The sequence below is a fragment of the Malus domestica genome, chromosome 03 (assembly GCF_042453785.1).
Source record: "Malus domestica chromosome 03, GDT2T_hap1".
In the NCBI taxonomy this organism is placed as follows: domain Eukaryota; kingdom Viridiplantae; phylum Streptophyta; class Magnoliopsida; order Rosales; family Rosaceae; genus Malus; species Malus domestica.
Window position 1 is genome coordinate 10,157,105 of NC_091663.1, and position 69,848 is coordinate 10,226,952.

The 69,848-nt window shown below is 37.5% G+C and overlaps 3 protein-coding genes, 1 non-coding gene and 1 pseudogene across 5 annotated transcripts; 4 read left to right on the top strand and 1 right to left on the bottom strand.

The window, feature by feature from the left end:
- The first annotated feature begins 9,719 nt into the window (after positions 1 to 9,719).
- LOC103401462 (auxin response factor 4-like) lies at positions 9,720 to 14,906 on the top strand (annotated as a pseudogene).
- A 146-nt stretch (positions 14,907 to 15,052) lies between these two features.
- On the bottom strand, positions 15,053 to 21,300 carry LOC103401464 (isovaleryl-CoA dehydrogenase, mitochondrial). The gene is made up of 14 exons (XM_008340168.4): positions 20,904 to 21,300; positions 20,237 to 20,378; positions 19,279 to 19,403; positions 19,136 to 19,180; positions 18,528 to 18,576; positions 18,314 to 18,423; positions 17,568 to 17,644; positions 17,166 to 17,216; positions 16,995 to 17,059; positions 16,242 to 16,396; positions 16,110 to 16,150; positions 15,951 to 16,005; positions 15,770 to 15,826; positions 15,053 to 15,487 (listed from the first exon to the last, which is right to left on the bottom strand). The coding sequence occupies exons 1-14, from the start codon at positions 21,009 to 21,011 to the stop codon at positions 15,341 to 15,343; spliced, it is 1,227 nt and encodes a 408-aa protein (XP_008338390.3). The 5' UTR covers positions 21,012 to 21,300; the 3' UTR covers positions 15,053 to 15,340.
- Positions 21,301 to 26,384: 5,084 nt separating this feature from the next.
- LOC139194426 (uncharacterized) lies at positions 26,385 to 30,710 on the top strand. Its single transcript, XM_070818949.1, has 7 exons — positions 26,385 to 26,724; positions 27,171 to 27,226; positions 27,323 to 28,212; positions 28,414 to 28,609; positions 28,703 to 28,885; positions 29,521 to 29,897; positions 30,175 to 30,710. Exons 1-7 carry the CDS (start codon positions 26,546 to 26,548, stop codon positions 30,313 to 30,315), a joined length of 2,022 nt encoding a protein of 673 aa, XP_070675050.1. The 5' UTR covers positions 26,385 to 26,545; the 3' UTR covers positions 30,316 to 30,710.
- Positions 30,711 to 31,369: 659 nt separating this feature from the next.
- Positions 31,370 to 31,442, top strand: TRNAK-CUU (transfer RNA lysine (anticodon CUU)). Its single transcript has one exon. It is a non-coding gene; the product is annotated as a tRNA-Lys (tRNA).
- Positions 31,443 to 39,308: 7,866 nt separating this feature from the next.
- Positions 39,309 to 46,094, top strand: LOC103401467 (serine/threonine-protein kinase GRIK2-like). 2 transcript variants are annotated; one of them, XM_070818952.1, is made up of 14 exons: positions 39,391 to 39,606; positions 39,885 to 39,936; positions 40,068 to 40,278; positions 40,651 to 41,033; positions 41,111 to 41,185; positions 41,276 to 41,320; positions 41,566 to 41,640; positions 41,964 to 42,051; positions 43,034 to 43,158; positions 43,895 to 43,990; positions 44,519 to 44,585; positions 45,200 to 45,315; positions 45,428 to 45,506; positions 45,673 to 46,094. In XM_070818952.1, exons 4-14 carry the CDS (start codon positions 40,713 to 40,715, stop codon positions 45,831 to 45,833), a joined length of 1,248 nt encoding a protein of 415 aa, XP_070675053.1. In that variant the 5' UTR covers positions 39,391 to 39,606; positions 39,885 to 39,936; positions 40,068 to 40,278; positions 40,651 to 40,712; the 3' UTR covers positions 45,834 to 46,094. The 2 variants fall into 2 exon arrangements, with proteins under 2 accessions (XP_070675051.1, XP_070675053.1); XM_070818950.1 differs by lacking the exon at positions 39,885 to 39,936 and having other exon boundaries at positions 39,309 to 39,606.
- The last annotated feature ends 23,754 nt before the right edge of the window (positions 46,095 to 69,848 follow it).

Below are 69,848 nucleotides of genomic sequence, written 5' to 3' on the forward strand. Positions count from 1 at the left end.
GAGCAATCTACTCCCGACGGACTTGCTCTTATGGATCTCACATTTTTCCAAAAGAACCCCGACAATCATCTATTAAATTAGAAAAAAATTAATGGGGTTTTTTTTTTGGGAGGGGGGGGGAAGTGGACTTGCTCTTATGGATCTCACATTTTTCCAAAAGAACCCCGGCAGTCATCTATTAAATTAGAAAAATTTTAATGGGGTGTTTTATTTTGTTTGGGGGGGGGGGGGGAACCACTAGTCTCTTTCCCCATTAATTGTTTGTTACTAATCACCACTAGTTATCACTAAACATTGTCTACTCGAGGCATCTTCAACATACTTTTCTAATTTAAGCATCAAATGCTCTTCGGCCGGTACCACGTCGTGGTGTCCTTTGATACTTATTTTCTTCTCCTTGTTGAGTACCCAGTACCTTCCCCTATTGACCACAGTACACCTGCGAAGGTCAATCTCACCAAAAAAAATGTATTATACATTCAAAAGCGTATGTGTCTGTGTTGCAACAAAGTTTGGAAGAAATTCTTGTTCCTAGAATCGCTTTTTGACTAAGCATTTGAAATATTGAATATATAATTTTTACAGTCACTGTGAAATTAAAGTGAAGCTACAAGAAACATAGTAAAAAATAAACCTAGGAACCTTAGTGCCACATCGTGCATCCACCACTGCAATTTCAATAAAAAAAATTCTTTAGATTTTACTAAGGGATAGTTTAGTTGCGGTCCCTAATCCCTAACTGTTATATACTCAAACCTTATGCATTTTAGATTTTTTTATTGAAATCCCTCTCCTACTACATAAATGACATAATAATAAAAGAGATGCAATAATACCAATAAAGACTCAACATTTTTTTTTTTGCTTTCATTTACACTAGCAATTTAATTATTCAAAATTGCTTATGGGTTTTGATTAAAAAAAATAATAATAATTGTTTATGGGTGCGTTCTATATTATAAAAAAAACGATTTTATTTATTTATTTATATAAAATGATTACATTTATATAATAAATTTTGGCTACATTATATATATATATATACATATAATGGGTACATTTACATCAAAAACGAGGGTACGGTTTATATAGAAAACAATGGGTACATTTTATATTAAAAAATAAATAGATTTTACATTAAAAAATAGGTACATTTTACATATAACAAAGTAGTACATTTGTTATAAAAAAAAATTTAAAAAAAGGTACATTATAAATAAATTATGGGTACAAATAAAAGGTTAAAAAAATTATGAGTACAAATACAAGTTTAAAAATAAGGGACAAAATGAAATTAATATATGGGTACAAAATAAAATTTAAAAGAAAATTGGTACAATTTAAAAAAGGGTTGCAAATTAAAAATGAGTACGAACTAGAAATAGAAATATATGATAAAAAGTATAGCCATAAATATAATATACCAACTATAACGTTTCTAATACTAAATGAATATATTTAAAAATAAAACCTAATTATCTTGACATGTAAATTTTTTTTTTTGAATAACTAATGGCGTTTACTAAAACCAAAAGACATTGATCAAAAATTGAAAAATAATAAGGTTTTAATCAATTAAGTATAAAAAATAAGGATGATAACCTAATTTCTCTTTTTATTAATTACTGTAAAAATTAACAATGGTTAGTCTGTGAGAGTAAAACTTAAACCTTTTACTACTTAACAGGAAAGTACGTGCTACAACGAGGAACATTGACACAATATTCCTGCTTAATTAGTACGTGGTCGAGATAATGTTGTCCTTCAAATCATGTTTTTGTCAAATTAATGTATTTTAAGGTCGTTGGTAAGGCCTTTATCTACAACAGATCATTGAAGCAAAATGCCTGGTGTGGTAATTTGAGAAATTTTAAGGAAAAGAATTTGGATAATAATCAAGAGGTTTGAGATTTGAGGAATACTAGCAATCTTTTACTTAAATAATTTTTATTCTAGCTTTCTAATTCTATTTCTTGTTCTCCAATGTTGCACTATAACTAAAATCGTATATTTTTTAATTCATAATTTAAAAGTAATTATTTAACATTATTGAGAGTATGACTCTCATATTGGAGAAATGAGGGATCTTGTATGTGTTTATAAATAATTGGTTTACTCTTCATATTTTATATTATATGGTGGAACCTCAACTTTCTTTATGGTATCAGAGCACGTTGTTCCATGTGTGAAGCCCAATGGTCATATGTGCTCCACGTCACTCGATTTGTGTTTTTCACGTGCTAAGCTTGAAATTTTGTCACACGTGAGAAACATGTTGGGAGTATGAAACCCACGTTGGAAAAAAAGAACTTTGCATGTACTTAAATAATTGGATTACTCTCCATATTTTTATTGGTTTCATGATGGAACCTATACTTTCTTCAATCATTCGTAAATAAGGTGAGTTAAAAATATAAAACTAAAAAAATGAATTGGTTAATTTGATAGGAGTATATTATCTCTATTATCTGTTTAAGTTTTAAGATTTTGTTTTAACAAATGGCGGGATGATCTACACTAAATACATTTAAACTATGTACATGGAAAGAATTCAAACACGGGACCTTAGGCTTGAGTGCAAAGACAAATGCTCGTAACCAAGTGAATTACAAACCACTTGCCTCTTAAATTTTAAAATAAATTCATGTTTTTATAGTATTATCATTCTAAACTACACAAAGAAAAAAGTAAATAGCTTCAACTTCGAAGACAGTGAATTGGAAAAGAAAACCCTATTCACAAAGGTAATCAATTACTTGCATGAAACATGTTTTTAATATTGTATAATTACTTAGAATGTGTAAACGATTATGGATGTCTAATCAACAATTTTAAATAATTTTCATCTTGAATGGTTAAAATATTATCGTCCACTCTTGAAATTTCTCGCTTACTATTCCAATAAAGTTGAAACGGCTTACCTGCACGTTATTCATAAGGTTTTTTTTTTGGTCGAAAATTTTTCACAAGTTTGGGAATCGAGATTAAATCTATAATTCTTAACAAACTGTTAATTATAAAAAAATAAAAAATAAAAACAAATTGAGGTGCAAGTAGTTCCAAATTCAAATTGTATGAAACCTGCTTCTAAGCCTATTTCAATTTTCATAATTATCCACTTCCTTAAGATATACGATTCTTTATAAAAAGTGATATTATTATTACTGTTGTCCGATGTTAATTGCAGTGCATGATTCATAATTAGCAGATGTTAAAGATCAAAATATATTCACGATTGATTGCTGAGAAATTAAGGTTGCTTAGGCATCGTTATAAACTTATAGTGAAGATATGAGAGGAGGTTTATATGGATGCAAGCTATATCCTTGCACGTAAAGGATTGGATATACCCTTTTTCTGTTTTCTTTTTTTTTTCCGCTTGTTATAATAGGATAGGGTAATACAAAGAAAAGTGTATTAATTGATGTTACATATAAATTTCTAAAGTGAATTGCCAATTTAGTCTCTCAATTATTACATAAGTGAAAATTAAGTTTCTCAATTATTTTTTTTCAAAAAAAATAAGTCTTTAAACTTTTAAAACTACCAAGGTCATCCCTACCATTAGTGTGACATCCCACATCGCCCAGGGGAGTGATCCTTAAATGTATATTCCAATCCCTACCTATCACGAGGCCTTTTGGGTGCTCAATGGCTTCAGGTTCCGTAGGAACTCCGAAGTTAAGCGAGAAGGATGTCAGAGCACTCCCAGGATGGGTAACCTACTGGGAAGTTGCTCGTGAGTTCCCAAAAACAAAACCGTGAGGGAATGGTAAGCCCAAAGCGGACAATATCGTGCTACGGTGGTGGAGCGAGCCCGGGAAGTGGTCCGCCCCGGGCCGGGATGTGACAAATAGATTCGAAGATATTCCCTTTAATTCAACAAATTTAAGTTGTGTGCCTTGCATGTAAAAACCCTTTAGAAGACAATTATTGTTATTTTCTCACCCATAAGTCTTTAATGTTGGATATAGAATGAAAATATAAATGGTAATTCATGCTTCAAAGTTAACTTCATACACTATCTTTTATAGAAAAATAAGTCCTTAAACTCATTAAAAAGTATCAATCTCTCCTTAAAAGTATATCATATGAATTACATTGACGGAAAATCGAATGAAATAACTTCAATTCTAATATTAAGGATGAAAATTGTTAATTTTTGATAAGTTTAAGGACTTATATCTCTGAAAAAATAATTTTGGAATTTAATTCCATTATGGTAATAATAATTCAAGGTCTAAATCAGATGTGACAATAAAAATGAAATCAGACGTTAATTTTAAAAATTAAAAAGCAAAAAACTATTATGAAAGTAAGAGACAACTCTCCAAATTATAATAAAATAAGATAAAAGATAACAATCGTAACTGCACATAAAATAGATTTAACACCTACCTCAACAGTAGGCTTACAAGAAATTCTAACTGGAGACAAAACATGAAAATAACAAACTTCAAAATCTCCTCAAAGCTTAAAATTCCTAGTTTAACAACAAAGTTTGACTTAAATAGTACATATGTCATTATAAAGGTGAGTTTGGTGACGTTACTATCCTCAAAACAGTAAGATAAATTGTATTTTAAAGGCACAAATGTGAACATTGAGTCTAAATCTGCAATACTTTGCATTTGCTGGCGTTTTGTGTTGTTCCGTGTTAACTCCGTCATTTGTTCTGCATCCCTTTCTTCTCATGCAGCGAACTGAGGCGGTAAACTGAAGTGCATGCATGGTGATTATGTACACATACGGGGCCACGTATAGTAGTACCAGTAATACGTAGCAATACCAAATACGAATGTATAGTAATTATGTAGACTCCAACATGGCAACACTCAAGTCCCAATTAAGCCCATGCTTGGATGCTCGATGCTTTCTCTGCGGATGTTGTACCATTCACTCTCCTCTCATCTCTCTCAATAAGATAAGAGGAAGAAATTGCGGCGTTTGGTGAAAATTACAACATGTGGATCAATCGGCATCATTCATCATTATCATCATCAGATTCATACTCATGATTGTCTCCAGTAAATGAGTACCATAAATATGGAGCCCATCGGACCTAGGGCCGGTCCTGAAATTTTGAGGATCATGTGCAAGACTTTAACAGATGCCCTTAAATTGTATAGAATTTTCATTGCTATGTTTTCTTTTACATTTTAATTTTTATGATTATGTATGAATTGAGAAATATATATATATAAACAAACAAACAAATTTAGGTGTAGTGGACCGGTGGTTAGGTACTTATTTGCATCCCTATGCTATGTTTTTGAGTTCGAAACTCCTTATTTATAAATACAAAAAATAAAAAAATAAAAACCCTTAAAAGGTCTAACATTATAGTTGCTATGTTTTCTTTTAAATTTTTAATCATAAAAAAATGATAATATAAAAGATGGTAGCTAGGTGCCTATTTGCCTCCCCTAAGTTTTTGGGTTCAAAACACCATGCTTTTTTCCAAAAAAAAAAACACCATACTTTTAAATACCAAAAAAAAATTAAAATAAAACACTAAACCATGCTTTTAGATACCAAAATAATTAAAACTAAAACACACAAAAAAACCACCACTGGGAAGACTTGAACCCAGTTCTTGGATCAGGGATAATACGCTCAAGACAATTGCACTAAGAGAACAATTTAGTATATCATTGCACGTTTAAATTTATATATGATATATACAGGTAAAGTAAAATCGTAAATCGGGGCCCTTCCAAATTTGGGGACCATGTGCGGTGGCACCACTTGCACACTCTCAGGGCCGGCACTGAGCGGACCACTACTCGGTCAAAAGGTAATAATCATAAACTTTCTGACTCAAAATTTGTCAAATCTAATCTTTATTTCTTTCTTTTATCTTCCTTCAGAGATCTGTAGATAAAGCGTATATGCACATGTATGTGGAGAATCAATATGACTTGTTCTCTTTATATGACGACATAATATTATTTTAGGGAATTATTATTGGTACTCCAAAAATCTCATTTTGCATTCCAAACTTTATATAATTAGAAAGAAAAATACACTTGTGAGGAGTGTAGAATGAGATTTGTGGAGTGCTAATAACAATTTCCTTATTTTATTGTACAAATGTTATAATCCGAATCATTTGTTGTTTTTATCATCATCAAAATATCATATTTACAATATTTTTTTTTAATTTGAAGATTGATTAATGGTCGAACAAATCGATTGTCATGATAACATATAAGATCCTCACGATTAACCGTCTGCATGTTCTCAATAATGCTGATTATTACTTTTTGTTTGATGAAATAATGTCACATCATCGTGTAAGAAAGAAACGCTTCTTACATGCAAGGAGTCAAATAGTATAGCTTTATCATCAACTAAATTATATAATTGAAAAAGATCACTATACTTAATTGGGTGAACTGCCATTTGATCCATTGAACTATTACTCTAGTTGAAATTGACCCCTAAACTATTTCTTTGGTAAATTAACCCCCTGAACTATTTGAAATAAGTCAATTGACATCTTGTCGGTAGATTTCATTCACTATTTCGTCAAATTCAAAGGAAAATTAGTCTTTCTTTTATTAATTATGGCTTCTCAAGTATAACCACCAATGACATTATGACATGTGAAAACAAAATAATGTGTAATGACAATGTGAGATTGTCCGTTGTGTAAACGTTTGGTATTTTTATGTTTTCTCATTATGTTATATGTTTTTGAATTATTCTGTGTCCATATGTCAAAATTTTATTGGTGGTTATAGTTGACAAGTAACAGTTGATGTTGAAATGACTAATTTGCCCTTGAATTTGACGGAATTGATTCTGCAATCTAACGACAAGGGGTTAATTGACTGATTTTAAATAGCTCAGGGAGTTAATTTATAATAAAAAATAATTTAGGGGGTCAATTTCAACTGGAGTGATAGTTCATGGGGTCAAACCGCAATTTATCCTACTTAATTTGATCATTTTCTTGGACAATTTAAACAAACTTTTGTAATGACAAAAAAAAAAGCTTTTGTAAAAAAAAAAAAAAAGAAAAGCCTAATGACATGGTTATTTGGTTTTTTTATTGTAGTTATTAGTCATTTTTCTTTTTGCATGAGAAGTGATAACTGCGCATTTTCTTACACATTTTTATTTAATATTGTCTGTGTTTTCATTAAATTTGTGATATAGGTAAACTAAATGATTTAAGTTTTATTTTTAACACTATTTGATTTAGCATGAACATTTTCAAAACCTATGTTTTGTGTGGGTGACTTCAAACAAATTAAGTCGTTTACTTGCTTACTTTATGAACGAGGGAGATTTTTGAGCCTTAATTTTTTTTTATTCAGTAAGGTAAATAAAAGAGTAAGTCTTACTCGATTAAGGTTTCTTCAAGGGCCATTCTTTATCACATGTCGTGACATTATGATGTTGTTTGATATCTGTTGAATGAAATCCAATTTTACCTTACAAAAAGAGTATGTTTTACTTCGTTACTCTAAAGATTAAGTGGTGCTAGCAATAAACCGTTGCCTAACTTGAACCAAGAGTTTTGGTCTTTAATTGTTGCACGTACTTGTTTAGTTCTTGAACAATCCGTAGATTTGATAGGGGGATGTTATGTAATTTGTTTAGTTTTCTTCATAAGAAAAGATAAATTCCAAAGAAAATTCATGAGGGCATCCTTCTCAAGAAATATCAAAATGAAGACTATAAAAGATTGTATTTGGAGCACGATAAACTATAACATGCGAAATAATATAATTGGTGACCGTAATGAATAATGACATCATCATAAGTAATTAGGTTCTTGGCGCTGGTGAATTACCTGATGGTGGTTAGAGGAAGGCTGAAATGCCTTTGTGAGTCTTCTCAATCCCTGAAAGGATGACAAACTGTCATGGTTTTGCCACCAACTTGGTTCCTTTTTCTAAATAATAAAAGTAAATTTTCTATTTGATAGATGTGATAAGTATCTTCAAATGAAATAATTAGATGTGTAAAGTTCACAATCACAATTTTCAGTTTCTAAGGAACCTTGTATATGTTGCATGAATGAAATCAGTAAGCAACTTTCTCGAAACCACTTATTCGAGATTCAAGCAAAACATCAACAAGAAGAGAGGTTCTTCCATCTTCCATCTGAATCTCTCAGATAGAATTGAAGCAGCACGAGAGGATGTTAGAATAGAATTAATTAGTTTGAAATTCTCGTAATTGTATTATAAGAATGTAAGTTCCCTTGTAAGGTAGGATTCCTACCTAAATAGAAGTTTATGTAATTCTATATATATTTAATACTTTGCACAAATTAATACAATGAGTCACATTTCTACAGAGAAGAATATATTTGTCTGAGTGACAAAGTTGTTTTCGTAATTACATCATTCACTGATTTAATTAACTGTTGTTAATGTAGTTGAGATGACACTACTTTCTAATGTTCGTTTGTTTACTTTTTCTTCCCCTTAAATAAACGTATAACTATGAAATTCAACCAAATATACATTTATTTTCAAGCATAACATCTTGAACGAGATGCACATTGTCTACCTCACAAGATGCATATGGTTGAATGCCTATCCCAAAACTAGGGTAGTAATTTTTAACTCCCTTTTTTCTTTCTGCATATGTTCTCTTATTTTATTTTCTTTGATTTATTCAAATTGAAAACTAAACAAAAGAAGAAACTAAAAATTAGTATAAAGAGGTAGCATATCATATACCAGTGGGGTTGTCATTGTCTTTGGTTGGAAGTGACTCTGTCATTGGTCTATTCGTACGTAGTGGTCTATCTGTTTAGACCGCATTCGGAAGATGACCTTCTATGCATCTCACATTTATCGTGAAGGCAATGTAGTTGCGAACAATTTTGCTATTATGTGCTTGTTTTCTCCAACTTTGGTATGGCATGATTCTCCTACAATAACGGTTCGTGCTGTTTTATTTTCAGACTATATTGGTTTATATGGCTTCCGCTTTTCAAATTAATATGGGCTTTCCTTTTCATACAAAAACCCTAGGTCTAAAAACTTCAAAGTCGCCGGTCCCTTGTTTAGGCTTGGGGTGGTGGCAGCCTTTCTCTAGTTTTCCTAGCCTTTCTTCTTCCTCTTCTCATGGATTGCTGCAGTTTTTTTTTTTTTTTCATGTTTTAGTATATCCTTTTATAAGTGCCTCCTTGATGGGGCTATCTATGAGTATCTCCCACTAATTATTTTGTTTTGTATTCGTGTGTTATCGGTTTTTTTTTTTTTGTCTACTTCGTTGTTTCTTTCACTATTTTTGATGGTTTCGGTAATGGTGTTGAGCACAAACTTCATGTTGGTATGGACATAATTGGTTCCTTGTCAATTTCTCTTTGGAGTTGGCATTGCGCATTATCAAAGAATGTCTTTACGTTCTTTAATGCCCTTTTTTGTGTGCATGGTTTCTCAAGTTCCAAAACGCAAAGCAATTTTATTGCATTTTTAAGAATTTTATATAAGAAAATAGAAAATGAATGAAACCCCCTTTTTGTCTTTTCAATATATTTTCTTGCTAAAACCTTCGTTTTGTCTTTGGTGGAGGGCCTCGCCCACGTCCCACATACGGTAAGGGAGAATTACTAATTAAAAGGAAAAAAAAAAGATAAAGCCAAAGGCAGAGCAAAAGCAAAGAGAAAGAAGAGAGAGAGAGAGACTGTGTTGGGTGGGGGGGACAGGCTAAGACAATACATTACCAACACACACACTCTCTCTCTCTCTTCTGTTAAACAGTCGAAGTCGAAAAAGCCGTCACCACATTGGCTTTTTTTTGCCTTTTGTTTCTGTGTTCGTATGCAATTGTCTACGTCTGCTGCTTCTTCTGCTCCCTCTTCTTACTACCTGCAAATGGGGGAGGAGGAAATGAAATCATACTTTGAATTCCTTGTTATCATTTGATAATCCTATTCTTCTTCTTCTTCTTCTTCCTCTCTTTCTCTCTCTCTGCCTTTCTCTCTCCCTCACTGGCCGAAATTTTCCTCCAAGCCAAACATGATTTTATTCTTCTTTTCTGTTCATCTCCTCTTTTGGCTTTGTGGGTTCCCTTTAAATCATCAAAATTCCTTGAACTGATTTGAGTTTCGCCTCCCCATTTCCAACTTTCCATTTCTGCTTTTTGGGTTCTCCTCACTTTTTCCATTTGGTTACTCATTTTCTTGTCAAATTTTCTGGTGGAACTGCTTATCTGGGAAGCACTTTTTTTTTTCTGAGCAATTCTGGGGAGCATTCATGGAAATTGATCTGAACCATGCAGTGAGTGAGGTGGAGAAGAATGCTTATTGCAATGGGGATTGTGGTGGTGTTTGTGTTTATTGCTTGTCCTCTTCAACTTCTTCATCTTCTTCCAATTCATCCTCAGCTCCTGTGGCTTCCTCAATTTATCTGGAGCTTTGGCATGCATGTGCTGGCCCTCTCATCTCACTCCCCAAGAAAGGGAATGTGGTTGTCTACTTCCCACAGGGCCACTTGGAGCAAGTTGCCTCCTCCTCCCCTTTCTCTCCCATGGAGATGCCCACCTTTGATCTCCACCCTCAGATCTTCTGCAAGGTTGTCAATGTCCAGCTGCTTGTAAGTACCTTCCATATAAAATTTAAATTTCCATTTTTTTTCCAAATATGTTTTGGTTATTGAATTTGTTGTTTCTTGAATTAACAGGCTAACAAGGAGAATGATGAGGTCTACACACATGTCACTTTGCTTCCTCAGCCTGAGGTATGATTTTTGTTGACACTTAAATTTGGATTGGAATTGGTCAATGTGAATTCTTGAGTTTTTATGGTTGTACACTTTGTGTTGGAATGCTGTTTTATGGTAGAGGCTGCTGAGTTTTATCCTTTTATGGTGGTTATAATTACTAATTAGGATGTGGATTGGGGGAATTCTGTAGTTTGCAGGAACAAATTTGGAAGGGAAAGAGCTTGAAGAGTTGGGAGTGGATGAGGGGGATGGAGGATCACCTACAAAATCAACCCCTCACATGTTCTGCAAAACGCTTACAGCTTCCGATACCAGTACCCACGGAGGGTTCTCTGTTCCTCGCAGAGCTGCTGAAGACTGTTTCCCTCCTTTGGTATGAATCAATGCTTTTATTTTTATCCGGTCTTCGTAGACGAGCTTTTAGCTTTTGTAACTTTTAATAGATTTTGTTTATTTTTTTGGTAGGACTATAAGCAGCAGAGGCCCTCTCAAGAGCTTGTTGCAAAGGACCTTCATGGGGTGGAGTGGAGGTTTCGGCATATTTATAGAGGTAAACTATTTGCAATTCCTTTGTGTAGTTTCACTGAGGATTAAATTGAAACAATTCTGTGAGTTCTGCTCATCAGGCCAGCCAAGGCGACATTTGCTCACTACTGGATGGAGTATATTCATAAGCCAAAAGAATCTTGTATCGGGTGATGCTGTGCTATTTTTGAGGTAACTGCAATTAATTGACTATTTTTGTGGCAACTCGGCATGGCTTTGTAATCATTCAAATTTGTTTGTTTACCAATTGGAAGGCTCATTTGATCTTTTAAAATGCGAGAAGTGGCCAAAATATAGGCCTCTTATATGAATGATGTTAACGCCTATTTGTTCCTTTGTTCGGAGATCTCTTTGTCAAGAAGCTATTAAACATTACTAGGAATTGTAAAAGTGTTGATTTTCCGTATAGTACTTGATTGATTATATACATGTATGCTTCTATTCATCAGAATCTCTTTTTGTTGAAATGCAAATACTTCTTTACGTCCAAAGGTGAAAATAGGTTCACACGTGATACAATATAAACTTATATATGTGTTCTATCATGAAAAAATATTATGTCTTTGGAACAAGAATAATTTGACTTCTATGTGGAGCTAAAAATTTCCTTGACTTTTTTATTGTCTGCTAACCTCGATAACTTGAACGATTTACAATGGTCTTTGTAGGGGTGAAAACGGAGAGCTAAGGTTGGGAATTAGAAAAGCTGTTCGACCAAGAAATTGTCTTCCTGATTCAGTTGTAGGAAACCAGAATACTTATCCCAGTGTTCTTTCTCTCGTGGCTAATGCAATATCCACCAAGAGCATGTTTCATGTATTCTACAGTCCAAGGTAGTACAAGGGCCCTTTGGAAATATTATCATGTGTTGTGTATTTTTGACTTCAGAATCTACCAAGTTGTTCGTCCTGTATTTTGTGCATACGGTTCTCTAAGTATTATTCTTTCTTTAGATGGGTATGGTTACTTTCATTCATTGTATGCTTAATGGCAGTGACCTCTCTTTTCATTTGCTCAAATCATCTATCAATCAAACATTTATTTTTTTAACCTGTAATCAAAGTTGTTCTTACAAAAACAAGAACAGATATTTCTTTCACTGAGATTCGTAAACATGCATGGACCGGCTTATGCATTTTCCTATGCATTGACAGAATCTTTCTAAATTGTTTAAATTTCTGTGATGCAGAGCAAGCCGTTCAGAGTTTGTCATTCCCTACCAAAAATATGTCAGAAGCATCGCTAATCCAGTGACTCTGGGACAAGATTCAAAATGAGATTCGATAGGGATGATTCACCTGAAAAAAGGTATTTATAAGTTGATTCAACGGCATGGCCAGCCTGTATTCCTTGTTAGACTTTCTATTGGACAATACAGATTTTGGTTTCTTGTAGGTGTAGTGGTGTAGTGACAGGTATCGCTGACTTGGATCCGTTTCGATGGCCAAACTCAAAATGGAGATGCTTGATGGTATGCTTCGTATTTTATTTTCCTTTCATTAGGCCAATAATGAACTGCGTGCCAAACGTTATTCATAAATTGTTCCCGTCATTGTATTTTAATTTCATGATTTGCATTATTTGGTGCTATCATTGAATTGGTACCTTACATTATCTTTCATTTATAGTACTTGTGCAGAATGTATCAATTGGCACTGCTGATTTATTGAAATGTATTTATACATGCACTGCATTTGCACTTTGTGTAAAGAATTGACAACTTCACAAACTATATTTCTATTACTGCGGTATTGCAGAAATTCTGATATTTACACCTTTATTTTATGCTTACCAGGTTAGATGGGATGAAGATATAGGAAATGATCATCAAGATCGAGTCTCGCCATGGGAGGTTGATCCTTCTGCTTCTCTCCCACCTATGAACATTCAGTCTTCTCCAAGACTGAAGAAACTGCGGACAAGTCTGCAGGGAACCCAACCCATCCACTCCATCACTGGTACAATACTCCCCAGTAACATCGTGAGCATTTTTCACATTACTCATTTGTCCTCAATAAGTGAATTTTCTTGCAGCTGGAGGGGCTGGGTTTAAGGACTTTGAGGAATCAGTTAAATCCTCTAAGGTCTTGCAAGGTCAAGAAAATATAGGTTTCATATCACCCCTCTATGGGTGTGATACTGTAAACCGCTCGCAAGATTTTGAGATGCATGCCCCGGCACATCTAAGTCTTGCATCAAATGCAACACAGAAGGCTACTATTGATGAGCTTATGAGGGCTCGCCACACCTCTTACACAGGATTTGCGGAGTCTGATAGATTTCCAAAAGTCTTGCAAGGTCAAGAAATATGCCCGTTGAGATCGTTGACAGGAAAAGCAAATTTCACCCTAGGTGATTGGGAATCCAACATTGGTTGCACACCTTTCAACGTTTATCAACCGCCCAAACCAAATCATTTCTCTCTAGCTTCTGAATCCCTTCCAAATATGTACTTTCCTTATGGTGACGTTCACAGAGCCAGCCAAGAACCCACGATGTGCTCTAATGCTACTAACTTACCCAGAGAGAATATGCAAATCAACCCATATACTGTGCAGATGGGAGTTACAAGAAATGAAGTTGGACGGCCAAATAAACCTAGTGAGCATAAGACACAGGAGAGTACTTCTGCGCTTCCCGCTTTAGTACCAAATCCAAGAAATCCAAATGATGAAGACTATAACGGGACTGTAACTGGGTGTAAACTTTTTGGTTTTTCCTTGACTGGGGAAAATCCCACTCCAAACTCTCAGAGTTCCAGTAAGCGGAGTTGTACAAAGGTAAGCTATAGTAGCCCTCAGGTTGGACTGTAACTTGCCATGCTTTGGACATCTTTGCCAACTGATGTTACATATATTGAGTGAAGGTTCACAAGCAAGGCAGCCTAGTGGGAAGAGCCATTGATCTCGCGAAACTGAATGGCTATGGGGACCTGCTGACTGAACTGGAGCGGCTATTTGGCATGGAAGGCCTTCTTCGAGATTCTGATGAAGGATGGCGGATCTTGTACACTGATAGCGAGAACGATGTGATGGTTGTTGGGGATGACCCATGGCAGTAAGTCTCTCTCTGAAGCAAAATTTTATCCGTACCTAGTTCTTTTGCACGATAAACTCATGCATCTTAACTAATCTGTGTTTCTGAGGAGTCCATATTCATACTTTTTGTATATGACCTTTCGGAAATGATGGGTTCTTGATGCAGCGAGTTTTGCAATGTGGTCTCCAAAATCCATATATATACCCAGGAAGAAGTGGAGAAGATGACCATCGGAATGATCAGCGATGATACTCAAAGCAGTTTGGAACAAGCGCCGGTCATGCTTGAAGTGTCAAAGTCCTCATCCGTGAGCCAGCCGGATTCTTCCCCAACAGTAATCCGGGTCTAAACATGAATAAAATTCAGTGTTGTCATTGTGTTGTTGTAATCTTAAGTCTGCATATGCACCAGAACCTGATTATGTATTTTATGGAGTTCCGAGGCCTAAGTTATGTAGTTCCGGTTATCGTAGTCTTGAAAACGAGACGCCTACGGCCTTCGAGCGATCGACCTCTTTCCGGTTGAGACACGTTTGGCCTTCGGGGATCAACCTCTTTCCGGTTGACATTTGATTACCTAGTACTGTGACATTTTTATGAGTATAAATTATTGGATGTGTGCTGTTAATTTTTTTCTCTAGGTTTCCAACTTATAGATCATGCTGCCTGACAGAGATGAAACGAACCCTGAATTCTACGACTGCTGAACCTCATTGCTACCATGGGTAAAGACGATGAACATGGTTCTACAGCAAAGTGAAAAAGCAAATCAAATTTCCGTACTTTTACTGTTTTTATTACCCGAAGAAAACTTGATTCGCGTTTTCTGATCATGGATACATCAGTTACTAAAACTATGAACGACCAAGTATCATCAATCGGTCGGCCATTTGTTTACTGATCATGGATACACCAGTAACTACGAACCTTGGTGATTCTGTATTCTGTAATCTGTGAGTGAAGGAAACTCAAATGGCTGACTGCAACATCTGGAGTATCTTGAATGCAGTGCTCAAGAGCTGCAAATATTTCAGCTCAGAAATTGAACACGTGCATCGTCTCTCACTGATCCTTAAATAGCGCACGGCCTATTATCATCCTTCTGATCTCACTAGTCCCAGCTCCAATCTCATACAGTTTGGCATCTCGAAGGAGCCGCCCAGTTGGGTACTCATTGACATAACCGTTACCACCTAAGCATTGTATAGCCTGCAACGTTCAAATACATTTGTTCAGAGCAGTTGTAAGGTTATCATGCACAGCTCTGACTATTCTACAGATCCCGGTTCTAGTTATGATAAACTCTCGGAAAAAATCATGGCAACGAAAATTATTAACTTTGTTATGGGCATTCGAGCAATATGTAGAATACTGTTCGTCTGGCCAAGCTAGGACTATATTGATTGGCCTGAATGAGGTTTATGTTTGAGTAGAAAAATTATACATCTGCACAAGTAAGGGATCAAATGGAATTTGTGCAGAATCTTTTACCTGCAAAGCAACCTGCGTGGCTCTTTCAGCCGTACATAGTATAACTCCAGCACAATCCTGAAAATTCGTACCTAGAAGAGTTATTGTTTGCCTAAGCCAAATCATTTTTTGCCAAATGCAAAGACGAACTTGTAAGATCACAAACTAAAGTGAAAAAAGAATTCAGAAACACCAACAGCACCTTAGGGTCAATTTTTCCATTGTCACACTCCCTTGCAACAGAATACACGTAGGACCTGAAAACGAAGGGGAGAGAGGAAGAAAGAGATGGATAACTCTGTTACCATTTGAATATTAGAAGAAAGAAAAGGCAGTCCAAGAAATAATACGAATCCATTACCTTGATGATTGCAAAGAGGTATACATGTCAGCAAGTTTCCCCTGGAATTGAAAGCCCATTAGCACATAAAGGGTATGATTCAAATACAATGCTAGAAAACAGTAAGACTAGTTGTGAAATACAACAACAAACCTGTATAAGCTGAAATTCTCCAATGGGTCGGCCAAACTGCTCTCGCTGTTGAACATAAGGAAGGACAGCATCCATACATGCCTGCATAATACCCAGGGGCCCACCTGCTAAAACAAGCCTCTCTAGATCCAGCCCTGACATCATGACATAGACACCTGAAAGAAAGGGCAATAACAATGTTCTGGTAAAGTGATATGATGGAAGCAGAATTTTTCTCCACATCTGAAGCATAATCACTACAGCATAACACACTCATTCTACCAACACCTATGTGTTTAGGATAAATGATAATAATTGACAAACCAAAGATGCTACTTCTTATTCCAATATCAACCGTATCTACATTCAACAAGAGTTGTCATGGGATCCAATTAATTTCTCGTCTACAGACCATTTTTCTCAAGAATCAAAGAGTAATCAACTTATCATTCAAACTACAAGCATAAAGTCGTCTATTTGCTTTAGGTGATAATCTGGGAGGCCAGTGGTGCAACAAAACTGTTGGCATCATATATTACCAGAACAAGTCTGGTTGAGCAGTTCCAGCAATACAGGAATAAGTCCCATGGTGAAAGTCTTTGCTAATGGTAAATTTTGATCACCCTAATACTAAACAGCAGCTCAGAAGCCATACGACAGATGAGCAATCAGGTTATGTCTAACATATCAATTCTTGCTGCGAATTTTAACATGCAACCAATCCAAATGATCTTTCCTTCCAATAACAAAGTTGTAATAAAAGCATCACTACACCTTTTCCTTCCTGCCCGAGAACATTTTCTTCTGGAACAAAGCAGTTCTCAAAGACAAGTTCACATCTGCTCAGAGCATTGCCGCTATTAGTAATTTAGTAGAAAAAAGAGCAAAAGAAGAGAGAATGGACTCCAGATACAGATAATTTCACTTAAAGCATTGCCAACGTACGTATCACTTCCTCGCATGCCAAGTTTGTCTAATTTCTGGGCGGTACTGAATCTGCACGGGCATAAATAACTTCATAAAAAGAGAGATTTCATAATATTCCGATTGCACTTTGTTAGAATACTTTGATTTTATGTAATTCAAGCAGGAATCATTTTATTCTCCTGTGTCCAACCTATTTTGGGAGATTGGTGTCACATTAGAAAGTTTTCATTGATATACATCAAGCAAGATTGAAGATGTATGTTATTCAGAAAGCAATATGTAAGGATACTTTCCTAAACATTTTACTAGAAGGCAGGTGGAACACTCTTAACTCTATATCAACTTAGAGGGCTCTTTATTATTACTAGCTTATGCGTATGTACATCTGCTTTCAACCAGAATATAGCTATGTGAACGGACCCGGGTGTTCCTTTCTCAATGATGAATGCTGTGATTCCTTTTGAGCCCGCTGCGATGTCTGTTTTTGCATAAATAACCTGATGGAACTCTAAATATCAGTTAAACGATATGATAAATTCATATGTACACACATACATATATCTAAAGGTTTTATATCTAAAGGTTTTATATTTATGAACTTTACAATGAGATTATACTAACAGAAATGTAAATTTAGTACCATTAAAGTGGGTATGGTGCAGAAACTGCATTGAAGATTCCATACTAATAGCAACACACTAAATGATGACTCCTAATGAAGTGGGCCCGATATAAAATGTTAACAATTATAAGGTGATATACTATAGAATATATGCTATTGACAGCTTCATCTCTTAGCAATCGTATGTGATAAAACTTAACCCTTCACATGTATGTATGGCATTGGCAATAGCATCTTAAGCAATGAAGGTCCATGTCTTCTGCAGTTCAATGATGACACACAAATCTTGGGAGCATGCGTGGTATGTTAATGATCATCAAGAGATTGCAGCATACAGCATCATCTTGTGCATTTCCCTACTTTAAAAGTTCTTAATCCTAAATAAAGCTGTAGAAAATTCTCAATCTCTAGCATTCATTAAAAATGATGTTGGAAGCGCATGCTACTTAACAAAGGTATAGCGTAATGTTGCTTGACTGAATTTCACATAGAGTGGTGACAAAAGCCAGTAATAGCTAAAAGACAGAGATTCTAACAAACATACCAATGTTTGAGCAACTGGGCCATTGGTGCACCACATCTTGTTCCCATTTAAGACATAACCCCCATCTACTTGATCAGCCTTGCATTTCATACTAACAACGTCAGAACCAGCTGGAAGAGAGAGAGGGGGTCAGCCTAATCAACTTAAGGAAACCTAGATTATACACAGAAAGTAAATACAAGATGAAACGTGTGGGGAAGTACACATAAGTTACCATTGGGTTCACTCATTGCAAGAGCCCCTATATGCTCTCCACTGATAAGCTACATAAATAATTAGAATTTTTTAGTCAAAAGAAATAGAAGAATTTGAAAATTAACAATATTAAGAAATAACCTAGAACAGAGGAAAGACGGATTCATGCAACATAACGAATGACCACTGGTATTGGTCTGAAAATAAGTGGGAAGGAACAAGGATACCCAGGAAGTTTTCTGATCAATATTTAATTAGTATACACTGCTTGACCCGCACATAAACAGTTGATAAATGACTCAAAAGTTCAAAACCAAATAATTGCTGGGTCAGAAATCCTTCACCATCTCATGCTTATGTGGTTGAAGCCGGTGAATAAAATTAGTGTTTGAATGAGTGGTGCCAACCAAAACAGTAAGCAATAACATGTGAGGCAAATTTTTATTATTAAAAAAAAATCAGTTTACGGTGTAGAAAGATGTTGAAATGCTTTACAAACTAAAAATTGCAATGCACATAGTGGGTAGATAGAACTCGTCATCTATAATTAAGCATATCTGAAAACTGTAAATACTACACTACATTACACTACGCATACTTAAATATTTAATCAAATGAAAATGGAACCTTTGGCAAATACTTCTGTTTCTGAGTAGGGTTTCCATGCCTCACCTACCAAAACAAACAAACAACAAATGAATCAATGGTAGAGTAAAAACTTATGAGATACGAGCACATGTTATCACAAATGAACTCGGTCTTATGTTTACCAATTGATTGATGCACAGGTTAGAATGGGCACCGTATGAGAGGCCAACAGACCCTGAAGCACGGCTTATTTCTTCCATAGCTATACAGTGATACAAGTAACCAAGACCAAGACCTCCGTATTCCTCTACAAGAAAACCCATAGTCAAATTTCTAAATTCATGAATCTGCAGTATATTGAATAAAAGGTCGTACCCAGTGCACAAGGCTCCCGCTTTACGCAGGGAATGATATGCATAAATATGATTGGAGAAGGAAAGAGAAATGACAATGCAAAGATTCTTCATAAATCAATCTAACCATTTCATTACTTGATAACTTCCTTCTACCAACCAACAAGATCAATAGAGCATTGATATCTTTTCCCTTCTCTTCCTTATTCCCATTAATTTTTACCCATACTACCAAACCAATGAACGAAAATTCTCATGATTCTACAACAGTTTGTGAATGAATATTAAGTCTCTTAGTACCAACAAAAAAGTCATGAAAACTTTTGCATTAAATAACACGGCATCCTGCATGAACTTTAATTTACAGTATGACCTTTCATCATATACTTGGAATAACAATTCAGTGCCCCCTGTTCAAAATAAATATTAGGTTCTTTGGGAACAGCTTATTTTGCTATCTCACGGAATCCTACACTACAAATTAATATAAAGACCTCATGACCCTAAACAACGGAAAGCCAAAAATGTCGTGGGTAGAAGCACGCCCAAAGAAAAATTCATCCTTGATATATGTTTTCAATTAAAACAACAAAGAAGGAAAAGGAAAGCTTCAGAGAATAAAGGTAAAGGTACAAACACATAGCATCATCACATTCACACTAAAAACATGCCTCTCTACACAAACACTAATTAGAAAAAACTTTGAAAAGATAAGACAATCAAAATCTCCAATAGAATTTAAACCAAGTAATAAGTAGAGCTCTTATATGTATGGTGAAAACTCTACCTGGTGCAGTAATTCCATGCAGATTAAAATCCCCCATGAGTTTCCATAAGTTGACCTCCTGAGGTAAATAATTTGTGTGGTCTATTTTCGACGCATGAGGGGCGATGTTTTCTTGTGCAAACTGAGCAACACTTTCTTTAAACTGCATTCATAACAAACCAACAAAAAGAGAAAGAAAGACAGTTAATTCACAGAGTCACACAGAGCTGAATAACATATAAATTGTACTCTGGGACCCCTCTAATTGTACTCTCCTCCTGCTAAATTGACCACTCCAATCGAAACAGACGAAAACTACAATCGTCTGGCTGAATCAGCAATGTTCCTACTTTGGAATTTGATTCATATATATGAACACATATGTAGAGAGAGAGAATTGACAGAGGTCAAAAGAACACTACTGAATACATGAATTTTCAAATGGGCTCCTATTTTTATCTGGGAGCAATCTAATTTTTACTCTCCACCTACTAAATTGACAGTTTCAAATAAAAAAGGAAACAACTTTTATTTACCACAGTAATCACTTCAGTCGTCTGCTACATTAGGCTTCCATCACTGAACGGAGATTTCGAGATTGTTCTTGAAAGTTTTCTAATTTTAACTCATACATATATACATATATATATATATAGAGAGAGAGAGAGAGAGAGAGAGAGAGAAGGACCTGAATCTGAGTATCATCGAAGAGTAAGGCGGTAGAAAAAGAAGCAAACTTTCTCTGATTTCTGACAATCGCAGCGCATGTAGACCTCACAGCAAATAGCCTTTGCATATTCACTGGTTCCTTTGTTTAGACAGAGAGAGAAAGAGAGAGAAAGGGGGAGAGAGAGAGTTTCAGAGAAGAAGAAGATGGAAGAAGAAGATGGCTTGCAGAGCAGCAATGGATACTAAATGCTAAAATGGGAGGTGTCATTTCCGTAATTAATTACTCAATCAATTCGTAATTACGTGCGGGGTGACGATGTGTCCACTTGTGATCCATAGCAAGACGGATACGGAGACCATACCATGTCATTGTTTATCCATGAAACCGTGCTGGCTTCCTTATCTGCGTTTGGGAATGAATGTTTTCAATTTTTTTTTTTTTAATTTAGAAATTGAATCGGATAAGATTATAATTTATAAATTCCATGAAAAGAATCTGAAATTTTTTATAATATAAATAAAAAGTTCATTTAAAGAGAAAAGCCTAACATACAACCAATACCATCGAAAAGAAACTGTTGTATTTAATATTTTAGCATAAAATGTAAATATAATTGTTTGTATTTAATTCTAATAAATTCTTATATTTCGACCCAAAAAAAAAAAATACCATCGAAAATAAAAGCACTATAGGCCACATGAATACATGTATCCCAAATATGCATAGTTTGAAGAGAAAGATCACTCACAATGACATCGGCTACAAAGTTTGCTTCCCTAAATATATGAGTCCATTTGACCAACGAGAAAGAAGATGTCAACCAGAATCAATGATCGGTCTAAGTCTCCAAGGAACCCCACAAAGTCCTTGAACCGTATTGATAACCAGTTTTGAATTACCTCAGTACCAAACCAAGCATTTGTCTCGCACATTTAAGTGCTTCCCTCAAAGCCATAGCTTCTACTACTGAGATAGTAGTTTCACCTCGGTCCAAAGTGCTCCAACAATGATAGATTGACCTTTATCATGTCTAATCACAAAACTTGAAAGAGTTGTGCTAAGAGGAGAGAGTTAGGTCATCTCTAACTGAGCTGGTCATAGGATCATAGGCCAAAGAATAGCCATTTTTGACACAAAATTCATCTCCAATTGAGATCTAGTCCAAAAAATCTTGGGACCCACTGGACGAAAATTCAGCCATATGGCCAGTGGGCTAGCCATCTTTAGCTAGCCAACCAGTTCTTTCAGTTGGGCCCAACTGGATTTTTTTAAAGACAAAATTAAAAGAAAATTTCTAATTTCTAATTTTTTTTTCCTATAAATACATAAGACATTTCAACACTATTTCTCCCAACCTTTCCACACTTTCATACTATCTTAACTCATTTCATTTTAATTCTTCACATTCTATTTACCTCAAACTGTCACAGCCCGTTCCGGGACTTTATATTATTGGGGACGTGAAATGACGGATTTACCCTTAGCGGGTATTAAGGTATGTGTGTGTGACGTTATTTGGATTAACTTTATATAAGTTTTGGATTAAAATTATTGGTTTGTAAAATATTGTGTGGTTAGGGATTAAATGGATGGAAATGGACCACACACACTTCCTTTTCTCCCTCTCTTCCCCGTGCCTTTCTCTCTCTCCTCCCTCACGACTTTCTCACTCTCTCTCACCCATAAACGTACGGACATCACCAAAACCCTCCAAAACTTCGTGGATCAAAGCAAATAAGGTATGATTCTTCATCCTTGTGATGTTCTGAGTTGATTGGTACCAGTTTTAGAAAGTGAAACCCTCGGAATCGTCGTGAAACCCTAACCCCGAAAATGTGCATTGTTCATGCACACGTGAAATCTTGCATTTCAGGGAATTTCAAGCTCACAATGAGCTTAAGGACATCCTCACGAGCTTCGGGGTACTTCGTTGGTGATATTTGGACGTCGGAGGATCGAGAACGAAGGTTCTCAAAATTTCCGAACTATCGTGCTTCCCCAGGTAAAATCTAGTGAATTTTAGACCTTGAAACTAGTCCATCGTGATTCTACATGTTGAGGGCTTCAAATTAATATAAAATTCAAAGAAATTGGTTGAGAAACGAATGAGAACAAGCATTTTTTAAACTCGCCGGAATCCGGCCACCGGAAAAACCAGTCCGACGACTGGCTGAGGAAGATGGTGCGCGTAGACCCGTGCCACCCACGGCGCGTGGGGGCGCGTGGCAAGCCTAAAAAATTTTCTAAAAATTTCTCGACGTCCGTGACGTCGAGTAGGTCGATATGGTATATTCATATACCCAAATTGAGCACCATATGAGAAGTTATTTCGAATTGTTGGTTATGTGTTTAAATTAACGTTTTTATAGTTGTTTCGCATATAGGTGACACCTATCCCGAGGACGAGCGCATCCAGGGACGTCACGGGGGTTACAACCCATCGACTTACCAGTGAGTGGGCAGTTTTGTTTTCGTATTAACTATATACTACTGTTTTTCCCAGAAAATGCAATTAAATGAAATTTATATTTCTAAAATGCCATGCATGCATATTATGAGTTATGAATTGATAATTGATGCATATATATGTGTGAATTGGTGCCATGGACGCACAGGTGAGTATCAAGTGAGTTTATATGGTTTATATGAATGAATGATGATGTGATTGCGTTGTGAGCTCATAAACTGCACCTTTGGTATTAGTGCTTATAGTATTCACCACACCGCACGCTCGCTTTGGATCCAAGTAGGTGGATGTCGTACAGACCATTAGAGGTGGTTCTGACATGCCAGTCGTACAGACCATTAGAGGGGTTCCGACTGGTGGGTGACTTTAGATTATGTGCACAGATGATTGATGAGAGAAGCACTAGAGCGTATTATTTCACCATCTTAGTCGTACAGACTACTATAAGTAGTTTCGACTTATGTGCAGTGTAGTGCCGTACAGGTCACAGTTGGTGACTCCGGCACGGCCGTACAGGTCACAGTTGGTGACTCCGGCTGGATGGGATATTAAGCTATAGAATCAGCCGTACAGGACCACTGTAGGGTCTCCGGTTGATTTATTATTTCACCTGATTTATATTGATGCATTCATATTATATTTTGGCATGGCATGGCATATTCTTTTTTAGATGTTATGTTGATAGATGGTGAGCTGAGTTTTGATGATATATGTATATATATGTTTATATACAATTTTTCTGGAAAAGTATACAGGTTTTACGGTGAGGGGTTAGAAACGTTTTAAATGAAATGTTTTTGGAAAATCTTTGGTTTTACTGACCCACTCATCTTTGTTTTGCGCCCCTCCAGGTTCTAGTTAGCAGTTGGTGGCTCTCGAGGTCTTTTTCGGCATTCTGACAGACGTACTGCATGTAGGACTCACCTGCGAGTGTTGCACTTTTAATTATAGTCCTACTTGACTGCACTTGATACCTACGCTCTGAATTCGTGTGTTTTACTTTATAATTCCCTCTTTTATGCTAGTAGGTTATTACTGCTAGTGGTTGGTTTAAATTCCTTCATATTTCTGTTATATCTTGCTTCCGTGTCGCACTTTTGGTTACGTCACGCTCACGTGACGGCCAGCACGCCTTGATTCTAGGATCGGGGTGTGTCACAAACACTCTTTTCATACACACCAATCTCTTACCTCTTCCAATAATATTTCCTTTAATTTTTTCAATAATTTTCATATGACCACATTTTCAAGTGGCATTCAAAATATGTCTGGAAGCTTATTTATTTAGTGACGAGTGTCACTCAAAATATGTCCGGAAATCTTATTTTAATATAGTAGTTTAATTCAATGAACCAATAAAATTAAATAACAAACTTAAAATAATAAATTATTGAGGGGGCTAAAAAATAGCCCATTCAGTTGGAGACGATATATAAATATGACCTAGCGCTGTTCATTAAAAAATAATTTTTTGTAGGGCTATAATCTAGACAGGGCCTAAACATAGCCCCTTAGGTTAGAGATGACCTTAGTAGCCTCATAGCTTGGCACCGATTCTAGCCAATCCAAGATATCAACGCTTGAACTTGAGATTTGCATTTTAGGGATTGTATGGAGCTAAGCTCCAAACATCCTTAACATAATTGCAGTTAAGGAAGATTGTATTCCCCCTGTTCCGGTCATGGAATAGATGAAATAAATCAAAAAATAGATTTCTGTTCATGAATGAAATCTTATTGGAACTGTCGTTTTGATCTTCTTACGTACGGTCTGATTGTATTTCTTTTCACTTGTAAGTGAAATGTCTTAGCTTAGGTTTAAATCTCGATGTTTTCACGTAGTCAAACTCCCCCTCTTCATCCTTAGTGTAGATTGAAAAATGGAAAACCAAATGAAGGAATCGAAGGGCTTGGACTTTTTGGGGTCCAAACCTTTTCGAAGGGTTTTGGGCTGTGACTTTTTGGGGTTTTAGATCATCCCTAAAGGAAATGTCAAATTATAAGAGTCAAATTATATTGATCCCTAAAGGAGATGTCAAATTATAAGAGTCAAATTATATTGATGGTTGATGTAATAATCTGAAGTCTTATGTCAAATTTTGTACTTTTTCAATTGAACTGTCAAATGTTATTTTATTATTTATTTAAATAGAACTTTAAATGGTTGTAAGTATAAAAAATGTTAAAATAAATTTTTTTATTGGTTGAAATGTTAGTGGAATAAGGGACCCATCATTAAAATGAATTAAAAATAAATTTGACATTAATGTCAAATTTGACTCCAAATCACTAAGATTTCAAAACCAGTCAGTAAATAACATTTCGATTGGAGAAAATTTTGATGTCAAATATATACAATGATATTCCACTTAGAATTTTAACATCTTATTTGAAGATGCTGCATCATGATCTTATGGAATTTCAGAACGGTCGGGAGGCCGTGCTGGTGAGCTGTATTGGGTTGGGTCACCTAGTTTCATTGTCATATTAAGGTTATTTTAGAGATAAAGTGGGTGAGAAAAGAGTAAGATTTTTCTCCTTTTAAAAAAAAAAAAATTTTGGTGGGTGGAAAAAATAATAAATGGGAGTAGGTTCATCGTCACTTTTTTGAGGTGTATTTAATTAAAATTTTGAAATATTTTAATTATTTTAATGGTTCAATCAGATTTTTAAGTGATTCTTAGAAATTTGAAGTGTATTTAATCAAGATTTTGAAATAGTTTGTTAAAATCTTTAGAAATTCGGATGTATTCAATTAAAATTTTAAAAAAGTTATAACATTCCAGGTGTACTCAATTGATAATTAATTTTAAATAATTTGAAATAGTTGAGGAATTAGAGGAAATTAGAGAGATTTCCTAGTGTAACTTTAACAAATCTTACTTATTTCTCTTAAGATTTCTTACTTCTTTCTCTTAAGATTTCGAGAAAATTAAATAAAATTTTACATAAAATCTCTATAAATCAATTAAGCATGATAAAATTCTTGGATCCATAAATTTATTAAAATCAATCAAATTAATACACCCCCTTATTTTGTTTGCTTTTGAAAAATTTTGTTTTTCAAACCGCAGCCAAACCGAGGGCGCCCACGAAGCTCACACCAATGTCACAAGGCGAGAGATTCAGACGGTCGCTGAGTGGACGCTGCTAACACATTCGAAGTCCACTCACACTCCATCCCACCACCAGCCATGGATTCCAGAGACAAAGGCTCGCCTCCGCCGAAGCCCTCCAAGTTCTCAGTGTACCAGAACCCATCCTTCTCCGCTGTCCTCACCGCCAATAGTCTCCGCCCTTCCAAGCATGCAGTCCTCTGCATCTTCTCTCTCTCCTCCGCCTCCGCCGTCGCCTTCATTGCGATGTTCTCCAGGTACCCAATTGCCGAATTTCAAAAACTAGGGTTTGAAGAGGGTTTAAGCCAAGAATTTTTTTTGGTTTTTTTTTGTGTGTGTGTCTTTAGTTTGGGAACGTTGCTCTGTTGGATTGCTGATAAAAGGAAGAAAGAATGGGGATAGAATCTAAGAAACTGAATAATAGGAAGAAGAACAAAATAAAAACTTCAACTTTTTAATCTTGAGATTTGTTCTTTGGGTTTTGGGATTTTTAAGACCTAATGAGCAAACTATATGTGCATAGCTTGTTCGAGTCTGTATTTATCTACCAAGAAGAAATTCAAGACTTTTATTGTTCGTATTATGTTTATGTTATATATCAAGGAAAGAATTTGAATAAGAAGAATGTGTTTGGCCATTGAAATTGGTTTCGGCTCTATATTACGTGTTGGCTAACGCAATAAACTGCCTTGAATTGTTGAAGGGAAAATGGGTTTATTGACAATTTGAAGCTCAAAAGTCATTCCCAAGAGGCAGCCTGTAAGTTGTTAAATTTGATCCAGATCCCTTTGATTGGTTTGAACTTGATGCTTTGATTGGTCTAGCTCGTTTTGAACATCTTGTTTTGGCTTTCAGATTTGTTTGTCAAAGTAATACATACCGTGGTGGGCTTAGTATTTTTGGGAACTCTATTTGCACTCTTCAGAGCCATCTCATTGAGAAATGCTGCTTTTGTGCCAACTAAATCTCCCTCAAAAGGAAATGGCGATAAAAAACCCCTTACAAATTGTCAATTAGGACTTTTGGGAATTAAGCCAAAGGTTGAACAAGTCGTATCTGAGTCTTCGAAGAAACCTCCCAAGTCCAAACCCCACATGTCTTCTCCTTCAGATGTGCTTGTTCCACTTCATCAGCCTATCACCAGTTCAAGTCGTATGTCCCGACTTGGCGTGGATAAGTCAAACACCAGTGGAGGAACTAAGATGGGATCTATCAGTAACACTTCTAAATCACCTGGTTCTTCATCTTCTTTGTATCTTGTGTCAGGGGGTGTTTCACCATTGTCTTCTGTCCAGAATTCACCCGGAGTGGATTCAGTGCTATCCACCCCTTGGTCAAGCAAGCGAGCCTCTACAAGAGAGATAATGTCAGAAGAACAATTTGAACAGTTCTTGGCAGACGTGGATGAGAAAATCACGGAATCAGCAGGGAAACTGGCAACTCCACCACCCACCATTAGAGGCTTTGGTGTAACCAGTCCCAGTTCAGCTAATACATCTGGAACTACTAGGAGTACACCATTGAGGCCTGTCAGGATGTCTCCAGGTTCCCAGAAGTTCAGCACTCCCCCAAAGAAAGGAGAGGGTGAGCTTCCTCCACCCATGTCCATGGAAGAATCAATTAACGCATTTGAGCGTTTGGGAATATATCCTCAAATTGAGCAGTGGCGTGACAACCTCAGGCAGTGGTTTTCTTCGGTTTTGCTTTATCCCCTGCTTAACAAGATTGAAACCAGTCATATTCAGGTTTATATTCACCATTTTCACCTCCTGCTTTTTTTCCCCTTCCTAGTCTTATATCGAGGAGAGTGTAATGTTTGTTGGCTGGTAAGAAAGTGTAATGTTTCGACTACAGAAGCTGAAATCTGATGGCAAGATGAATAGATGTTTTTGTATAATGTATATTCTATCGGATACTAAATCTATATAAAATTCGTAAATTTATAGGTAATCCAAACAGCTGCCAAACTTGGGATGCCGATCACAGTTAGTCAAGTTGGAAGCGATTTGCCGACTACTAGAAGTGCTACTGTGTCTTCAATGGATGGGACCAAGGAATGGCAGCCAACATTAACTCTTGATGAAGATGGACTTCTGCATCAATTGCGAGCTCGTCTTGTCCAGGCTATTGATGCTTCCACCTGTAAGTTGTTCTTCAATTACGATCACATTTCATTTAAAATTTTCTTGAATGGTTGTGACAATGTTTTAATGTGATTCTTCTCATTATATGCAGCCAAGCCTCAATTCAGTCTGCAACAAACCCCACCACAAAATGCATTGGTCCCTCTTATGCAGGAGTGTCTGGATGCTATCACTGAACACCAGAGGCTTCATGCATTAATGAAGGGAGAGTTGATTAAGGGTCTGCTACCGCAGAGCAGTATTCGAGCAGAATATACAGTACAAAGGATTCGAGGTACTTAAACTAGTGATTTTCATTGTGTATCACCTTTATGTGGGCATCGGCGTAGGATGGCTAGGGGGAAATATTGAGAGTTTGTCAATTAGGGTTTGATTGTTTAAGAAAGTTTTGCTTCAAGCCTCAAACCAGTAGGTCTTTTGGATCACTCCGAGAGGTAGAAAGGCCACACTTAGGGTTCACTAGAGTTAAAATGGTTGCATGCTCAAATCAGTCTTCATTCATGGGAGTAATCTGTATGTATATGTATCCAGATTGTTACAACCGTAATCAGTATTCTTGAATAAAACAAGTCTTGAGCACATGATTGTATTTTGTCAAACACAACTAAAAGACCAACTGTTACAAAATGGACCCACAAAAAACCCTAAGTTACTTGATATTGTAAACTATACTCAGGCTACAGTACTGTCAACACTGTCTTGCAGTAATAAAAATCCCGTGTGAGACCTCTATCAGAACTATCCACGAAATCAAAGCTTGAGATTGCCCAATCTGCCTCGTTCATATTTCTAAAGTTTCAAGGGCTTATTCTAGTCTCCTAATTAATTATGTTAATTTGAGATATAGAGTTTATGGATATCATTTGCCTTTATAATATAAACTCAGTCTTTTCCGGGCGAGTTTCACAGAGCTTGCTGAAGGAACATGCTTGAAGAATTATGAATATCTTGGAAGTGGAGAAGTATACGATAAAAAGAACAAGAAGTGGACTCTTGAACTGCCAACTGATTCTCACTTGCTCTTGTATCTGTTCTGTGCTTTCCTGGAGCATCCAAAATGGATGCTGCATGTTGATCCTACATCCTATGCTGGTTCTCGTTCGAGCAAAAATCCCTTATTCTTGGGAGTCCTACCTCCGAAAGAAAGGTTTCCTGAGAAGTACATAGCCGTCGTATCTGGTGTCCCTTCTGCTGTCCACCCAGGAGCTTGTGTACTCGCAGTTGGAAGGCAAAGTCCACCAGTTTTTGCCTTGTATTGGGATAAGAAATCACAACTTTCTCTTCAGGTAGGTACTTACTAGTATATGCTCGCTTAGTTAAACATTGTCAGTTGGGAGAAGGCATAAATTTAACGATCAATGCCACTTTCATACCAAATTGAGTTCTTCTAAGTTGCTGGTGTTTTACTAGTCATTCAGTCTGTTTATTGTGCCAGTGCTATTGAATTTTACACACCTGCACCTGTGAAATTTTTTATTTGTTCCATCAATATACAAAGAATTTGGAAACAGCAGTTGTTTCATTATCATTTGAACTGACAAAGAGATACGATCTTTGTTTCAGGGAATGACGGCATTGTGGGATTCCATATTGCTTCTGTGCCACAGGATTAAGGTTGACTATGGGGGGATTGTTCGGGGCATGCATCTTAGTTCTTCAGCCCTAAGCATCCTCCCTGTTCTGGACTCAGAAATGGAAGACTGATGGACCCAAAACATTTCCTTGCAATTGCCTTCTATACATTACCAACTGGACTTGTGAACCTGCATATCAACAACTCAAGGCATTTGTTTCAATGCTGAACTGCCGGAGAGGACTGTTGGAAGCTTGTTTATCGTTTTTTTATGTTGGACGATTCTGCAAACAATTGACTTGGATTATTTGGAGATTATTCTTTCAGCCAGCAGATGATTGACTTTGATACCTGAGATTCGGCATCTCCATAGTCACAAGTTGGATTCCGTTCTGATGAGATAGTTGAGAAGAAATGATTTGGATTTGACAAAATGAATAGGTTAGTTTAACAAGAAAAAGAAAAAACTATTCAATGTATTTTGTATGGATTTAAAGTATTAGAACAATGTCATATTTTATTTCCATTTCTTCTTCTCATAAAAATGTGTTTGAACTCAAGCAAATTGAAGGACTTGTCTATGCTGCATCAAGCTGCATCAAATTTTTCTGGATCTAGTTATTTGCATTATGTAGCTCATATGATCATGTCACCCAAAAAAATTTACTTGGCTCCTCACCTTAAGGAGCCTTCACTGCTTACAGACAAATCACATGCGGGAAAATAAACGTTAAATCTAGTGGCAGTACTTCCACTGTGGCTATGATTTAAGACAGGTAAATTGTTGCACCTCCCTTAGTTTCAATCAAGTTATAGACCTACCACGAATGTCGTCAATTGTCCATTAGCGTGTTAGGTCATCTCTTGGTGAATTAAACTTGAATCCAAATCTCTTAGTGCTAGTTAAACTTTGCTTCACCAAAATACCAACGGGGAGAACTCCCCAGGTATCATTCTGACAAGGCCTCAAGCCAATAAAGGTTCCCGCTTTGTAAAGGTCGAAAATGAACGTCTATCATTTTAGCAAGGAGTGAAAAAAAAATTGTGGGGCTCAGATTGAAGTCTTTGTAGCAGAGAACAAGGAATCTAAAGAAAATTGATCTGCAAACCAAGAGGAATTTTTTTTGTGGAAGAATCACGAATTAAAATAGTTTTAATATTATTGGGTCCAATACTTCTTAAATAGCCCGTCTAGCTCAGTTGGTAGAGCGCAAGGCTCTTAACCTTGTGGTCGTGGGTTCGAGCCCCACGGTGGGCGTTCTATTTTTATTTTTTATTTTTTATTATTATTTAGATAAAACGCACTTTTTGTCGTTTTCTTCTTCATTGCCTTCACACCCAAGGCACAACCACCCAGCAAATCCACTCCCACATTTCACCTCCAACTTATTCCTCCGTCACAATTTCACCTCCGTTTACCTTCTCCTCTTCAACACTGTCTTCCGCTGCTACACCTTTGGCGACTTCCTTCACACTAAGCTTTCGCCTTCTATAAACACCTCCGACAATATAATTTTTAGTTTGACTTCATCACTTACTTCTTCCTTCTCTACGCCTCCATTGCTTAAACAGCATAAACCTTCCCACATCCAAGCCCTTACTCACAAACTGGATTTTCATTTCCATCTATGTCGAAATTGCCCTGATTATCTATGCTTCTTATGGCTCTTTGGTGCTTGCTCTCAATGTGCAGAGGAATTCTGTCACTAAGAATGTCATGATAACTGGTTTGGTAAAATGGGGTGAACTTGAATTGGCTCGGTCTCTGTTTGATCAAATGTCGGAGCCTACTGTCTGTTGTATCTTGGACTGCCATTATTGATGCATACTCGCGTATGAATCAACGCTGGGAAGCTATGGCTTTGTTTTGGAGAATGGTTGTTGAAGATCTTATTGTACCCACTGGAATTACACTTATGGCCATATTTCCAGCTGTTTCGGTTCTTCAGGCTCTTAAGATTTGTTAATCACTTAATGCTTGTTTGGAGGAAAAGAGTGGAGGGCCCCTCGCACAGCTCCCCAGGGGTGAATGGCACGTTGGGTGATTATGTGTTACACTCGGGCGAGCTTCTGCTGCTTGTCGTGCTACAAGAGGAGTTCATTGTTAGTCTGATAGGTGCCCTTGTAAGACCTTAGGTGTTAGGCCTTGAGGCTTGCTAACAAAACTAACAAAACTAACAAAATGCTAGGCGTGCCACCGTTATCTCAGTATAACAGATGTATAATAGATTTAGTTTAACTTGATTACTTGCGCCTCAAGTTACTTAAACTTTTTGTTATCAAAGGATTGTCGTAGATAGGTTAAGTATGCTTTAAGTTCTTTTTCTTGCCTTGTGAACAAGGACTTTTAATTCATAATCTTATATGTTCGAAACGAAAGGAATTCAGAGCCCTTTAAACCATTTCCTCAAATCCAATTCGTTCTTAATGAAATCAGGTTTATTAAGTTAACTAGATCTTGATGCAAATGAGAATCTTAGGTGGAAAACAAATGGAAATAACTTTTATACAAGCTGAAAAGTACATTAAGCGACAAATCTACTAATTAAAGTGCAAGCAAAGAGACACGGGCAAGATTTCACCTTGTCGGGCAAAGTTGAACTTCTTGCAGCCACTTATCTTTGAGTTTACAGGGGTTGTATGCTACAAGGGATAGATGGTAAACAAGTTTTACACGAGGGAATCGATACTATAACACTAGGGAGGGTAGCAGAGGTTTTACACTAGACAAAAGATAGCTTTTCTAAAGGAACTATTGCTAAGAGGACTGAATCTAGTTTGATTTCATTTTTCTGGATGCAAATCTGGCTTGAGAGTAGAGTTTGTATACTTGTTTGTTTGATTGGTTGAGTATCCTTGTCTTTGTTGTCTCTTCCTCATTTTATAAGCAATTTGGCTCCAACTGTTTGGGCTTTGTTCTTGGCCGAGGGCTCTAAGGGTCAATCAGTCATCATGCAATTACACATTTATGCCATCACAAAGTGCTTTTTGGCTAGTAGTGAGCTGGTCTTTGTCACTTGTCACTTCAATCATAGGCATATGGCCTATACCTTGGTTGAGAAGGCTTCAGTTTAACTCTAGGTTTCGTCGCTGGGCTTCGGGTGAGTTTTTCTTGTTTTGGTGTCTTTGGGCCCCCTACATTTAAGCCTAATATTCAAATATTAACTCAAACAATGCTTATGGTGAGAAAAGAGGGTTGAATGCACCTGACATAACTGTCGCGAATTTCCTTTTCAACTGCTATGCAAAATGTGGCTGAAAAGAGAATGCATTGAGATTTTTTTAGGAGATACCTTTCCAAAGGAAGAATTTTGGTGTCATGGACATCCATAATCTATGGTTTCACAACGCACCGAATGGAGAAAGAAGTTGTCAAGAATTTTGCAAGTGTGGATAAAGTTGTTCTCAAACCTAATCGAGTAACATTTTTTAGTATTTTCAATGCTTGCAGCCATGGAGGATTAATGGATAAGGGGCTGAACTTCTTTCGGAAGATGATCGATAAGTATGAAATGGCACTGGATATCAAGCACTACAATTGTTTAATAGACATGCTAATGAGGGCATGAAGATTAAAAGTAGCAGAAAAAAATGGCTTTGGAGATTTCGTGCAATATTGTTAATGTTGCGATTTAGAGGTCAGTCTATGGTGCTTGTGCCTTCTAACATCTTTGCTGGTGTTAGAAGGTAAACTGATGCATCTGCAAAAAAACCCCTTTACACCATTTGTTGAATAAGTCTCACCGCCATTGATTTCTCGTTGTTGTTCAATAACCGTTGGATAATTGTGTTGTACATGCAACCATTTGGAGAACAATATTTCTCTTCCATTTGTCTAAGCAAGTTTTCTGCTTCACTTGTTAGCTCCCCGTTACAAAATCCACTAATCATTATAGTATATGTCTTTACATCAGGTTGAATTCCTTTTGATGATAAACTGCGAAAGAGATCCCATGCATATCCAACTTTTTCAGCTTGCACAAAACTTCTACAAGAATATTATCTAGATCCAATTTCTTTCCCTCCATTTCTCTTAACAAATCCACTGTCATAGAGATTTGTTGACTTTTACAAGGGTGGTGCTATTCACACACTCATTTTTACCTCTTACATACTTCTCACTTTCCAACCATTGAATTGAATAAATTGAAAAAGATCAATGGACGAAAATTAACAAGAGTGTGTGGGAAATAAAAAGGGGTGTGTGGGAGGTAAAAAGAAAGGAGTGTGTGAATAGCACTACCCTTTTACAAAGGCTATCTAATAAAATAGATAAAATTACACAAAACTAACTCAATTATGGGTTGAACCACAATCTCATACCTCAACTTATAAATTCATTGCGATGTTAGACTTCCGTTAAATTTTCTGTCAATTTGGCTGTTAAAGATAACGTGACAGGAATGGGGCCCACTCCTATGGCAACTGGAATAAAATATTAATTAACTAAAATTAATTGAAAAAGTTAATTAATTATTAATTTTTTATTTAAAATAATTAAGATTAATTAAAAAATCTCACTCTCACTCTCTCTCTCTCTTTCTCTCTCTCTCTCTCTCTCTCTCTCTCTCTTTCTCTCTCCTCCTCCTCCTCCCTAGATTGCCGATCGTCTCCTCCCTTTATTCCTCATCCTCTATCACTCCCTCTTCCTTATACCATCCATCCCAAACCCAATCCTACTATAACTCGCAGCCTCCTTCTTCTTCACCTCACCTTTTGACCCTAAACTTCGATTGCTGACGTTTAGCCTCGACAAATTACTTGAGCTCAGGGTTGACCCTTTGTCACCCCTAAACCTAAAAAGGCTCTCCTGCGACAACTGCCTCGATCTTGTCTTTCTCCTATTCAACCTCATTGACGATGCCAAAATGAGAGACAATGAAGTTGCCAGCTCTGCCGCCCCTGATGACACAGACGACTTCTTCATAGTCATGCCAGTCGAGCTCGCGAACTCTACCTATTGAATCCACTGCCACTACTAGAACTAGTACTCGGGCCGGGTAAGTCGTCTTTGGATGTGGATTTGGAATTTTGATTTTGCAGGGGAGGAGGCGTGAAGGGAGGAGAGGATCGAAAATCTAGGGAGAAGAGAGAATGAGAGATTTTGTTTTCAATTAATTTTAATTATTAAATATAGAATTTAATAATTTATCAGTAATTAATTTATTTTTCATTCTAGTTAACAAATGAGTGGGCCCCGCTCCTGCCACATCATCATTTAATAGTTTGATAGAAAAATTAGCAGAGGTTTGACATTGCAAAGGATTCATAAGTTGAGGTATGACATTGCAATGTTTAAAACATGAGGTATGAAAGTGTGGTTCGATCCATAATTGAGGTAATTTTATGTAATTTATCCATTAAAATATTATAAGTATGAACATCTGGAAGTAAGCCACAACCTTGCATTTGAAAGAGCAAGTTTTGTACATCTTGTGTTCTCCCCGTCCTGCAAAACCCATCCATAAAAGTGCTATAAGTAACTGTATCTGGAACCACTCCCTTACGAGACATCTTAAAAAAAACGCTTCCTGGCCTCATCCATCCTTTATGCTTATAATAGCTATTTATCAATATATTATAACTATAAGCATCAACCATGTAACCATTGCAAAGCGTTAGTTCTAAAACCTTGTTTGCCTTGTTCATCCCTCCTCACAAGCAATAACCATCAATAAGAAAATTGTACGTAATTGTATTAGGTTCGATATCTGTTTGAATCATCATTTTGAACACTCTTTGCTTTCCCGACTGTCCCATGTTTGCAAAGTGTATCAATCAAAACATTGAAGGTGCACACATTTGGAAAGATACCTTTACTCACAATTTCATTTAACAATCTCGTAGTTTTTTCCCACTCCCCTAATTTGCAAACTTCGTAGAAAAGAGAATAAATTAGTTTTAAACTCACTATTAACGAGATTTCTGCACGAGAATCGCTCGTGCTCTCGTAATACGCTACCATGTATCATGGGATTGGGGTAGTAAAGTGGAAGAATGGAGCGCAAATTGTGCAACAATAATTTTGACATTGTTTATGTTAAACTCCAACTTTTCTTATATAAATACATAATGCGTAATGTGCTCGCTTGTCATAATTTTGAGTGTTGAACTTATTACTCATGAATATTAACAAATTTATATTATTTATGTGAGATATGAACGCACTACGTGTATTTATATATTTTAATTAATGTATATACATTTTTAGGACCTATCCGGACGTGACATAAGTTTGACGTTCTTTAAATTGAGATCCACCAATTGATTCGTTTGCACACATAATCCACAACAAATGGATTGCAGGATAGAATCAAATTATTTTGGTGATATATGAATGCACCATGTGTATTTTATATATTATTATTTAATGTATTCAAGTTTTTAGGATCTATCTGGATGTGATATAAGTTTGACATTCTTTCGATTGATTTGATTGCTACACACAGTCCACATCAAATGGATTGTAGGATGGAATAAAAAGAATTTTAACAAAAAAACTTAGTACTGTTTATTTTTCTGATATTATTTACTTTACCCTTTATTTTATCCTTATCGTTAAAACTCAAAGTTTTCAAATCATTTTCATTAGTTTTCCTTAGAATAAAATTGTGGCTTCCTTCACAATCCACATCAAATGAGTTGCAGGATACAATAAAATTGTGGCCTCCTCCAAACTTTTTCCCGAAAAAGGTTAACTCCATCTAAGTGTGTTTCTTCTTTTTTGGCTAAATATCGGTGTTGTGAAGGGAAAATAAATGGCTTCCAAAACTCAAAGACCTAAAAGAGAAAGACTTAAACAACAAACGAGTTCACTCCTATGTGACGTTTCGGTCCAACGATGTATTGTTATATGATAATTTTTTTCTCCATATGAAAATGCATTATTAAATTGAGATGCTATATTGACGGTAAACATATTTACACAAAACCTCAAGAGAATAACATCAAACGGTCACACGGGACATCAAATGAGTTCATTGTTATGTGACGTTTGGTCCAACAATGCATTGTTACATGTGAATTCTTTTCTTCGTATAAAAATGCATTATTAGATTGAGATGCTTTGTTGAGGGTAAACACATTTGTCATTCAGTACTACGGTTTGGTGATATTCCTCTTCACTTGGAAGTGAGAGGTTTTAGGTTTGATCTCGTGGATGCCGAATTCGATACCAAATTAGGTTGTCATTATGTGGTTTAACCAAACTCGCTATCTCCTTAGTATAAAAATATCGATGTACTAAAAAAAAACATATTTACTCAAACCTGAAGAAAATGAAATCGAACGGTCACAAGTTCACAACCATGGAAGAAAATGCCGATAATATCGGCGAAATATCGCCGATATTATCGGTTTTTCGGGTGATGGATATTCTAAGTGGTATCCGAATGGTTTTCGGTCAAATATCGCGATATTATCGATTATATCTCGATATTATCGATAATATCGCGATATTACCGATATTATCGTAAAAGTTTGGACGGAGAAGAAGGCCGGAGGTTCTACAGCCTCGCCGGAGATGGGTGTGACTATTCCCGAGCTGATTTCATCCCAAAAACCTTGCAAAAACACGAGATAGAACTTCAATTTCACATCTAAGCTTCAATCTAGAACAGATTCAACAGAAAAAGGTAAATCCGAAGCTTACCTAACCGGAGAAATTCAACAGAAAAAGGTAAATCCGAAGCTTCGATCTGATGATGTGTGATGATGGTGGTGTCCTCGATCTGCTCGAGTCGAACAGATGGTGCTGCTGCGTGTGTGTGTGTGGTCACGGCAAGAGAGGGAGAGAGGTAACAGGGTTTCGAGAGAGAGAGACAGTGCAGAGAAGAGAAGAGAGTGAGAGAAAGAAATAATAGAAAAGAAAAAGGAAGAGACAGATGCTCTTTCGGGCAAGAATGGGACAGGATAAAGAAAAGGAAAAGTGGGTAATCGAGCAAACTGTAAAAACAAGGAAAATGGCCCAGATTTTTTTTTATATTTTCCTTTTCTCCTTTTTATTTATTTTTTGTTGCTTTGATCTATTGAAAGCAAGATGTAGAATGCAAAACGTACATAAGAAAATAAAGGAAGAAAAGTAAAATATATATATTATATATAATTATAATTATTGTAATTTGGGCACCAGTCCCATAAAAACAAAACAAAAACAAAGCCCTTTCGGGCAACTCAAACAAAGGAAATAACAACCTATGTCGGGCAAGAACTATGCCCAAGTCAGGCAAAATACAAAGATAATAAAGAAAAAAGAAAAGAGCCTAACGCCTAACAAGGAAAAAGAGAAACCATAGCCTATTCGGGCAACTTAGAGGGTATTTGGGCAAACTGCAAAAAAAAATACCAAGGGGATTCAAACCCCTCCCTTTGTCAACCACACACCTAGACCGTATCCAACTCGCTATAGATGTGTTTGTAATTACATATTCAGCCTGTAATATTTATATGGTTGTTAAGATGTCTGCAAGGCTTGCAAGCTAATATTTATTATCTAGGATAAATTTCTATATTTAAAAAAACACCAAGGGGATTCGAACCCCTCCCATTTTACTCCTTCAACACCTTGACCACCATATCACTTATGTTTTTGTGAAAATATGCTAAAATACACTTACTCTACACATAGAGATGACGAAGATAGTGAAAATTTTGAACCTCATAGGAACTCTATGTGGTACTAAGTCACCATGTATCTTACCATGCAATGTATAAAGTGTAAAATATTGTACTAATTCATTATATATAAATGATTATGGTGTGTTTAAACTTCTTTCATTAATTACTACATATTTTCTACACTCACAATGTTTGCCAGCTCGCTATATAATCAACTTAAATCAGTTAAATCCATCATGCAATGCATTTCCTTCCAATTTTTTGTGATAAACTAATAGATAATTGACTAAATAAACATCCTGCAAAGTTTCAATAAAAATTTCCAAGTTTTTCTTACAATTTCCGTGGTTTCCATATAATTTTTATCGATATCGATATTATCCCGATATTTCCATCGATATTTCCGTGTTTTCGGACTACCGATATTTCCGATATTACCGGTATTTTCTTCCTTGTTCACAACACACCTACCCATCTATCATTCCTCCATATTTTTCCAATTCTCCTCTTTTCCCCATTGAACGACAAGCCAAGCCAACCATTTTTACACCCCCACTGCTTCTTCGGAAGCGCTTCAACCGCAAAAGCACTTTTCTTTGCCCACCTCTGCCCCTCCTATATATCCACATTCCCCAAACAACTCATCTTTCTTCCCAAATAAAATTTCCACAATTTGCTTCCTTGTCCTCAAGGATTTTTTTCTTTTCAAATCCCTCCTCCCAACCCCCACCGCTTACCCTGGGAAGAATTCAGTTCTCGCGATTGCATCATTTCTAGGGCTTTCGTTCCGGACGCCTCTCCTTCAGGTAATTGCCCATTTCACTACGAATATTCCGATGGCATCCTCCTTGATTCCAAATTAGGGTGTTTAATCCCAAATTTTGCTTCTTCTTTCTATTTAGTTGTGGAGGGTTTGAATTTTTTTCTTTTCTTTTCAAATTGGGTTGATTTGTGATGGAGTGGAAAATATTGGGATTTTGAAATTTTAGATTTTCCATCAATCACACCCATATTTTCGTTTGAAATATAAATGGTGGAATTGGGGTTTTTTATTTGTTTATTTTAAACTATATCGTTGTCGTAGGTGCTTGATGTGATGATTGTGGTCTGAGAGTTCCACGCAAACATGTCCTTCTGTAACTTTCTGCTGTATTTGCATAATGGGGTGTGCTGTATTCGTTAATTTTTTGTTTTGTTTTTGTTGTTAAATCTTTAATAATTTGATGTTAAATTATTGAAATTCTGTGTGTTTGTGTACGTAATTCAGGACAGGATCAACGTATGGTTGGTTGGGGAAGGTGTGGGTAACAGCTTGCATTGGAGTATATATATAAACTGGAGTCATCGCGATGCCGGGTTTGAATCGTGATGTCTTCAATATCCCGAGCTTTTTCTTTCATTTGGCAGAATGGCATCCACTTCAGTAGCAGAGCTCAATCGGGCTTTTGATGCCCTCTCCTCTCCCTCTGTAAACCCAGGTTTGGATTCACTGCCACAAACCCAAGTAGTAAAATTGTGATCAGTAATGTGGATTTTTGCTCCTTCAGAATTAGTATTTAGCTTAACATGAAGAGTACTTCGGAATGTACTTATCTGAAAAGTAAAATGAACAAGAAATTCTAACAGAATGCTTTGCTTTGGCTGCTGCTTGATATGGCTATGCAGAAACTACTTCATGATCAAACGAACCTTTCTTTCTGAATTTCTGTTTCGGTTTATTTGTATTTTGTGAAGGCTAATATGTTAAAGTTACTTCACATATACATGTGTATGTGTGTGCGCATGCGTTACGTATACATGCAGTAGTGAAATTTATGATTTGTGAAATTATTTGATGTGATCTTGTGCAGGTTTCTGGAAACGTCTCGTTTTTTGGTGGGAGCTATAGTAACAACTACAAATATTGAGTCTAATGTTCCTTAAGAGTTCCTCTCTTGCAAGAATGATGGGTTGCTGCAATTGCTTTGGCCTCATCAGAATGCCCAAGCGGAAACCAAAGCCTAATTATGGATTTAATAATCATTGTTCCCAGGAGCTGTTGTTGGATGATGATATAGAAGATGATGATGATGGTTCATACAATGGTGAGGTTACAAGAACTACTCACGCTGATGAAAGCGAGCCACAAAGCTGGGTTAATCGTTCTGAGGAGATTCTACACATCAGAGAACTGAATGGAATGATTTGTAGGCCATGCCCTGTGAAGGAAACCAGAAAAGTTGTTCGCACTGAGGTAAATATTTTTTTTGGGGTAAGGTAACATTGATTTACTTGAATTCATTTCTCATACATTTTTGCATGAAATTTCAGGATGAAAATGGGAATAAGATGGTCAATGATTATGTTCGCGAGTGTAAGATTGGTGCTGGAAGCTATGGGAAAGTGGTAATTTTGTCACTGATAGTGTTTTTTTTTTCCCGTTACCTGCTTACTGGAAATGTTTCTTTACTCTTTTTGTATTGATGTGTGCAACAGGTTCTGTATCGAAGTCTTGTAGATGGACAGCATTATGCGATTAAGGTAGTTTTTCTTCGTATTAGATTACTGGCTTCAGTATTTTGGATGAAAGAGATATCTATAGTTATGAGAAGTGTTTTTCGTGCTCCGAGGGAATTGCTGTGTAGTAGATGAAAACACTTTGGATTGATGATAACGTTGTAAAACTAACATATTTAGATAAAGGGTAAGGTAATATTTAGTATTTTCTTGGTATGTTTAAGGTAGAGATTTATTATAGAATTTAAAAGTGAGTTGAATTTTTACAGGCTTTCCATAAATCTCATTTATTAAAGCTCCGAGTTGCACCTTCAGAGACAGCTATGACAGATGTTCTTCGTGAGGTATGCATTTTCTGTCTTTTTGAGTGAGTTCATTTCTCTGTTCATAATGGGGGGAGCTCTTGAACAGTTGTCTTGTAGATTATGATGGTATTATCTCTTGCCAGTTGCTTTTGTTTCTTCTTGTTCAGTGTTATATCAGTTTATTCATGTGCATCTATTGGGTCTGTGGGTGTACAATGTATATTTTTGTTGTTGTCGCAGTTCCCAACCATGCTGCATATGCCACTCTACTAGAGCCTAGTGTGTGTCGTCCTTTCTGGTAGGCAAGTCAGATTCAATCTATTGATGAATGCTCACTAGTATTGTTTTCCTTTACCATACAGGTTCTTATTATGAAAATGTTGCACCATCCTAACATAGTTAATCTTGTTGAGGTGATTGACGACCCAGAAATAGATCATTTCTACATGGGTACCTATTGCCTACTCTCTCTCTCTCTCTCTCTCTCTCTCTCTCTCTAGTCACTTTTAAACTTATTTGCTTGATCATGCAAGTATGTATGCTGCTCTAAACTTATCTCAAAAGGAAAAATGATTTCAGAATCTGGTCCTTTGTAAGATTAATTTGGAAACTCTAATGGTTTTTAGTTTATATATGTTTGAGTTCCTATGGAAACTCACCATACAAGTACAAAAAGATCAACAAAAATATGATCTTGCCAAAATTGAAGGGCACCACTGTCACGTTTTAGTTGCTCTCACCAACATTATCATTATTTTTTCGAACTTTGAAGTATCAATATTTATATAAAGTTGGATTTTTGGACAATTTTGGGGAAATGTATAGAATAAGACACATCCTAAGCAAAAATTATCCGGAAAGAAAAAGTAAAAGATCAACAAAAATATGATCTTGCCAAAATTGAAGGCCATCACCGTCACGTTTTAGTTTTGTCTCACCAATATTATCATTATTTTTTTTGAAATTTGAAGTATCAATGTTTATATAAAGTTGGGATTTTTGGACAATTTTGTGGAGATGCATAGAATAAGACACATACTAAGTAAAAATTATCCAGAAAGAAAATGTAAATATCTTGTGTTTGTGAGATTATCCTATTGCAATGTAGTTCACTTTTTCACATTGGGATTGCTTTTCATATATGACAAAATAAAATAAAACTGAAAAAATTGGTTAGTGTTTTTCATTGTTAGACAATGACAATGGTGTTCTCGGTACTTATCCTGTTTTTAATTGTTTGACAATGACAATGGTCCTCTCGGTAGATGATGGGCATAACCGAAAAGAAAAAGTAATCGTACCTTTCGTAGAAAAAATGGTGAGGGGGCTATAGAATAATTAAAAAAAAGTAATTATGCTGAAGTGTTGAATATTTACCTGTACCATTTGTTTAGCTCGTGCTTGACCGCTACTTTTCCTTCTTCTGTTTCAGTTCTTGAATATGTTGAAGGCAAATGGGTTTGTGATGGCTCTGGTCCACCAGGTGGAATAGGAGAACATACTGCAAGGAAGTACTTGCGGGACATAGTTTCAGGGCTAATGTACCTCCACGCTCATGTATGATCCTTAAACTTCGGTTTTGTATATATTCTTGGCTGAACCCTCCCCTCTCTCTAGTTATCTATTGTCTGCTTTTGATAGGGATACATTTTGTAACGGAAATCAGTTTAATCCTTGTATCAGTTTGGCCGTATATATTTGTGGTGGTTAACACAGGGTATTGGATTTTATTTAATTCTTAATAATGGAACCATCTTTTTTAAGAGATAAAACCATCTTAATAGAGCTAGCACAAAATTCAGTTCTTTATATTGTCAGTGTATGTGTGCTTACTAGCTTGCATTGATGATGGAAACAGCCGAAGCCACATAGAAAGGACATTACAGCTCATTTTCACACACGAACACACACACACACACACACACACACGTACTATAAAAGGGGATGTTAATTGAGTTCTCTGGGTCACATAACATTGCTTTTTACTCTTTACATTAAGGTACTTGTTTGTATATCTTGTTTGGGGTTGTCCCTTTCTGATAGTTCTTGTGCATTTTTCTATTTGATTGTTAAAACTGTTTAATGCTTATTTTGAAATGCGCACATAACTAAGAATGATGTCCCATTTGTGCAAATGCATGACAACTATTTAGGTTATCCCAGAAAAAAAAAGGACTACCCATACAGCACTGTAGCTTTTTCCCAATATATGTGTTATATCTTCACTTTAGCGTACAGTGATTGATTTTCTATTATTACTGTTGTGATTTTCTTGTGGTTCCTTTGACAACAGAATATAGTGCATGGTGATATCAAACCTGATAATCTGTTGGTTAGTCACGATGGTACGGTGAAGATAGGGGATTTTAGTGTCAGCCAGGTTTTTGAGGTAATGGAACTGCTGAATGTTATAAAGTTTAGACACTCTAGGATTTTTCTTTTCTGCAATTTTGCTGAAGGAGACCATAAGAGCGATCCTGTTGTATTATGGCCATTGATTTGATGTTATTGTTGTGGTGGATGTACAACCATAACCTATGTTTGGGTGGGGGACTTTCATGGTGCGAAGGAACTCTAGAGTGAAATGGTAAAATTGCACTACAAGAAGACTACCAATGAACTATTCAAACACTACAAAACTACTACTAAAACACTAGGACTGTACTAAGAAAAAGACTTTCATAGTGACACCTTTGAAGGAGTTATTTGAAAGTTATCTCAAATGTATAGTCATTCTGAAGCCGTATCTAAGTTTTTAGTACATTCTTACGAATTTAGCCTAAACACAGGGTTAGAGCAATAAATTGTTTTTCTGATTTTATATCTGTTTTGTTCTTTTTTACTTTTGTTTAAGCCATGTTGTTTGGCATAATAATAGTTCACAACAATTAAGGTGTTGTATTGGTTTCACCTGCAGGATGACCATGACGAGCTGCGGCGATCACCGGGGACTCCTGTTTTTACTGCACCCGAATGTTGTTTAGGTTAGATTTTCTTGCTATAAGATGGGTCAAATTTACCTTGCATGATATAAAAATGTGCTAGTAGTTCTTCCAGTGGCCTGCCCAAGGTCACATCCTCCTCCTTGAAAAGTTTCTGGATTCAATCTATCTGGCATGAGTGTGCGGGCAATTAAAAAAAAGAAGCATAGTATATGTATATGTGTGTGTGTGTATATATATATCCATCTGCGGTTAATAAAAAACTAGCATATATAAAATGCCCATCTGCTTTGAGTGCGAGTTCTCAGTGGGCCAGATTTGATGTGTTTCTCCGAGTTAGAATTGAGTCCAAACCTTGTTTTGTTTTATTTCACAAGAAAATAAAAATGATTAAAAATTTTATTTTGTGGTCTTAGAAGGCTAAATAATCATAAAATGTTGCTTATGCATAATTGCATATGCTATAATTGATTTTCCAACTATACTTAAGTCAGTTGGCTATGAATTTTTCTAGCATCTCTAGTCTAATAACTCAGGAAGATAGAAAATTTTATGGTTTTGTAACTGCTAAAGTTCATAGAAGGATGATAGAAAATCTTATGGTTTAGTAACTCAGGGAGATGATTACCTTACAGTTATTTTATTGTGATCAACAGGGCTAACCTATCGCGGTAGAGCTGCTGACACATGGGCCGTGGGGGTTACTTTGTACTGTATGGTATTGGGACAATACCCATTCCTTGGGGACACACTTCAGGATACATACGACAAGGTATGAAAAACACCAGCATTCCTGTGCAAAACCACTAATTAGGTCATAAACTTTAAGCCCGGTGTTTACGGTATTTCCATATTACTTATCTGTAGGAATTTTCTCCTTGCAGATTGTTAATAACCCTTTAGTACTTCCAGATGATATGAACCCACTTTTAAAGGATTTACTTGAAGGTCTTCTTTGCAAAGGTTGGTGACATGCAATATTTTGATTTATGGCTGGTGCTTCAGCTTTTCTGCAACTCTGTCATCTTTATTCTTCCCCATCTTTTTTGTTACCCTCCCCCGCCCCCGCCCCTGCCCCTGCCCCGCCATTGTATGTCTCATGATTATGGCTTGATATTCTATTATGCAGACCCAAACATGAGGTTGACACTGGAGGCTGTCGCAGAGCATACTTGGGTTATTGGAGATGATGGGCCGATACCTCAGTTTTCATGTTGGTGCAGGGGTAAGAGTTTGCGAGAGGAATCTAATGGGACGAAAGATGACTCTAGCATAACCCTTACCGACTAGAGTGTTTAGGTTGGATTTGCTTTTGGCTTTCCAATTTTAGTTTTCGAGTTGCAAACATCGTTCTGGTTACTCTGGCTTTCGGAATTGTCATGATTTTGGCAAGAACATTGTTCTCTGTTGTGTTTCTTCTCTGGGTTTGTCTGGTGTCATGTGTTATTTGTTGGGCTCGGTTGGAATCACACAGGTCAACCGTTATTGAATCCATTTGTAGGAAATACTTTTGTTCAAAAGCGCTTTTGTTGATAGCAGTTTTCATAGAAATGATGTATCAGTTTCCTTTATTGCGAACCACTTAAAAGGGCTGGCTTGTCGAAAGCGTCCATAGTAGTTGGAAAAGCTCATAATTCAAAGTATTCGAAGTTGAGAGAATCATGTGTTTGAAACTGCTTCTCGAAGAGCTGAAAGTGCTTTTTGACAATCAAAGCTCAACTTTGGGGCAAACAGCAATCAAACCACATGGTTTTGTCAAAAATCCAAGCCACATTGGTTAAGAACCGATCAAGTCCATCAGCTGAGTTCTGCCAGTGCGGTTTGATATCGGTAGCGATGACTTGAATTTAGGTCCAAACTCGACGTACTAGCATGCCTTTAACACCTTTTTATTTTTTATTTTTTTATTTTGAAGAAGATTACAATATTATCCTACCAAAATGGTGGTATACAATCTGAGTAGTTACCAAGATCGTGAGATATGCATGGATTGGATGGGACTTCAAAGTTGAAATCTCAACGGATGCTAGCATGGCTCATGGGATGAGATTTAGATCGTGTGGTAAAAAATTATTTTGAATTTTTATTTAAAAGAAATCATTATGAATTTCTTATTTAAATTAAGAGTAAATCTCAGTTTATTACCCTCATGTTTCGTGGTTTTCAACATTTAGTACATCAAGTTTTTTTCATCTTAGAGTCATACATAAAGTGTTAATTTTGGGACAGTCTTATACATTCGTTAGTCAAACTGTTAAGTCTGCTGTTAACTGATGATGTGGCGCCTATGTGGACAATGACCGGGCACCACGTGTCATTAAGGGGTCTGCGTGAATTTTTTTATAGGAAAACTAATGAAAAGGGCTTGAAAACTTTGAGTTTTAACGATAAGGACAAAATAAAGGGTAAAGTGAATAGTACCATGTTTGACTTTTTAGTGTTAAAATGTGGTTTTTCGTTAAAGTGAACAGTATCGTGGGCTTTTCGTTAAAACTCCCTTTTTTTTTTTGAGAAGGGGTTCAAAAAAAGAAAACCCCCGTCTTCTATTCCCGCACTCTCTCTCTCTCTCTCTCTCCCTCCCTCCCTCCCCCTCTACCTCTCTCCTCTTTGCTCTTGCTTCACTGGGCCTCCAATCCCACTCGACGATTTGAACTCCCAAGATTTCAATTGCATTCATCTGGGTCGCTGAGCTTCGATTCCAATCCAGCAAATATTCAATCTTTTCCCAATTTCGAATACGGAGGAGAGAAAGCATCTTTCCCTCTTTCTCTGCAATTTGTAGGGTTTTCGATACCTTTATATGGCTTCCATGGCAGCATCGTCCTACTGGTGCTACACGTGTAGCCGATTGATTCAAGTTCGGGTTTGGACCCAAGATTCGATCTTCTGCCTCGATTGCGGAGCTAGGTTTATTGAAGAGATCCCAACCCCAACTAGATCTTCTCTGCTACACCACCCATTTCCCCTCATCGCGATGTTCCTCGACAACGCCTCGGTTTCTCAGAGCCTGAGCCCGCCTAGACTTAGCCGGAATTAGAGCTCGAGCCCAACTTGGACAAACCCTGCAAGAAGATCTTTCTATCTGCCAATTGATCCTTCACTTCGACATCCGAAACGAACCCACTTGGAGCAAACGAAGCCCTCCATTTGTGCCACTGAACAAACATCTTTTCTGCTTTGTCCGGGTCCATTGATCTCACAATCAAGAACCTCATGAGAGTTGGGTCTCCAAACTTCTACCAACAAAGCAACCATGGATTCATATGAAGTACAAAAGTGAATGAATAATATTATACACTGTATGAGAAAGCATTGCAATGTGCTCTTACCTCAGTGGAAGATCCAAGCTTTTGCACTGATTTCTTCATCTCAGCCAGAGCAAAATTCTTGGGTTTTCTCCATATTTTGGTTTCTGGGTCTGAGAGTTGCTTTGTTTCTGGGATTTTACAAGGAAGAAGAAGTGAGAAGGGAGGGAGGAAGGAGGAGAGAAGTGAGGGTGGTGCAGTTTGTAGAAGAGAGAAGGGAGGGAAGGGGTGCAGGTTGCAGAAGAGAGAAGAGAGGGAGAGATTAGCCAGTGATAAGCCATGGATGTTGCTTGTAGATTTTCTAAACAATGCGGGGCTAATTTCGTTACAAGCTTCGAGTGTTCCTTTCACTTGGACTAATAAACACAAGGATGACTCACTTATTTTTTAAGAGATTAGACAAGGTCGTTGCCAATTCTTATTGGTTTGAATTGCACCCAGGCTACGTGCTACACAACTATCCTATTTTGGGGTCTAACCACAATCATATGTGTCTTGACACCATTGGCTCTCCAGTTAATCGTAAGAGGAAGTGTTTCAAATTTGAGGAACCTTAACCCTGAGTTTAAACAATTTGTTAAGGGGGCTTGGAAATGTAGTGAAGGGATTTCCCCTCTTGATCATTTCAGGGGTTGTTTAGGTACTTTTGCTTTTCTTGTTAAACATTGCAATCACACGGTGTTTGGTTCAATCAGGGTGAAAAAAGACAAAAAGCAAAGTCTAATTGGTTAAAGCATGGTGATAAAAATACAAGATTTTTCCAACTATGCGCAACTATTAGGAGAAACTGAAATGAAATTAATAAAATCAGATATGGCAATGGTATTTGGTAGTATAAGGGAAAGGGTTTGGAACAAGTTTTTGTGTAGTTATTCAAAATGAGATTCACCAATTGATCTAATCCCCCAACTGTTGAGCACTCGAGCTTGATCTCTCATGTAATAAAACCATGCATTTCAAATGATCAGAATATCAAGTTAACTGAGGTCTATTCAAATGATGAGATTTGGAATGTTGTTAAAAGCATTGGAGCTCTTAAAAGCCCCAGGGCTGGATGGTATCCATGCGAGTTTCTTTCAAGAATGCTGGGAGGAGCTGGGGCTATCAGTGTGCAATATGGTGAAAGATTTTTATTTATTTATTTATTTTTTGGTAAATAACACAAGCCTAAAGTTAATCAACCATACAAATATTGCCCTAATCCCAAAAGTGGAGAAATATTGCCCTAATCCCAAAAGTGGAGAATCCGAAAACAGTCAATAATTATCGCCCAATTAGCCTATGTAATGTTAGTTACAAGATTATAACAAAAGTTATGATCACCAGGTTAAAGCCCCTTTTGCAGGAGTGTATTTCACCCAACCAAGGTGCATTTGCTCCAGGTAGGTCAATACAAGATAATGTTCTTATTGCACATGAATTGTTCTCTAGTTTTAAAAGGAAGAAAGGCAGAACCAGGGAGCTAGTTATCAAGCTAGACTTGGAGAAAGCATATCATCTCTTAAACTGGGACTATATTAAATGTGTGTTGGAAGGGTTTGGTTTTTGTATTAAGTGGATAAATCTAGTTATGGAATGTATATCTTCAACTTCATTTTCCATTAACATTAATGATGAGTCTCATGGCTATTTCTGTGCAAGTAGAGGTATCAGGCAAAGGGACCCATTACCCTCTATATTTTCATTCTTTGCATGGAACCCTTGATTAGGAAGTTGAATGAGTTAGCGTATACCCAAAAATCCCATATTGGCCTGTTCACTTCCCTTTTTGGCTACAAAGTTTCCAATCTTGTTTTTACAGATGACTGCCTCATCTTTTCCAAGGCATCTACAAAGGGTGCCAGGAAGGTTTTAGAAGTTCTTAATTGTTTTGCAAAGGGTTCGGGTCAACAAATAAACTTCAACAAATCTTCTTTATACTTTTCCTCTAATACAACTTGTTGATGCACACAATCAGTAAGGACTTTGATACAACAGAAAATGTTAAGTTTGTGACTTTCACTAGATTGCTCCGGTCACTAGTGTGAATAAGTATGTAAATGGATAGGAACAGGGAAGCAAACATAAGATGTACGTGGTTCACCTAGATTGGCTACGTCCACGGAGTAGAGGAGTTCTCATTAATTGTGAAGGGTTTACACAAGTACATAGGTTTAAGCTCTCATTTAGTGAGTACTAGTGAATGATTTAGTACAAATGACATTAGGCAATATTGTGAGAGAATGATCTTTATTTATAGAAGAGAGTTTCTAGTTTCATTCTGACATTGACACGTGTCGTGTTGTGATTGGCTTCTGATGTCGACACGTGTCGCGCTGTGATTGACCTTCTGGTTGGAGGGAAACTCTTTTGGGTCCTTGACGATATAACATTGACCGGTGCTCAATAGTTTCAGGATTGGTCAAGTATGGTACAAACAGTGCTCCCCTAAGTTCCCGAGTGAGGGAAGCTCCTCGGTTGGGGACTTGCAAGATCCAAGCCATTGAGTAATCACGAAACTTCTAAGTACCAAAGTGTGGTATCATTTTCACTTGCCTTATCTATCTCATATGTAGATGTGGCATCTTCTCTGGAAGTACTTTTCCTCGATTTAGGGGTGGTATCTTTAATCGATGAAGATGCACAAGGTAATGCATCAATTTCACTTGAAGCTTACTTGTAGTTTCGGTCTTGGTCAAGTGCGATACAAACCCTATAGTAGGAATCCCCCAAGTCGCCGAGCTAGGAGATTTACCGCAGGAGGTAACATACAAGGTAAGCAATCAGACTTCCAAGCAAGCAACCTAGATCAGAGGTTCGACTTCGGCTTTCGGTTAATTGTTCTCATTCTCCTTGTGTCGTAAACAGCAACAAGGATAAGGAGAAGCAAATGGAGAAGCGATGATATGAGATACTTTTGCTTTTGAAGAAGTAACTTTCCACATGCTTATTCTTGAACTGGGCTGGAGGGTTTTCTGGTTTCCTCCAAAGTATAAGGCCGACTCAAGAATTTGAGGGTCAAAACTGTTGGAAATATGCCCTGAAAGTCAATCTTTGGAAGAAATCTTTCAGGACAAATGAATCGATGTATGGATGAATCTTATACATCAAATGGCAAAGACACGAATTAGGACTATCTTAATCAACGAAATATGTCCTAAATAGTGTATCCATGGACAATGGATCGATTGAAGAAGTAATCTAATGATGTTAGACTACAGAGACCTTCTTCACATAACCATTATGTCCAAAAGGTTCCTGGTCGTTGGATTGTCGGAGGGATACTGACAATGCGTAGACCGGTACATACTATGTCTGCTTCAATTGGAAGGATGGAAAGTCTCATCCCATTCGTGTTGTGACACTAAGACAAGTATGTAGGTGCTCATTAGGGGAATGAGTTCACTGAACACAATCGAACGAGAGTACTTGCATGGAGGTCTACTCACATGTCAAGCAAGTAACTCTAATGGTTGGAAAGATGTAAGTAATCCTTAGACCTGAGGCATCGTCGTTGTCTTGTGGTTAAGTACTTAATCTTTGATTATGTCAAAGTCTCCCCATTCGAGGGTGTCCACGGCATAATTGGGGTTAAGCCACTTAGTCATGAAGGCAAGTGTATGCGCAACAAGGAATCTTTAATCCTCGGTAAGAGAGGAAGAATACTCTAAGATATGATTCGGGAATCTTCGGCCGAAGTATCGAGCGTATTGATTGGAAAGCGTTCCTATACGACTCAAATGAATCATATATGAAGGAATAATCACATTAGGGGTTTGACATGATATATCCATACCCTAATGATGTGATTGAGAGTATTGTATTAGAGAAGGATTAAATTACATTGTAATTCCAACTGACTAGGTTCTTCGAATAAACTTCTACATTAGCTTGGGTAGCTATGACATATGGTTAGATGTCACTCATAGCTTGTGAGTTCTTCTAGATGATTAAATGTAGTCGTCAAAGAAGAAAAGTGAATTAAAATGAAGTTTTAATTAACTAAGTGATTGAATTAAATATAAGCAATTGGATTGATGCCAATCACCTCACTGCCTTGCTAATTAGAACCTAAAAGATTGTTCACCAAAACACTATTGTGGTGAGTAACTAATGGATGATGGAAACAATTAATTGGATTAATTATGTGTTGTGATTAATTTAGAAAAGTCTAAAGAAATCATAAAAGCGATAAAGATCGTTTTGGGCTTAAAGAAACGTTCGGGTTTAATTGGGCCCATTGGGCCTAAACCCATTGGGCTTTTATTCAAGCATTGGATGACTTGAAATAAATGAAAGCCCAAAGCCCAAACAACACAAAGAGGGCTGGCCATATTATGTGGGGAAGGAGAGATATTTGGTCAAGTGTTGACTAGGTTTTCTTTTGTCTATATAAGGAACTTTATAGTGATAAAGTTCATTAGGGTTTTTTGAAGTGTTTAAACAACAAAGAGGCAAAAGAAAAAGCTCTCTAACACATCAAAGGGCCGGCCATCCTTCTCACTACACTAGTGGGTGAGGATCTTTAGAGGTTTCCTACTTTGGAAACTTGAAGAGAACCTAGGAGCACTCATTCTTTCAAAGTGGAGGAGGCAAGGAGGGAAGCTAGGCTCAAGGATTTCAAGGAGCAAAGGGCTTGGAGGTGGTCCATCCTTGGTCTCAAGTCTAGATCAAGAGGTATAAGACTAACCTTCACTTTGTTCTTGATTCTATAAATTGTTTTGATGCATTATATATAAACCTATGAACCTTGAAGGGGATTTGCATGACTATAGCTTTGATAATATGTTATAAATGCTTCCGCTGCTTTCGTATATTAAATTTGATTTGGATATGCATGATAGTCATTATGAAATCCCATGCTAGAATCTCATAGTTTTCCCTTCAAAAACAAGTCCATCAAATCTAGAGTACGTTCGACCCTGATGATATGGGATACTTTTGTTGTTGACGAAGTAGTGGATGTATTAGCACGTGTTCTGTTACGCTTGTCTTCACATGCTTCCTTGTATCATTCTCACTTGCCTTATCTGTTCTTCAGGCAGATGTGGTATCTTTTCTGGAAGCATAAGATGTTGAAGATGAGTACTTGAGAGCAATGCCAGGTAAGTAATCAGGCAAGGGGTTCCAGGCAGTCAGTTCTTGACTGAAAGCTTAATTCTAAGTACTGACTGATTGCTCTCTTTCTCCTTGTCTTGCAGGTAAGAACAAGGTCAAAGGAAAAGATAGGGAAAAAACATGATATGGGATACTCTTGCTTTTAACCCTGATGATATGAGATACTCTTGCTCTGGTGTAGCTTGTTTGTAGAGGTATTATCGGGAGGAAAAGAAGCTGAGTATTTTGAGAGACTCTGCTGAGAGTGCCTTTTCGGATGTGACGAAAAGTTGAGTATTTTTTTTTATTTGCAGGTCTGCCTGGCTGTGGAGGATGGAGGTCAACATATATAGAAGTCTCCCTAACAACAAGTAGTAGTGCTATTCCTTTACCCTTCTTGGTCATAGTAATGTAGTGGGAGCTGCAAGCTTCACGTGTTTTAACTTTGTTAGAGCACTTTGAAAAAGTGGTTTGTGGTATCTGGAAAGCTGATGTTGCATATGAAGATTGCAGACAAGCTTTATCCAAGGAAATCTGGCTCTCGAAATTCGAAGAGCGGTGCCTCTTCGGTTTCGAACAAGTAATCCTGTCGGGGATCTGGCTCTCGAGATTCAGAGAATGGTGCCTCTTCAATTTTTGAGAAAGCAATCCTGTTGGGAGTTTGACTCTTGAGATTCGGAGAGTAGTGTCTCTTTGATTTTTTAGAAAGTAATCCTGTTGGGAGTCCGACTCTCGAAATTCGAAGGGCGGTGCCTCTTCGATTTTTGAGCATGTAATCCTGTTGGGAGTCTGGCTCTCGAGATTCGGAGAGATGAACCTCTTCAATTTTTGAGAAAGTAATCATGTTGGGAGTCGGACTCTTGAGATTCGAAGAGTAGTGTCTTTTCGATTTTTGAGAAAGTAATCCTATTGGGAGTCTGGCTCTCGTGATTTGGAGAGTGATGCCTCTTCGATTTTTGAGCAAGCAATCTTGTTGGGAGTGTTTTCTCGAATGTGAGTAAAGGTTGGGCATTTTTGCCAGTCTGCCTTGCCATGGAGCATGGAGGTTGACACACATTGGGACTTTCTAGTTATCAAGCAGTGATGTTGTTCTTTTACCCTTGTGGGTAATAGTAGGGTAGCTGGACCTTCAAAATTTATGTGTCTAACCTTTGTTAGGGATCTTTGGCAAAGTTGTCTGTGGTACCCGATGAGCTGATGTTGCGTGTGGAAAGTGGTGCCTCTTCGGAATCCGGAGAGGTGCCTCTTCGATTTTTGAACCAACAGCCTTGTTGCCATTTCTTTTATAAGGGCACCAATTGTGTGCAAGAAGTACATTCGGAGAGTTATTGCTTGTAGGAATTTTCCCCTTACTTCAGAGATTTATTGCACCTCATTTCTCCTTCATCATTTCTGAGAATGTTTGGCCCATCAAATTGTTGTTTTGACTTGAACTTTGGTGAAAAGGCAGCCATGCCTTCTCAAGACAACATATGGCGCCCATCCATCTTATCCCCTACTAGTCCTTTTATCATTGGGGACTCTGTGATGAAGAACGATATGACCGATGCAGTGGTGGCCATGAACCTTCTCACTCTCAAAGATTACAGACTACTTTCCAAATGGTCTGATGAGTTGGCTGTTAAGAATTCTTTGGCTCTCAGTGTTCAGTGTGCAGGTTCTATGTCTAATATGGCCCAACGCCTATTTGCTCGAACCCGCCAAGTTGAATCGTTGGCGGCTGAAGTGATAAGTCTTAAACAGGAGATCAGAGGGCTCAAGCATGAGAATAAACAGTTGCACAGGCTCGCACATGACTATGCTACAAACATGAAGAGGAAGCTCGACGAGCTGCAGGAATCTGATGGTCAGATTTTACTTGATCATCAGAGGTTTGTGGGTTTGTTCCAAAGGCATTTATTGCCTTCGTCTTCTAGGGTTGTACTGGGTAATGAAGCTCCAAATGATCAACCTTCGGTGCCTCCTCCTTCTGGGGTTCTGCCTAGTACTGAGGCTCCGAATAATCACCCTTTGGTGCCTCCTCTTTCTGGGGATCTGCCGACTGCTAAGACTTCTCCTGAGCAACCTTTGTGAAGGCTCCCTCTTGTTTGTTTATTTTGATTCATGTATATGTACATATTTGTAACTTATCGGAGATATCAATAAACAAGCTTTGCTTCATTTCAACGTATTGTGTTAAATACACCAAGGCCTTCTTCACTAAGTTCTTTGAATTTTTCCTTTTGTTGAAGTTTGTATGTTGAAGCTTTGTGAGTGAAGCATGTAGGTTGAGGTAGTGTTCCCTTAATTTCCCGAGTGAGGAAAACTTCTCGTTTGGAGACTTAAAAAATCCAAGTCACTGAGTGGTCGTGAGACTTCCAAGTGTCAAGGTGCAGTAGCATATGGTAGGAGTCCCCCAAGTTTCCGGTCGAGGGAGTTGACGAATGAGGCATTTCCTTTCTAAGTGGTAGCCCAAAACTCCTTCTTCATATATATTTGTTATGAAATTTGTTAGGCCCAAAGAAGAGGAGGCCTATGCAATTTTTTTTCGAATTTTTTTTTTGAATTTTCGAATTTTCGAATTTCTAAATTTTTAAATTTTCGAATTTTCGAAATATATATATATATATTTTAAAGCTTTGTAGGTGAAGCTTAGGTGTTGAAGCTTTGTAGGTGAAGCTTTGTTGGGTACCATGAATTGATTTTGCTTCACACTATCTTGATCAAGATAGTGTGAAGCTTTTGTGGGTGAAGCTTTTGTTGGTGAAGCTTTTATGGGTGAAGCTTTTATGGGTGAAGCTTTTGTGGTGGGGAAACTTTTGTGGGTGAAGCTTTTGTGGTGGGGGAAGCTTTTGTGGGTGAAGCTTTTGTTGGTGAAACTTTTATAGGTGAAGCTTTTGTAGGTGAAATTTGTATGGTGGGTGAGGCTTTTGTGGTGGGTGAAGCTTTTGTTGGTGAAGCTTTTGTGGGTGAAGCTTTTGTAGGTGAAGCTTTGGAGTTGAAGCTTTGTAGGTGAAGCTTTTGAGTTGAAGCTTTTATTGGGTACCATTAATTGATTTTGCTTCACACTATCTTGATCAAGATAGTGTGAAGCTTTTGTAGGTGAAGCTTTGTAGGTGAAGCTTTTGTGGGTGAAGCTTTTATGGTGGGAAAACTTTTGTGGGTGAAGCTTTTGTGGTGGGGGAAGCTTTTGTGGGTGAAACATTTGTTGGTGAAGCTTTTATGGGTGAAGCTTTTGTGGTAGGTGAAGCTTTTGTTGGTGAAGCTTTTGTTGGTGAAGCTTTTATGGGTGAAACTTTTGTAGGTGAAGCTTTGGAGTTGATGCTTTGTAGGTGAAGCTTTGTAGGTGAGGATTTGGAGTTGAAGTTTTTGTTGGGTACCATGAATTGATTTTGCTTCACACTATCTTGATCAAGATAGTGTGAAGCTTTTGAGAATTTGTAGTTGTCCTCCATTGATGAAGCTTTTGTTGGCACCATAAATTAGTTTTGCTTCACACTGTCTTGATTAAGAGTGTGTGAAGCTTTTGAGAATTGTGGTTGAACTCCTTTGATGAAGCTTTTGTTGGCACCATAAATTGGTTTTGCTTCACACTGTCTTGATTAAGAGTGTGTGAAGCTTTTGAGAATTGTAGTTGCCCTCCATTGATGAAGCTCTTGTTGGCACCATAAATTGGTTTTGTTTCACATTGTCTTGATCAAGAGTGTGTGAAGCTTTTGAGAATTGTGGTTGAACTCATTTGATGAAGCTTTTGTTGGCACCATAAATTGGTTTTGCTTCACATTGTCTTGATCAAGAGTGTGTGAAGCTTTTGAGAATTGTGGTTGAACTCTTTTGATAAAGCTCTTGTTGGCACCATAAATTGGTTTTGCTTCACACTGTCTTGATTAAGAGTGTGTGAAGTTTTTGAGAATTGTGGTTGCCCTCCATTGATGAAGCTCTTGTTGGCATCATAAATTGGTTTTGCTTCACACTGTCTTGATTAAAAGTGTGTGAAGCTTTCTACGAGTTGTAGTGTTTGCATTGTTACAGAGGGGAAATGTCTGAAACAGATGCAAGAGGGCTGAATAGCTTGATCTTCGTATGCCATGCACTGAAGCTGTTGTTGGCGTGCAATAAGACTTTATTGGTGACTATAACTCTTGTTGGGCATAAGTGCTCCCTTAGTTGAGTTGTCAAGCTTGAGGGTTTTTTTTTATTATTTGTGAATGCTAGGAGTTTACATGTACAAGTTGTACCACTCGTCTTCTGGTAGGTGGAATGAATGGTGAGTTGCTTTCATCACTTGGTTGAAGGTACGAAGATGAGTTCTTTCTTCACCTGGTTGGTGGCATGAGTGGCAAGTTGCCAAATGATATTAGAGTACGGGTTGTGCATTTCATCACCTGGTTGGTGGCATGAGTGGCAAGTTGCCAAATGATATTAGAGTACGGGTTGTACATTTCATCACCTAGTTGGTGGCATGAAGGAGAGTACGGGTTGTACATTTTATCACTTGGTTAATGGCACTAAGATGAGTTACTTCTTCACCTGGTTGGTGGCATGAGTGGCAAGTTGCCAAATGATATTAGAGTACAGGTTGTACATTTCATCACCTGGTTGGTGGCATGAAGATAAGTTCCTTCTTCACCTGGTTGGTGGCATGAGTGGCAAGTTGCCAAATGATATTAGAGTACGGGTTGTACATTTCATCACCTAGTTGGTGGCACGAAGATGAGTTCCTTCTTCACCTGGTTGGTGGCATGAAGATGAGTTTCTTCTTCACCTGAATGGTGGCATGAGTGGTAAGTTGCCAAATGATATTAGAGTGTGGGTTGTACATTTCATCACCTGGTTGGTGGTATGAAGGAGAGTACGGGTTGTACATTTCATCACCTGGTTAGTGGCATGAAAATGAGTTCCTTCTTCACCTGGTTGGTGGCATGAGTGGCAAGTTGCCAAATGATATTAGAGTACGGGTTGTACATTTCATCACTTAGTTGGTGGCATGAAGAAGAGTACGGGTTGTACATTTCATCACCTGGTTGGTGGCATGAAAATGGGTTCCTTCTTCACCTAGTTGGTGAGAATAAGGGCAAGGTGTCGAGGCACATTGTAGCAAGTGTCGAAGACACAAAGTATGTTGAACCCTTTCGAAGCATAGTTGGCTTATGTATGGATGCGTTGGAATGTATGAATATGTTGGAATGTATAATGTTTATGTATGAATGTGTTAGAATGTAGGATGTTTATGTTGATTGATATGAGTGATGCTTATGAATGTTTTGCTATTCATGAAGGGATCCATGCTTTTGATAAGTGAACCATGTTGGTTGTAACACTTAGTTTCACATATTTTGTGTCAAAGTATTCATGTTGAAACTCTGAGTTGGAGTATAAGGGTAGGTCAGCGTAGACCAAGTGTTCCAGTGCTAGGAATGCAAAAGACTCAGAAGAAGTTGTTTGAATTCTCTCTTCTTTAAATATTTTCCGAATGGGTTGTGTGACAAAAGATCTCAATCGGTTGAGAGTCAAAACATTTGTAATGTGTATACCTTCTTATAATAACATTTCCTTTAGTACCTAGTCCTTCACTTTGAAAGAGTGAGGCTTGGCCCCATAGTTATAATAGTCGATGGTATGTTCACCCCTAGTTGTCTTGATACAAACTTTTATCCCTCTTGTTGTAATGGGCTTGCTGAGAGTAAAAACCCATCATCTTACCATGAGACAGATACGTTTGGTGACTTAGCGAGCAGCTAAATGAGGCAAGAGATGATGCAATGGGTGTCTGAATGACCAAGATCTATTCACTTGGTAGAACTTGACTTCCACTTCCCACTTGTTGATAGGGGTTAGCCATATGAGGGTTCCCTTGGTATGTCCTTGCTTCGGTGGAGGCGTGGTTGTAAGCCTGTTCCATCATCTCAGAGTAAGTTTTCCAAGTGTTGGCATTGATCATGTACTTGAAGAAACAATCACGTAGGCCTGCCGTGAAGGCCTTGAGAGCGGTCTTGTCATCTGCCTCAGCGCAGCGAGAATACTCATGGCTGAAGCAACTGGCATACTCTCGTAGTGACTCGTCCAGCTTCTGGCGAGTAGTGTACAAGTCATCTGTAGAATGCAAGCGATCAGTCTGGAAGATGTGTTGAGAAACAAACAGTTTCCTCAGTTCCTCAGATGAGTCTACTGTTTCAGGTGGAAGACGACAATACCAGTTTCGAGCTCCGCCAGAGAGGATGGAGGGGAAGAGAAGACATCGCTATTTGTTAGTGTGCATCCGATATGCCATGGTGGACTCAAAGAGGTTAAGATGTTCAATTGGGTCCTTACTTCTAGTATATAGTTGTAAACCAAGCTTTTGTTTTGTCTTCACTTGAAAGGGGGTGTCGATGATCCTCCTTATGAGAGGGCCAGGCCTGGGTTGGTTCCAGTTAGATATTTCGGCCTGACGTTTGGCCTTCAACTTGTTTACTTCTTCAAAGAGCTGTAGGATAATGGGGTCCTGAGTGGAGCCATGTATCACTGGAATTTTCTTTCGTAAGTCTCCATCGCCTCTTGGAAGTAGGAAAGTTTGAGCAAGGGCGTGTGATTTTTTCTTGGACTTGCTGTACTGACTTCTAGGGCGAGTCTGTCGGAATACCTCAGAGTCCCCTGTACCTTCATGTTCCTCTGGGACCTGTTGTTCCTTCCCTAGATTGGCAGCGGGCCTGGGTCGTGGGAGGGGATCAAGTCTTTCAGAAACCCTTGGGTCATTGATCTTCGAGCATATGTGGAGGGGATTCTCTTGACGTTGCTTTAGGAAGTCTCGGTAGTCACGATAAACAGCTTTCGATCATTCCAACCCTTATGCAAGGAGGTGTCTTCCTCCACTTCTCTTATTTCGGGTCGAAGCATCTGGGTTGAGAGATGTCTCATGTTGATCAATTTTTGATGATTAGCTCGCTCATCATCAGGGATACCCATGTCAAAGAGAGGTGACCTTCCGTGTTGGGGGGTACCCAGATGATGGTTGATGTCCACAGGGGCAATGAGCTCGCGTGTTTGAGTTCACCTAGTTTCATGGAGCGTCTCAAAGAGCTTCTCATACTGCTCCTGGAGGACCTCATTCTTCATTGCTATCTTGTTGTTATGAGCTTCTAGCTTATCGACTTTAGCTTGAAGAACAACCCTTTTTTCTTCATTCTTTCGTTGCTTCACACTAGGTGCAAGAGGGGTGTCATTCTGTGTGCTGTGGCTTCCTTCGCTCCCCATGTTGGAGATGGATGCTTGGTCAAAAGAGAGTGTACGAATGATGGAAACTAACTTGGTAAAGCTGAAGAGAGTGGGAATAAGTGTCGTTCCCATAGACAGCGCCAAATGTTGATGCATAAAATCAGTGAGGACTTTAGTACAACAGAAAATGTTAAGTTTGTGACCTTCACTAGATTGCTCCAGTCACTAGTGTGAATAAGTATGTAAATGGATAGGAACAGGGAAGCAAACACAAGATGTACGTGGTTCACCCAGATTGGCTACGTCCACGGAATAAAGGAGTTCTCATTAATTGTGAAGGATTTACACAAGTACATAGGTTCAAGCTCTCATTTAGTGAGTACTAGTGAATGATTTAGTACAAATGACATTAGGCAATATTGTGAGAGAATGATCTCTATTTATAGAAGAGAGTTTCTAGTTTCATTCTGACATTGACACGTGTCGTGTTGTGATTGGCTTCTGATGTTAACATGTGTCGCGCTATGATTGGCTTCTGATGTCGACACGTGTCGCGCTGTGATTGGCTTCCTGGTTAGAGGGAAACTCTTATGGGTCCTTGACGGTATAACGTTGACCGGTGCTCAATAGTTTCGGGATTGGTTAAGTATGGTACAAACACAACTAACCAGATTCGAAGTGAAATTGTCAACATTCTTTATATTCAGTAGAAGACCACCATTGGGAAATATCTTAGTATACATAACATTGTATTTTTGAAGGACCTTCCAAATGGGAACGAGCAAATAAGGAGATTCAAATAGAAGCTTGCCGGTTAGAAGTCAATATTCTTACACGCCACCTTTCTTTCCTTGCAGGTCGACCCCAGGTACTCTTACTGTGAAATTCCGTTCTTGAATTTCATTGTTATAATCTACGTATTTGTATTATTGAGATTTTATATTATTTTTTGAGAATTTATATTAATTTATTTAAATTTAGATTTTAATTAAACTAGTTACGAAGTTTGAAGTTTGGAAATTAATTATTTAAAATCCATAAACCCTTTGAGGTCACAAATTATATTTTTGAATAGAGCTCGATCTCATGAGCGCGTAGGCGAAAATCATTCATGAAACGGAGCTATTACGAATGAGTTATTAACGTTTAAAGCTATGGACATTTTAGTATTTTAACCTTCATCTAGAAGGCTCCAGATATTTTGGAGCAATGGATGTGCCACATGTGTGGCTGTGACAGAAAGGAAAGGAGAGAAAAGGAGGAGGAAATGGGGGACCAATCAAAAAGAGGGAAAGGAGGGTAAAACAGAGAGGAAGAAGAAGGGGAAAACGGGCTGACCCGTGTAACCCATCGGACCCGACTCGGTTATAGGTAGAAATTCCGTCAATTTTCGTTGATTTTTCTGACGAATTCCACTTAGTTATCACTTGCACACTCCACCCCGACCTTTCTCTTCCATTTCCACGAAAAATCTGAGAGTTTTGGCCTTGATTTCACGAAAAAGGGCGTCGAGCGCTTCATGGTGCACGACGACAATTCCGCCAATTCTCAAAGGTTTTTCATCAACCACCACCATCCTCAGGTGTATCTTGAGACCAAGAAAAAAGCCTAAACAATTTTGGGGGCGGCGAAGCTGTTTTGGAGTAGAATCAAGAACACCCAATTCAAGGGTTTCCGGCGGTTCGTGGGAAAACTCAGGTGTTTCTCGAACAAATTGGACTTGACCACATGTATGAAAATTGCTCCCCTCATTGAGATATACTTGCTTGTAAAATTTGGTGATTTTTTTAAAATAATTGAATTTTCCGTTGAGTCGGGACGGTCAACTGCCACCGGCGGCGGCCCGTGCGGCGGCGCATGGCCAGTGGGCCGACGATGCTATTAAAGCTAAATTAGATGTCTTGATTTTGGAGTTGATACCCGCTTGATGAAATTTGATTGTTTGAACCTACACTTGATAAATATATCAATCGACGGTCCGACCGTTGGATCGTCACCAAACTTTAATACGTTATAAAACGTAATATTTGAGGTTAGTTTGAATTGACGGATCGGGAACCCGAAGTACGGATCTTCTTGAATTGGATTTCTAAGTTTGTAAAACTAATTGTTAACTGCCACCTAATTCTAGCAATTGACGGAGATCCGAAATAAGGACCTTAGGAAGTTATGGATCCGAAATCTGATATGCGGATCTTCTGGATCAAATTACGTAGGGTTGTGGATCCTACCGTTGACTGAGAGTTGACTTTTGGTCAACATGTCTCGAAACGTTCTAGATACTAAAATTAGTACTACGAGAGATCAAATGAAGTCTAGGGGGCCTACATTGGTTAGAGAGTGACTTGATTACATCTGATATGGTTATGACCTTGAATTCCTATATTAATATCATAGTGAATATGACTTGGTTTTATAAATGTGATTTCTACTGAAATGTGATTTTTATATTTTTATATATTTAGCCATAGACCTATGTTTATTAAACATGATATGAATTGTGCACTTATGATATTTGTGAAAGGTGATTTGACGTGCATACTTGAACTGTGGTTTGATTTGCATGATTGGTATGCTGTAATGAAATGTAAGGGTTAATAGTGGACTGTTAACCCATTGCCAGGGGGTTTGTTGCTTCAAAATTTGTTTCATATCCTATTTCATTGTTTCATTTCTCATTTTGTTGACCCGTTCTAAATTTAGTACTTGTGCTTTGTTTCATTTCGTTGAGCATTTGTAAATTGAGCACTTGATTCATGTATTGTTTCTTTAAGCCATTGATATGTTCCTTGGCCCTCTGCTCGGTTTCGTTGAGTGATCTGGAATTGGGTCTCCGCTAGGGTTCCGTTGAGTGGTCCGGAATCGTATCCATTCAGATTCCGTTGAAAGGTCTGAAATCTATTATACTCCACGGTTCCGTTGAGTGGTTCGAAATCGTATCCTGGTATGGATTCAGTTAAGTGGTACGGAATCCCACTTGATGTTTTGGTTCCGTTGAGTGGTCTGGAACCTGATGTTGATGGATTTTATTGAGTGGTCCGAAATCACATCATTTGACTTGTTGGTTTCTTGGATTCAATTTCAGCTTCAGAGATGTAGGCTTCGACAGAACTGTGTTGCTCTAGCCTTGCATTTCGGTGTATGGTATGTGTTATTGGTTGATGTGATTGTGGAATGATGTTGAAAAACATATGTATGTGAGTGAATGGTATACCTGTGTGAATGGCAAGATGACAATTGTGGTTTGGCTTATGGTTGATGTGTAGTATGGTACTTTATGTTTTCTGCTAAAAGTATTTTACGAAAAGCTTATAGTCTAACAAAGGAGGAACTACGAATGACTTGATTCCTATTTAGGGTACATATGCAATCTAACGAAGATGTTAGATGCATCCATAAAGTATACAAAAAATTATTACGTTGTTGGATCTCGAGTTGTGCCTTGCCTATATCCCTGAGGTGGGGTATGTTATATATGCGGACACTTGATGATGTCACGTGTCGATCCTGAGCCTATGTCGGGATCGGGGTGTGTCACCTACTTCTCAGAAATGCAATTGATGTTGAGCGTGGAACCTTCGGCTAGATCTTAGCCTTTTGAGGATTCTTGAGCTCTCCGAGGCTTCTTTCATTAAGCCTTAGGAGTATGGTGTCAGCGCTTCACCCGTGAATTCAAACCAACGATTTTTGCTGAGATTTGAATAAGCGTTGCCTCTATCGCAAGTATTGTAAAATAGGAGATGACTTCCTCCATGGTCTTCAGGTGACTTTCGAGGTTGGCGAATCTTGCATGTTTTCTGTTTCGCCGTCTATTCGAAGCTCGTTTACTATTACATAAATCAGTTGAAGACTCGGCCAAATTCTATCCATGGATGGAGCATATTCGTTGGTACAATTACACCATAAGGGCATTATTGTAGTCATAGTAGTAGAGTAATCTGGTTGAGCGGTTCTTGAGTTTAACTCTTAATGAAAACACCAATTGTTGGAACCAAATTCATGCACCGCTATAAGTGGTGGAGATGTTTAAATTGGTTTACTTATAAAATAACATATAACCATGAATAAGCCTAAGACAGGGAAGGGTGTGCCGGTAAAAGGATCTCAGATGATCAAGTTAGTAAGCAATATTATGACTCAAGCAGTGGGCAATAGAGTAAGTGTGCAACGATTGCATTACTAGAGACGAACTTAGAAAGGTCCATAAGGATATCTATGAAGTAGATATTACATCCTCTTAGGAGTATGATTACTTGCAGTGCACATCAACTCTTAAATTGTAAGGGCTCCAAGATTATAGGAATCATGTTGAATTCATACTGGATTAGGTTCTTGAGTCTTGCGGAACAAGAAAGGTTTATCTCAATGAAGTTGACGAACTTCGCCTATTGATTCTGGAGCAGGATGATGATAGCACCATTGATCCGTTTAGTCAGCCTCATGATGGAGGTTGTTGAGTCTATGATCGGACTTCTGAGGTAGGCATACTCCAATCCGTCTTACTTTAGCCTTGGAAATTCATGGTCCCACAATACCAATGTAAGGTAATTCACATTGCAGGCTTTCTTTGTTTATTTTTCAATGTGTTTTGTTACTTTTGTAAGTGTAGCCATCGAAATTGCAGTGAAATAAATGTTCACCAACGCATTAAAATTTTGACGTGTCAAGGCATACATGGCATATGCCACGTGTCATACAAATTGTACACATGGTGTGTGACTCAACAAAATAAAAAGAAATACCCTCAGAGGATTACACAAGTTTTTCTTCTCATTTTGGGCAATGACAAGGCAAGCACATTTCAATCCATTGAAGATCAAAACAAGGTTTTCTTCTCATTTTGGGCAATGACAAAGCATGCACATATCAAGTTTAAAATGATATTAAGTGGAAAATTAGGCCATAAAATTACCACTTCAAGTTTAAAATTGTATTAAGTGGGAAATTAGGCAATGGTGCTTGGAAAAGAAAAAAATATTTTGTGGTGGTGATTCATTCTCAAAGCCTATAAATAGGCTTCTACATCAAGGTATCATCAACCAATTCACAAATACATTTCTCTACTCCCAAAATGGAAGAGAATACTCCCCACACATCCAAAATCCTTGAAGCTTTGAAACTCTAAAGCTTTCAAGCATCCAACCTCCCAAATTCAAGCAACTCCCGAAGGATCAAGAAAGCCCTATTCGTTCTTCGTCAAATCCTCCTTCAAGATCAAGCCCTAACGGCCCTTGAAGAAATTTCTCCTTCAAGATCAAGCCCCAACGGCCCTTGAAGAACTTCCACCAATTCAAGATCAAGCCTCGACGGCCCTTGAAGAAAGTGTTCACCAAATCCACATAACTGTTCATCCTAAGATCAAGCCCCAATGGCCATTTGGATCAACAACATCAACAAATCCACACAACTGTTCATCCTAAGATCAAGCCCCAACGACCTTTTGGATCAACAACATCAATAAATCCACACAACTGTTCATCCCAAGATCAAGCCCCGACGGCGGCCCTTGAAGAAAGCACCATCATTCATCATCCGTTCATCCAAGATCAAGCCCCGACGACCCTTGGATCAACAAACATCAACAAATCCACACATCCAACCGTTCTTCAAGATCAAGCCCAAAAGCCCTTGAAGATCCGTTTATCACCGTTATTCAAGATCAAACCTTAACGGCCCTTGAAGAAACACTCATCCTCAAGATCAAGCCCCAACGGCTCCTTGAAGATCCGCTCAAATCCACCTTCAAAGATCAAGCCCACGACCCCTTGAAGAAACTTCCAACAGTTCATCCAAGATCAAGCCTCGACGGCCCTTGGATCAACGAAACATCCACAAATCAACACCTTACGGAGATCGAATCAGAGGATCAAGTTAAAAGAGATCGTAACCCAACAAATCCATTAACACCAAAATATTATTTTGTGCACGTTGTTCTTGTCTCTTTCGTTTCAGGAATTTTCCGTGTTCATAGTAAGCTTTTAAAGTTTTATAATAACTAATGTATCTATATTTATGTATCTGGATTGTGTATATTGGCCAATTTGAATTTAAGTATCGCCTCTCTTACTTTTAATCTACAACCACACAACAAGTTTGAAGGCAATCTCAAGCTTCTAGTTCACAAGATTCAATGACCTCTCTTCCATTGGTTTCACTTTCACAAGGCCCATGTATCATTTTTTTTTTGTTGAATGAAGAGCTGGTTTGGGATTGCCTAAATTTTTTCAAAAGCAACTTGACACACCTCGACCTAGAAAGTCCACTTGGACTCCGAATCGAGTTGTGCTGGCCGACACCTAGAGGGTGACGAAGCCATAAAGTGTAGTGTAGTGGAAGAAGAATGTGAATAAATTTAAACCTAAAAGTGCTTAATAAAAAGAGTGTGCGGGTCAGCGAGATTGAACCTTTTTTCACACGTGATGTCAGAGCATAAGTTTGGGCAGCATTGCATTCATCACACGCGTGTTGTAAGCATTCTTGGTTCTTGAACCTAAATGTCGAATATTGCCACCTCGTTGAGCATGAAAAATGTGTTAACTTTTACTCAAGTTTTGGGCACTTTAGACGACTTGTCATCATTTTAGAAAATAATTTTGATAATTGCCCCTAGACTTTAAACGATGAATCTTCCTACCAAGGAAAGTTCCGTTTTCGGAAACGAGCTGCTAGCCCTGCAGTCAGGCTAATGTATCAAGGGTTGAGTATCACCAAAGATTTACCGATTAATCCTATCATTTTTTTCCCACTGTTTTTACAAACCCTTCGTGATAGGAAACCAAAATGGTTTTGTTTCTTTGGTAGCACCTATTAGTTTACCCTCTCTTAGAATCCCCGCGAAGGTCACTTCGTCAAGATTCTAGAAATATCTTAAACGACAATCTGGTGCTAAAGTGGTAGCATTTAACGGCACATCCCAGACCGGCTCCGCAGTAACACGATATTGTCCGTTTTGGGCTTACCATTCCCTCACGGTTTTGTTTCTGGAAACTCACAAGCAACTTCTCAATGGGTCACCTATCCTGGGATTGCTCTCGCCCAAACTTGCTTAACTTTAGAGTTCTGATGGAATTTGAAACCAGTGAGTTCCCAAAAGGCCTCGTGCCATAGGGAGGGGATCATGTACATATAAGGCATATCACCCCCTTTCCGTTAGTCGATGTGGGATGTTACAATCCACCCTTCTTAAGGGCCAAACGTCCTCGTCGGCACACTCGCACCACACGGTAGAGTGGTTCTGATACCAAACTGACACATCCCTACCCGAAAAGTCCACTTGGACTCCGAATCGAGTTGTGCTGGCCGATACCTGGAAGGTGATGAAGCCATAAGGTGTAGTGTAGTGGAAGAAGAATGTGAATAAATTTAAACCTAAAAGTGCCTAATCAAAAGAGTGCGCGGGTGAGCGGGATTGAACCCTTTTCACACGTGAATGTTAGAGCATAAGACAGTATAATAAAGTAGGATTAAGGTTATACCACTGAAGATAACCATCTCCTGAGATTTGCCAACATCCTTGTTTATACGTAAGCTCATCTACTAAACCTGGAGGGACGAAAAATAAAGTTGAGTGGGTCAGCAAAACAATGTTTGTAAGAAAACCTTTATTTTCGTATATTCAAACCTTATGTTTGAGCAATCTATGGAGATTTTATTTAAGTTTCTATTTATGTGTTATTAAACTAAGTTAATTAGTAATTTCACCTATAGGGGAAACGTATCCCGAGGACGTACGGGGTCAAGCAAGGCTCGGAAACTCCGTTTCAACTACGTAACTGTGAGTGGGCAGTTTACTTATATATATATGTATGAATTATAGTTTCCTCAAATGCATTTACGCCTATTATGCCATAATTTTAGTTTCGTTTGGTAAATGTTGCTTTGTGATTGGAATTATAAAATGGCTATGGCATATTCATATGCATTTTACTTGCTTACATATATAGTGCTGTGGTAGAATATCAAACTGATTCTACAGGATGCGCATGTAAATTCAGGTGAGTTTATTATATTGATTCGAATTGTATAACATTCATATATTCATATACTTAGCTCATCATTACTACACCCCAGTGTTAGTGCTCCCGCCTGGGGCCAGGGCCAGCCTTCACGTGTATGCTCACCTCCCGCACCGTATGCTCGTCTTAGATCCAAGTTAGGTGCTAGTCTATCGTACATGTCATGTTAGGTGACTCCGACTTATAGGTGACTGCGCTTAGCGCAAGCTTCACGTGATCGTAGCACTAAAATGTATATTATTATTACACCTAACATGTCGTACATGTCACATTAGGTGACTTCGACTTGTGTGATAATATAGATTGATGAGCCATAGATGCAGTTGTACAGGTCACGTTAAGTGACTCCAACTTGCTTGCTAGTATATTGTCAAGCACATGCCTATATTTCCATTATTGTTGAATTATTCATGTTGTGGCATATTTCTGATATACATTATTGGCATACATTAAATCTTCATACTTATACGTAGTATGATTTTAAGGAAACTATACTTGTTTTACGGCGAACGGTTAGTATATTTGAAAATAAAAGTCTTTACAAATGTTGTTTTGCTGACCTACTTAACTTTGTTTTTTGCCCTTCCAAGTTTAGTAGATGGGCTTACGTATAAACGAGGATGTTGGCATATCTCAGGAGGTAGTTATCTTTAGTGGTATAACCCTAATCATACTTTATTATACTGTCTTATGTTTTAACATCACGTGTGAAAAATGTTCAATCCTGCTCATCTGCGCACTCTTTTGATTAGGCACTTTTAGGTTTAAATTTATTCACATTCTTCTTCCACTACACTACACTTTATGATTTCGCCACCCTCTAGATGTCGGTCAACACAACTCGATTTGGAGTCCAAGTGGACTTTCCAGGTCAGGGCGAGTCAAACTCCTTACAAAAGTTAAGGCATTAAGTGTCTGGTAAATGAGAAAAAAAAAAGTGTTCTTTTTTTTGAAAATATAGGTCCAAAACAACAGAAAGTATAAGATAATTCTAAAAATAAAATAAAATAAAATAAAAACTTTTTGTCATTAGAAACAAGTGAACGATACCAATTCATGAAACTTGCATATTGACAATCATACTCTCATCCTTTTTTGATATAAACACTTTTAACGCTATAATTTATCAAAGAGAAATTTTATTTGAACCCATATAATATCTTTCTATACCTAACTTAAATTTTAAATGTGAATTGTCTTTTTTATCCTATTGCATAATTACTATCAAGTACAATGTGAAAATAACAACAAAACTAAAATCTATAAATAAACTCATACTCAATAATTAAACCCCACCATCACACAATGTTTATCCTATATTCATTCCGGCTAAAACCCTAAAAGTTCCCATACAAAAAAAAAACACAAGTTTTTATTTATTTATTTATTTTTATTTTTTTATCGATGGATGGTGCGTTTGAAGTTTTGAACTCTCCAACTCAGGTATGAATTGATTTATTGAAACTTTTTTAGTTTGCTTTCAATTTTATTTATTTATTTTTTTTTTTAAGTTTGGAATATGGGTTTTTGAGTTTCACTGGGTTTATGGGTTTTGCAACTACACACCATGTTACCATTACAATTAGGAACTTGTACCCATCTCTCCTTTAAAGGTAGAGTTTGTAAGTAAACACGTTCCTCTATCCCAATCAGCTTAATTTTCATTCGTCATTAGTCTTCTTGTTAATAGACTTCTCTCCTTAATTTGTAAGCAACATTAAATTTGTAGAACCTCT

Coding starts and splice junctions, on each gene's coding strand:
- LOC103401464 (XM_008340168.4), bottom strand. CDS start 21,011: ATGCAAAGGCTATTTGCTGTGAGGTCTACATGCGCTGCGATTGTCAGA. Junction 18,424..18,527: donor TGCAATGAGTGAACCCAATG/GTAACTTATGTG, acceptor TCTCTCTTCCAG/CTGGTTCTGACGTTGTTAGT. Junction 15,488..15,769: donor CCACGCAGGTTGCTTTGCAG/GTAAAAGATTCT, acceptor TGAACGTTGCAG/GCTATACAATGCTTAGGTGG.
- LOC139194426 (XM_070818949.1), top strand. CDS start 26,546: ATGGATTCCAGAGACAAAGGCTCGCCTCCGCCGAAGCCCTCCAAGTTC. Junction 26,725..27,170: donor TTCATTGCGATGTTCTCCAG/GTACCCAATTGC, acceptor GAATTGTTGAAG/GGAAAATGGGTTTATTGACA. Junction 28,213..28,413: donor TTGAAACCAGTCATATTCAG/GTTTATATTCAC, acceptor GTAAATTTATAG/GTAATCCAAACAGCTGCCAA.
- LOC103401467 (XM_070818950.1), top strand. CDS start 40,713: ATGTTCCTTAAGAGTTCCTCTCTTGCAAGAATGATGGGTTGCTGCAAT. Junction 42,052..43,033: donor AATAGATCATTTCTACATGG/GTACCTATTGCC, acceptor CTTCTGTTTCAG/TTCTTGAATATGTTGAAGGC. Junction 44,586..45,199: donor TGCACCCGAATGTTGTTTAG/GTTAGATTTTCT, acceptor TGTGATCAACAG/GGCTAACCTATCGCGGTAGA.